Source organism: Mixophyes fleayi, chromosome 5, assembly GCF_038048845.1.
Source record: "Mixophyes fleayi isolate aMixFle1 chromosome 5, aMixFle1.hap1, whole genome shotgun sequence".
NCBI lineage: Eukaryota > Metazoa > Chordata > Amphibia > Anura > Limnodynastidae > Mixophyes > Mixophyes fleayi.
The window spans coordinates 239,939,221-240,011,309 of record NC_134406.1 but is presented as its reverse complement, the minus strand read 5'-3'; the positions used below and the strand labels follow the sequence as shown (position 1 = coordinate 240,011,309).

Here is a 72,089-nt window from a genome sequence, read left to right as displayed (position 1 = left end):
GGAGCTGCATGAATCTTAAGAATGAAGAGGCATTTAAAGTGTATCATACTACACAGTACTACAAGCACCAGCGGCAGTTTAAGACTTTCAGCATGAGGCTGAATTTTCCTGGGGGGGCGGAGCATTTATTCAAAAATATTTCTTTACTTTTTTGGTTACTCAAGTAAGGTTCATGCTGATGATCATCATCATAAGGTACTTTGGAATCCACTTTGATCACTCCCTAGCCATTAATTCTGCTCAGAAAACCATTGATAAATATACACTGCTGGCTCCTGGACCCTGATCAATGAACCAAACATTCACTGTGCCAGTGCAAGATAGATACAGTGCTAGCTGGTGAACACTACTAGACCTAGAGTCTAAGTCACAATGATTTAAAAGGAGTGCTGATATATATTGCATATATGCGGCATCATTCCTAACAAGTTATACTAAGGATATACTCCTTCTATAGAGACATATGTGAGAAAGCTTCCACTTTATTGCAAACACTTCTATGGTGAACATAGTGTATTTTGTCACTTGTATGTGTGTGTGTGCTATTACGCACAGAAAACCAATATGCCACTAAGGATTGGATACATTGGTACACCAAACTGGTGTATATACAATATTGTAGATACAACTGATCCCACCATGCAAGCAATGATATGTTCTATCCCCTGCTCCTCGTCATATAATCTATATTTTCTGTCTACTTATCGTTAGAGCTGTCTTAAGGCATGGGCACACCAAGCAGCTACCCAGGGGCCCCACGAGCATGGAGCCACATAGGCTTGCCAACTTTTTAGTATATTATTCCGGGAGATTTATTCAGAACCTTCAAACCCTCTTTATTAAAACGTTTAAGTGAACTAGTCACCTCGGTATCAGCTGTTACCTGTACATGCGATCTTGCTGTTGTGAATACATATCTTGGCCTTGATGAAAACAACGTACACGTACTAATTGTACATAAGCAAGACAAAATCAACACATGATTTTTTTAAGCAAATTTTTAAGCAATTCTCTGAAAAGAAATTTTGCAAATGTTTGTGTTGAACACTTGATTTATAATAAATCATTCATACTAATTTCATACTGTGCCATCTTCGTCTGTATGATTTACCAACTGAGCATAATTTCTTTGTTGAATTTATTGTTTTTCAACTTCAAGGCTCATGTTATATTGTCCAAACGTTTGTGTGGATTAATCCCTGCTGTACATCATGTTTTTTAATGTTTGGACACTGATTTTGTTGGAGTTACCTATAAATATAATCTTAATTTTATTGATAATTTGCATAATTAGTCCTTTGAGTGGTTGTGTAGATAAGGCCCTAGTGCACTGATTTGCTCGGGGGCCTATAATACTGTTAAGACGGCCCTGCTTATGGTTATTTATCATAAACCATCATAATTAAAACTTCCATTCAACATAGACTAGAGACATTCACTACTACGAAGTTAGAACAGGCTGCAGACATAGACTGCAAAATGTAGGCAAAAACATAAACTCAAAAATGAACCTTTAAGCATATAAGTACTTTTGTCATACCTTATTCATTAACATTTTTATTATTCTCCAGGAAATTCTGATATGCATCTGACACTTAATGACTTTCAACACCTTCACGAGATTTATTTAGCACGGAGTTAATGTATCTTGACCAGAGCATCAAGATTCCTTTGAGAAAGAGAACGACTGTCCCAAAGATAGGTTCAATCGAAGTCATACATCAATTCCTTCACAGTGTGCTTTAGTACTCTTTAATGTACTGATATTTTTAGCACCTTGTGTCACCGGTACATCTTTGATCCTGTTGCTTTTTAAAAATATAAGTAAAGCATAAAAGGACATGAAAGACAAGAAGCAGCGACATAATAGAAATGTGTGATATTACAGCTGTAATAGATCACAAAGTAAGGTACAATGTTATCCTTTTTCACAGGGCATAATGATGATAAAAATCTCTTCTTTAATGCTTGTACTCTGAGCACATAACTTGGATAGTGTTAGTGCTGAAACTGGATCGTCCATTTCCCTCGGTTTGATTTAATGTGTGCCATTCCGGCTTATACCTTTGCAATTACACGCAGATTGATTTTTTTTAATATGATATAAAGTAATATAGCTAATCAAATACACTGGAAATAAAAAATAATAATCTCTGTGGTTTGCATCCCTATATTTTATTTTGTATGGGAAATATGCACACATTTATCATGACTTTCTTGCCAGAATGCCTGGCAGAGACGTTCTGTTTAATTAAATCTCTGCTAGCGCTTGGCTAAGGCTCTTTTTTTTTCTTAGCATAAACATATTTTTGTGGGTATAATAAACCTAATATTATGAAATGTTTATCTGTATTTTATGGGCATTACTCAAAAACAATATTTCATCAATATTTATGTGCCATAATATTAAACGCTCAATGTGCTACTCAAAACAGTAACCACCTGGGAAAAAATTGCAATATAAACCACACAGTGTCTTAATGTGTAAGCAATTCACAAAGCAAAATGCCAATTCACTGGGCTTAGTTCATCTGGAATAAGTATGGGGTGAGTAAGTGAAGATGTAAGTAGGTGAGTAATTAAAGATTGAAGTAAGTAAGTAAAGATGGAAATAGGTGAAAGGAGAGCTTCAATGTAAAAAGCAACATGGCCATTTTAAAGACCTGGGGGTAAATGTATCAAGCTGTGAGCTTCCAGTGGTTTTGAAAAGTGGAGATGCTGCCTATAGTAACCAATCAGATTCTAGCTATCATTTTGTAGAATGTGCTAAATGAATGATAGATAGAATCTGATTGGTTGCTGATTGGTTGCTATAGGCAACATCTCCACTCTTCAAACTCGCAACTTGACACATTTACTCCCTGGGCTTTTCCTCATGCAAGACCATTGTTTCCTTCAAACTGAGGGATCTATAAAGGAAAAAATAAAAAAATTTAATTGCATTTTTAATTAAATTAAACTTTTAATTATAAGCTAACTCATTCCTTGTGTGTCTCCTGCTCATCGTAACAAGGCAGAAAGGCTTTTTCAAAACAAGGTCTGTTTCTAACAATATAATTTCCAGATTCTTGAGCACAGTTCCTTATAAGTTGTACACCAAATGATTGTGTAAAAAACTGTTAAGTTGTTAGTTGCTATGTTGTACACATACCTCCAAAATTGTCTTGGACCCTCACAGGGGTGTGATTTATCATAAAGTGGGTATGGCATATAATTAAATGATGATGATGATGATGATGGCTTCACAAGAATGTGGGCATGAACGGGTGTTTTTGGTAAAATTAGGGTGTTGTTTGGGAAAATCATGTGCAGCGCTTATTTTATTCTAATATGTATTTTTAAAACGTAGTATGTGTTCAGAATTGCATTTAATAGCAGGTTCTCATTGTAGCTCTTCTTAGATTATATATTTAACTATTTAATTTCCAGAGTTTGCAGCCTAAAAGGAAGAGTTATTTTGAATAAGTACTGGTTTACCTTTGTTAGACCTAAATGTAAGCGCAGTGACAGTCAGGGTAGGTATTTAGCATAATATTACTCATACCTACATGCCAGTGGCGGAACAGTGCACCGGGGCCCATGGATTTAATAAGGCCTGCTGCATGGCAGATGCAGAGGGCCAGATACAGCAAGCTGTGGGGCCCCGGTTCCCTCCTCCTCTTCTCCCCGCTTGACTGCACAGGGGCCCACAGCTTGCTAGTTCTGTCTGTGCTACCTGCACAAACAAATTTAAAATCTTACAATATAAGCTTTGTGATACCCCATTCATACTGCACCAAAAACCCGGGTATTTGCCGGGGCAAGCCCAGACCACCCGGGTCGAGGCGCAGTATGAATGGTGTCAGGTCTAATTCCTGGGTCTGATGACCTGGGAATTAGATCCAGGACTTTTTGTGGGGTAAATCCCGGATCTGACCCGGGTCGCCTGCACTATGAATGGTGAGATCCGGGTTTTTCAACCTGGGTCTCACCAAACACAATTACAAAGTTTAAAAAAAAAACAAAAAACACATCACAAGAGGAGCCAATCAGAACTCCTCTTGTGATGTTGCCATGGAGACCCGGGCAGACCTGTGTTCAGTATGAACAGGGTCTACCCGGGAATTTCTCTTCGTGGGAGCCTCTGTCCCCCAGCAATATCCCGGTTCATACACCTGGGATATTGCCAGGGCAGCAGTATGAAAGTGGTATGATGCTACTGCAGGACCTCACTCTTAATTGAACCGGCCCCTATGAGTCATTTAAATAATGCAGTGTAAGCGCATCTGAATCTAATTGCTGTCATTATGCACAAACTATATTATTGCAGCCATTAGGCGTGTCTCAAATCATTTACCAGTGTAAAATCAGACTAAATAAAGCCACAACCCTAATAAATCCAAAACGATCCCTGATCTGCCCGTGACACACCCATTTCCCAGGAAAGACACATTCCTTTTGGCCTCCCAAAATTGTGCTTAGTGATATCCAATTGTGGAAATAATGTTTATTTTATTGCTAGTGATCTAATTGCCTAAAGGAAGAGCAGCTCTTGCATAAAAATGGTACATTAGCTCTTAGAAATTAGATAGCAGAATATGGAAGGTGGTTGAGCATACCCTAATTGTCAACTGTCCCAGATTCCCAGGCCCAGTTCCTGGTTTTTTTTAGGATTTGTCCCAACAAGTTTTTTTATCAAGTGTTGTCAACTATGCAATGTTCAACAGGGTCAGTGCAAGCCCTGGGGGCACCCTAGGCAGGCCCCTACCTCCACTTAGAAGCACCCTTCTCAGTCCTGCTGCTTCTTATCTTGGCAAGCAGGAGATGGTGGCGGTAACCTCGGTACTCAGACATGGAGCGTGGTGTTTGGCTGTGACATCATAGATGAGCTGAGGAGCTGTGGGGAGACCAAGCGGGGTATTAAAATCCCTGGATGAGTGACATCATATCATTGATTCAGTATTTTAGGCATCCTCTAACCAGTGTTTTAGGAGCCCTAGGCAACTGACTATTTTTGCCTAATGGTAGCACTAACATAGATGTTCAGACAGCACAAAAGCAGCAGCCTAAGAAGTGGAGAAATGACAACAAAAGCATATATTACAAATTGCTAAATTAGGACATTTCAGAACACACCCCAGATTACCCCAAACCATTCTCTGATTTGCCCAAATCAAGGTTATATCAAGTGCAGTGTTCTCCACAGCACCTATTTCCCGAGTGCTCCACCCGGCTGTTTTTACTTGCCACCCAGCTCTCGGAGCCCAACACAGTCCTATTATAATAGGAAAAACCATTGTTTCTCCTATTGTAACAGGCACTATGTGAGCACTACAGCCAGCTGTGTGTGTTAGACCACTGACCACCAGTCTAACCAGTCCTGGCAGGTGTGGGTAATAATCGCCAACATTTTTCAATATGATTGCAAAGTATTACAACTGCCCCCACCTGGCTGCTTCTATATGCCACCCGGCTGGCAAAATTTTCTGTGGCAAACTCTAAAATGATGCCACACCAGTTTCCCTAATAAGTTGTGCCCCTTTCTACATCCGGAAATCAGGGCAGTTGACGGGTATGTAGAAGTCAGTGCTAGAGTAATAAGACAAAAGTTACAATATTCATCAAAGCAGTATCGGCTATTATGGATTTATATTACCATAACTGCAAGAATTATGGGGGAAGTATTTTGGGTGAAGAAAACCACCAAGAATTTGCATTAGCTTGCGGAACCCCATCACAATATGTAGAAAGTAGTTTATTCTTCCAGCTTTTGCTCCTGATATATGGTTCAGATGGAAATACTAAACAAGCCTGCAGTCAACTTACTTGGCCTTTAAAATGAAAGTAACCTAGTTTGGGTAATTCAGATTTATTGCGCAAATAAACTGAGTAAAAAATGTATAGAACAGTTCTACGAACAATACACTTGCCAGAATATATAATTAATGCAGTGTATCAAAATGTCTTATTAACTGTTCATACGCATGAAAGATTAAAAGAATGCCAGTTCTAAACTGAGAAAAGAAATCAGGATACAAATTCATAACTAGAGTACAGGAAATGTCTCAGTACAACAAATCCCTGAGACTGAAATGTGTGTACAACTAAGGGGCATATTCATCAAGAGAAGTCCCTGCTGGCAATAAGATTCGGTGGGTTTTGCCAGAGATAAACTATTCAGGAAGGGTCGTGGCGGTACAATTACTGCCGCAATCCTCGTTCTGTCGCCATCTCAGCATGCAATACAAGGTGGAAGTGAAGGTGGGAGGAATGCATTACTGAGTAGGGGGTGAAAGAGAGGGTAATTAATTATAGGACTATTGTGCAGCAGTAAATGTTATCCTCTGATATTTTACTTCTTTATCACCTCCTGCTAATGATGTCTCTAAAATTAACCTTTATTTTCTCATATTCCCCTTTCTTAGCAATGTCCCTTAGGTACCATTAAGAGCCCGGTTTACAGTTCTCTGCGTTTAAGATGCACTCACACAATGATCTCTCTAGGCCTGATTCATTAAGCAAAGGAAAACAAAAAGAAAAGAGTAACTTTGCACCTTGGCAAAACCATGTTGCATTGGAGAGGGAGGTACATTTATAATGTGGGAACAGATTTATAGTTGGGGTAGGACATGTCCTAGACCAACTTTACATTTCGGTGTAAAAATAATGCTATCAAGTATTTGTGTGCTACATGAAAAAGCAGACAGTATTTTTCTAATGTGCAAAATAATAAACTAATTTGCACCCCTTGCAGTGTAACATGGTTTCCAGGTGAAAATGTATTCCTTTTTTTTGTCTTACTTTCCTTAACGAAGCAGGCCCTCTGTTCCATATTCACCAGTGATAGGGCTTCGCTCTATACATCAAGGGTTAACCTCCATCAATAACTTCTTGATGGATGGGGAAGCTTATTTAACAAGCATGTCGGAGGTACAAGTACCACAGTAATCCTTCTTCTGTTATCCCATCCTGAGATGAAAATAAAATTAATGAAAAATTGCTTTATTATTTGAAAAAAAAAGTTTCCATTTACAATATTTTTTTTAAATGTATATTTATTTCTTATATTTTGAATGTATTTTTAACAATTATTTTTTTAGACAGCGTGCATGCGTAAATTGGCTAGCAGGGATACGCATGCGCAGGTCCCATGAGACTGGCCCAGTGAAGCAGTAAGTTAACCCTTACCACTCCAGTGGTAAGTTGTTTAAAGGCAAAACTTGCCTTTAAATAAATTGCAGTTTTAAATTTCTCTGACAAAGTCGTTGAATATCAGCGATTTGCTAGAATCGGAGGTTATTACCTTTACCTCCCGGGTCAGTATCGCAGGGCAGCTGCGTATAGCAAGATTTTAATGTTAGGTTGCTGCAATTTTCATGGCGACAGACAATCTTCCTTATCATCACATTTTAATAAGTAGACTCCATTATCTTTGGTTTGATTTTTCTAAGCTACATCATACTTGCCAACTCTCCCGGAATGTCCAGGAGACTCCTGAAATCCGGGTAGGTCAAGCAGGCAAGTATCCCGCATCGATATGTTGACTACCACCGGATCTTTCCGAGGAGTCCTGTTTAGCAACACCATACAGGAAGACTATGTAAATATAGTTTAGGCAGAGGAAATGATGTGAGAAACTTGTACTACCTATTCACCTAGAATTACAGACCAAAGTATGCTAACCTGTCTGGGTATCAAAGAGCTCATTAAAATAAAGGACTAACTGTAGACAACAGGGCTATTGCTGATTATCGCAATTTAACAAAAGTATATCACCAGGGTAACTGAGGAAGGGTTAAGTTGCCAATTTGGCATGCCAGTCTCTGCAGATATGCACATGTGTGAGCCCGCTTTCCGGCTCGCATGTGCGCAGTAGAACTGTAAGTCTAGATTTGGGCTTTCAGTTGCAAGAAAGCTAAATATATAGTGTCTACAGAAAATCATTAGCTTTCGTCACATTACACTGTGGAAATTGAAATAAATTAAATCAAACTTTTTCCAACTTACACGTTTCGCCTTACAGCATTCAACTAATGGAAAAAATGCAAAAAGTTCTGAAAAACAAATAAAAAAATGTAATACTAGAATAACACAGTTGTAAAAGTGATCAGTCCCCTGGGTAAATGTTGTTTTCACTTTGATGTTGAGGATTATAAAGTGTAAATACTGCTGGGAAATTTAATTTAATTTACTTAATTTCCATGATGTAATGTGACAATAAGTAATGATTTTGACCAGGTGTGAAGATTTTCTATAGGCACTGTGGATACAGATTATTAAAATAAATAAATAAATAAATAATTATTTAAAGTCTTTTAATTCAACGAATAAAGTTTTTTAAAAGATTTTTTAACCTGCTAACAGTACATGTATTGTGGCGGTACAATAGAAGGCTTTGGGAAGACATTGCCAGTGGTAAGCCTGCTCAAAGAGGAAACACCACACTTGTAGACCAACCCCTGTAGGAGGAGAAAGGTAACAAAAAGTGTCTTTAAAAGATATTGTCAGACTTTTGTGAAACCAATCAACATTGATAAACTGCACATCTTCCAAGCCAATTTCCCTTGGTGCAGATTATACAACATGTACGTTATTATGATTTATTTACCACTGTTATGTTATGGGTTAATCCTTATAACTGTAATTCCTCTCTTTTCACTACACAATAATTTCTCAGCTTTGCCCTGTTCTCTATGCCCTCTTGCCAAATTTCCATGTCTCCTTATGTTGCTTCTGCCCATTGTGCTCTTTTCTCACCTGTCTTTGTTGCCTCATCTCTGCTTTCCCTTCTCTCTATCTCTTGAACACCCCCTACCCCTTTTGCTTCTTTCATGCCTCGTGTCAGGATTTGAACTCGGAGCTTCTGCCTCTGGAGACTGCTGTTCTGGTGGCTGCGCTATTCTGGTTGCTGGACAGCTCTCTGTCTTATTCTGTGTTCTAGCTCAGTTGTATTGTTCTCCTGATGTTCCAGCATATTCAAGCTCCACCCCCTGACTTTCTATAAAAGCCTGGCCTGTTCCTGTCTTCGTTGCCAGTAATCTAGGTGGTTGTTGTTGCTGTTGTTGTTGTTGTTGCGGTTGTTGTTGTTGTTGTTGTTGTTGTTGTTGTTGCTGCTGCAATTCTACCTCTTGTTATTCACTATTTGTGTAGAGACCTCGGATCGCAGAGAGCATGGCAGTTTAACCTCATATTATGTTGCAGACCAGACTATATCAGAAGAATAATAAAGCTTCTTATCATAGGAGCCTTTCAGTAATAACATGAAAGAAAGGTCCCAGGGATCAGACAAGTGTACAGCAGGGAAGAAGAGATAGGGCACATCACAGTATCTATTTGTATTCCTCACACTTTTCCCCATCCACCTTTTCTATCTTTTCCTTCTAGGTCTCTTCTTTCTTACCTCTTATTTAACCCCATGTAGTCTTAGTCTTTCATGTTTCTTGCATTGGTGTTCTTTTCTTGCTTTTCTTTTGTGTTTTCATTATCTGGGCCATTTTTTTTGTTTGCCCCTAACTTTTCACTCTCCCCACCCACCATTTGACTCATAGCCTATTACACTGTCTGTCTAGTTTGTTATGCCAAACACTTTAAAGTATATCCCCCTCCTTATCATTCAAGTTATCTTCTACTGGTTTTATCTTTGTGAATCTCTAACAGCTGGCAACTCACATATGAACGTGATTAGGGGACCCTGAGTGCATTACCAGGTGAAAGCTGGTAGCCTGGTGTGTCCATGCAAACATATAGGTAAATATTTTACAGTCCAATTACCAGGACATATTGCTCACTCCCACGACATACATTCTAAGATGCCCATTATATGTAATGCCTTGTTCAGCATGACAGATCCTTGCCCCCATGTCAACATATGGCTAATACTAATATAACAGGACCAAGCTGCTGTAACAGTACCATGTTTCTAAAAGAGACTTTTACAGCAACTTGCACTTGCTTCATCTTTTGATATATCTTGCTCTATGCATTCCACTTGCATGTCTAGGCACCTAGACCACATACAACACTATCAGCCACTTACTGATAACACAGCTGTTGATTGCAGAACGATGAAAACTGGAGGTAATAAAACCGAGGCAAGAAAAAGGAACTCCAATAACTCAGAAAAAAGGAAAAGAAAGTAAACATGTAAATTTTCTACATAATTTAATATACACAAATTAAATTACTACATCATTCTTAGAGCTATAATATAATGTATACATAGTTTTCATTGTCTTTAAAATAACACAGTTTTGTTTGTTTGTAGCTCTTTAGACATATGCAGCAGTTAAAATAAGACATATTGTCATAATATATTGACCAGATGGTCGTTTTACTGCAGAAACCACACGAAACTTTGTCCTGCAGAACTGCAATAATTATGATGTAGATGTATACTGCTTTTATGTCTCCTGTATTAAAATAGCCATCTGGTTACTGTGGTAGTAACTAGAAATAACAGTAAAGGTGATACTTTTATTGACTGTCATAATTGCCCACAAAAAAATTATATATTCTTATATTTTAGCATTACTTGTTTATTTGATTGAAGCATAAAATAATTACGATTGATTCAATAAGCTATAACACTTGAAGATACAAAACTCTAAGGGGTATATTTACTAAACTGCGGGTTTTAAATAGTGGAGATGCTGCCTATAGCAACCAATCAGATTCTAGTTATCATTTATTTAGTACATTCTGCAAAATGACAGCTGGAATCTGCTTGGTTGCTAATGGCAACATCTCCACTTTTTCAAACCCGCACCTTAGTAAATATATCCCTAAGTGGGGTATTCAATTGTTAGCCAGAACCGCTAAAATCCCCCGCTCGAAAAATATTACCGTTAATACGGTAATATCTCGCTGGATTTCAGCTCGCAGCTTCCGGATCTCGCTAACAATTGAATACCCCCCCCCTAAGTGTCTGATTTATCAGTTTGGGCTTTTTTCCTCTTTGAGCAGGCTTACCACTGGCACTGTCTTCCCAAGCCTTCTATTGTACCTGTACTGTTATCAGATAGCAGGTTAAAATATTTTTTAAAAAGCTTTAATTTTTTGAATTAAAAGACTTTAAGGGCTAGATTTACTAAGCTGCGGGTTTGAAAAAGTGGGGATGTTGCCTATAGCAACCAATCAGATTCTAGCTTTCTTTTATTTAGTGCTCTCTACAAAATGACAGCTAGAATCTGATTGGTTGCTATAGGCAACATCCCGACTTTTTCAAACCCGCAGCTTAGTAAATCTAGCCCTAAATGTTTATTTATTTCTTTTATTAATCTGTATCCACAGTGCCTATAGAAAATCTTCACACCCGGTCAAAATCATTACTTATTGTCACATTACACCATGGAAATTAAGTAAATTAAATTAAATTTCCCAGCAGTATTTACACTTTATAATCCTCAACATCAAAGTGAAAATAACACATACCCAGGGGACTGATCACTTTTACAACTGTGTTATTCTAGTTTTAAATGTTTTTATTTGTTTTTCAGAGCTTTTGCCATTTTTCCCATTAGTTGAATGTTGTGAGGCAAAACGTGTAAAGCTGGAAAAAGTTTGATTTAATTTATTTCAATTTCCACAGTGTAATGTGACGAAAGCTAATGATTTTCTGTAGACACTATATTTTTAACTTTCTTTTATTTATTCCTTTTTAACATTAGTGCAACTGAAAGCCCAAATCTAGACTTACAGTTCTACTGCGCACATGCGAACCGGAAGCAGGCTCACACATGTGTTTATCTGCAGAGACTGGCATGCAAATTTGCAAGTTAACCCGTCCTCAGCTGCCCCGGCGATATACTTTTTGTTAAATTGCGATAATCAGCAATAGGCCGGTTGTCCACAGTTAGTCCTTTATTTTAATGAGCTCTTTGATACCCAGACAGGTTAGTATACTTTGGTCTGTAATTCTAGGTGGATAGGTAGTACAAGTCTCTCACGTCATTTCCTCTGCCTAAACTATATTTACATAGTCTTCCTGTATGGTGTTGCTAAACAGGACTCCTCGGAAAGATCCGGTGGTAGTCAGTATATTGATGCTGACTACCCTGAAAAGACTTACTCTGATATCTTGAGTCTGAACGTCTGACGCCTCCTTCCCGATGAGTATCGATGACGACTGTTCTGCCCACCGACTTCAACCAATCCCGATGAAGAAAGAGGTTGGTGCCACTTTATGACGTCACTGACATAGGCGACGGTGTTATCGCTGCTGTTAAGGGGGTAATGTAAGTATGCACCCATGTACAATGTAGTTTACATAGCCTTCTACATTGTACATGGGCGTATACTTACATTACCCCCTTAGCAGCAATAATACCGTTGCCTATGTCAGTGACGTCATCAAGTGGCGCCGGCTTCTTCCTTCATAAGGATTGGTTGAAGTCGGTGGGCAAAACAGTTGCCATCGATACTCGTCATGAAAGGAGACGATAATGGCCTCATAGCAAACTCTTTCCAATTAGCTGCGTGTAACTATTTATATCATTTTCCTAAATACCATGCCACTACTTGACATCTTGGTTACCCTCCCAGACCGACTCCTTGGTCAAGATTTGTCTGCATGATCAGAAGTTCACATGCTCCTGTGGACAGTGCTGCCCTGCCACTGACAATAGCACATGCAGATCGGCTGGACCGATTAGGGGCATGGTGAGAATATCCCTCCATGGACCCCTCACTGGGATCACTCTAAAGTGTCTGGCGTGGAGACCTGGTAATGAATAAGAGGCTTGAATGAGAAATGTTCTCTGCAAAAATCATATGGCACTTTCTGGTGGAAACTATTGTAACTTTGTAACTATTCTGCTTCTTCTGATCTCAACTTCTATGAACATGGTTACCAGGTGTCCTGGTTATGTGTCCAGCAGCAAGCATGATGCCAAAGGAAAATACTGGGAAGACAGTTGTTCCAAGCTGGCAGATGACCACAAGAGCGCCTATACAGGACAAAAGCAATAGCCCTCTCCAGGACCAGAAGAAAGGGAAGCTTTAGTTACCATAAATCGTCTAGTTGCAAGCAGGTGATTGTTATAAGATTTCTATAATGACTAGTGTATCTTCCATATCTCTACAACCATATCACACTACACAGCAATGCCAGTCGCCAATTGTGGCTTTAATGTAAGTGGCGGACAATTCCTCTGCCTTACAGTAGCCACACACACTTTCCCCAAAGCAGCAACCATTGTTATTCCACTACCTTATGTATCAAATGTTCCCCACACCTCTTAGAGTTTAGTCTCATTTGGACAGGGCCATCTTTACCTCCTGTTTTCTGTCATTGTATGTAATTTATTTATAACACAATTCCCTCAATGTACAGTGCTGCATAATATATTATTTCTTCCTAAATAAAGAATGATAATAATAATAAATGTTTATGTGCTTGATATGCAGTATACCTGCAAATGACATGCACTGAACATACTTGCATGGATTTTCAAAAGCATCCTGATTTCAAGCAACGCAGAGCGTTTCTAATCCTTTCAATGGCTTATTCATTTTAATGGGGGTTATGTAGTGTATGAAATGTAGAAACCACAAGTACTATTTTGTAGAAAGGTGCATACCACCCCACCCCCCCTCATACTTCATAACCAGCACAGGCGCTAGACAGCCTGGTCTTATACAAGGGGACAATGACCATGACCTAGACAGACTGGACCAGTCACTGGTTGGCGCATACCTCTATGCAGAAGTCAGGAGATGGCAAAAACTTTATAATCCACCAGTCTGGCAATGAAAAGTACTATGGCTCTTCTTGTTCCAGATGAGCTGTGGGGGCTAAGGAAATTTAAAAAGATTCGGCAACATTTCCAACATAGTATTCCCACTATATGGACCAATTATTATTATTATTATTATCATTTATTTGCTAGGCGCCACAAGGTATCTGCAGCGCTGCACACAGTACTAACAGTAGACTATACAGGGTGAAACCATACAGAACAATGAACAAAAAGTACCAATACTTCAGAAACTCCGGCTAGTCATATGCAGTAAAGATGGAGCGGAAGAACAGGTATGGAGACAGGAGGGGAGGGGGCCTCAGACCAGGCACAAGAGGAGCCAGTTGAGGCAAGAGGACGAGCTAAAGGAAGGAGATGGGGGTTAAGTAGATGGTTGGTAGGCCTTGAGGAAGAGGTGAGTTTTGAGTGCACGTTTGAAGGAGCACAGAGTAGGAGAGAGACGGATGGAACGAGGGAGGTCGTTCCAGAGAAGGGGGGCTGCACGGGAAAAGTCTTGGATTCTGGAGTGGGAAGAGGTGATAAGAGTGGAGGAGAGGCGGCGGTCGTTGGCCGCGCGCAGGGAGCGAGCAGGAGTGTGAATGGAGAGGAGGTTAGAGATATAAGGGGCAGTAGAGTTGGAGAGAGCCTTGTAAGTGGTGGTGAGGAGTTTGAAAAGGATTCAGTAGGGGAAGGGGAGCCAGTGTAAGGCAAGGCCAATGTCCCAATTGTAAAGCGCTACGGAATCTGCTGGCGCTATATAAATAAATGTTGATGATGATGTTGTCCTTAAGACACCATGTCCATTATACTAAATAGTAAATAAAATAAACATAAGTGTTCAAATAAAGTTCAGTTAACTCCTCTGTTGCTGAGGCTTTTCTCTCCCATGTGCTGAACCTATTTGGCACTTTTTGGGCTAGACACATCCCAACATCAATACCAGGAATATATATAAATAATGTACCCATACAAATTATACATTGGTTTTTTTAGAAGACTAAGTTTCCAGAAAACACCATTAGTTTGTTTATACCTCCTCTCAAAGCAAAATAAAACCTACCCAAATGGCCAAAAAAAGCAAGAAAGTGAACTAAAAGCAAATGTGTGTATAGTTTTCTAAACACCACAAAGAATGTGGTTCTTTCTTTGGCCTCAGTGCACCTTTACAAAACTGCCAAAAGCAGATTCTACGTATAGGTTTTCATAAAAACTGCTCTTAAAAATGATAATGCATTTTTCTTATTTTTCCTAGTTTGTATTATCTTGATTGAAATACATGAAATGTTCAGGAATAAAATGGGTATCCCAACAATATACCATTTTGAAAACTAAAAAATCTACAGCATCAAATGAGAGTATCTCTAAGTATTTTGAAGCGAGGATGAGGCAGATCTGGGCATTATAATCTCCCATCTCTGGACTTCTTAACACTTTCTTTAGTGTAGGGTGTATTGTCTGGCAATTAAGAGACAATAACTACTAAGCAGGTACATAATTTGAAAGAGGGCACTATACTATTTCAAATCAGGGGCCATAGTTTCTTGGAGCCAGGATGGTGGAGAAATAGGTATTATAGAACTCCTCCCCATCCTTGGGCTGCCTAATGTTTTCTGTAGTATAGAATGATTTTGCCTGATCATCAAACAATAACTACAATGGGGCCATCGTTTGAAAGAGGGGACTTTCCATCCCTGGGCTGCTTAGGCGGGATTCATCCATAGAAGTTTAGGGCTATATGTGGAGCATGAGTCCCACTTCTTCTTAGCACTGAGAGGGTCAAAACATTCCCCAAACCTTCATTCGTCATCTTATTATGAAATAAGATCTTTTAATTCTTCATTGTAATATAATGGGAAATTCATGTGATTTAGTAACCCAAAGTGAGAAACAAAATAAAGAGTGTCCAGCACTGAACGATTGTGATGTGAAGCCCCATTAGTCGCTCAGCCAATCACAAGCATTTTACCATGCCAGATGCTTGGTCAATTCAGGTCACTGTCAATCAGCTGTGGTTGTTTGTAAAACATGGTTGCATTTGGCTTTAATGGTTCTTATAACATTGGTGTGACGATTATGTAGTATATCTGATGACTGATTGTTATTTTCTGTCGAATTCATGTATGACAATGTATATTGTTTGTAACCTTGTAATGTAATCTCAAAATGTGCTTTGCTAGTTGACATGAGTTTGAATCAATCTGTCCTTATTGACAGCTAAACTCCAAAGGTGGGGGGTGAGAGCTATGTGGAAAAAAGGTTTAAAATCTTCTGCCTTACACAATAACATGTGCATTTTCATGAGGGGATCTATCAAGACTGAAATGTTCCATTTTCTCAATTGTGTTCCCTCACACACCAGGGGGTAAATGTATGAATCTCCGGATTCTTCATCTCCGGCGTGTTCAGCCTCTTCAGCGCTTAAATTTAAAGCGGCGCTGCATTGTAAAGGGAAGTTTCCCTTTACAATGCAGCGCCGCTTTAAATTTAAGCGATGAAGAATCCAGAGATTCATACATTTACCCCCAGGTCTTAACTAGTAAGTAGTGACTCTAATTTTATTTCCTATTTTATTGTCTGAAACTTATTTGTGCTAACATATTGTATGTCTTGTTATTAATTTTTGTAACTAAGCCTTGGAACCATTTTTAAGATTAAATACATTTAATCTAGTGTGTTCTCCGTGATTCTTTGTGGATTTTTACGAAGCCCAGGGAGACTCATGCTACATGTGTATAAGATTTAAGTGTGAAACATTAATAAGTGGCTCTGGTGAACTTAAGGACACCATAATAAATCCTTTGTGGTGGTAGAAAAGGTATATTCATTGCTAAGTGACTAAGATAACGCCAGTCACTGCCAGCTGTTCAGATTGCTGTATCTAGGACAGGCTGGGCATTCGTGACAAACTGGTTGGCAGCTTGGTGGGATTGATAATATTTTTCTTTTTATCATAAGAACTAAAGTGAATTAGTGGTGTGTGATTCTAGCGAGAGTCAGCATCCTAATTGACCAGAGATTACGCTCAAGGCTTACAAAATTTTAAAAGACATACTGCGTAAATAGTTTCTGTTCCCCCCTTCTTGTTTTCTTTCTATTTTTTATTTGGTGGAAGTGTGAGGATGGCCCCTGACCATAAGCAAGGAAAAAGGACGAGCTTTTGGCTTTGTAAGTTGAAAGAAGAGTTGTTGGTGTCGTCCCCGGCAGGAACCTAGAGCAACTAATTCAAGCGCTTGTGGAGGCTGATCAGAAACCAAGAGTTGGCTGAGGCAGTGGAGAAAATCTCTCTGCTTCAGGAGAGCAGTCAGCACTGGACATTACCACAAATACCTCTGTCGAACGAATTGAGGAGTCTACCCTGGACAGTTACATTCACCCTGCTCTCAAACAGCTGAAGGGTGCTGATCCTGCAACATCACTGCGGCTGATCCAGCAACTCCAAGAGGTTGCAGAACGCCAAGCAGACAGGGAGGCTGCCAAACGCCACGCAGACTAGGAAGCTGCAGAGCTACAAGCTGAACACGATCACCAACTGGAACTAGACAGGCTCAACAGCTAGTAGGCGGACCGAGGTCCAGGTAGGAAAAAACCCAGGCACGACCAATTCCTTGTGTTGGAAAAAGACATCGACCTTAATACATTCCTGAGGGGATTTGAAAGGACTTGCCGACAGTTTGAGCTGAACCCCAGTGAATAGGCCAGTTATTTAACACCTAGACTGAGAAGGAAAGCTTTGGAAGCATTTGCAGACCTTCCCGAGGAACTGGATGGAGATTATGTCGCAATTAAAAAAGCTTTGCTACTTCGTTTCAACATAACTCCTGAGGCTTACCGACGGAAATTCCGAGACTCAAGGAGCAGTCCCTCTGATACTTATGCTGGACTGTTAGCACAATTATCATCCACGATGCATCAATGGATTGAGGGATTGCAGGTATTCTCCAGGAGCAGTTCCTCACACTGTGCCCAGCTGACTTAAGGAAATGGGTTGTGGATCGTGACCCTAAGACAGCGCAAGTGGCTGCTAGCCTGGCCAACAAGTACACAGTTACCAGGGCTCCTGTAATGAAGAAAAGTTGGGGAGCACCAGGGCAAACTACATGAAAAGAGAGGTAACCTAGAGGATCACCCCTGAGTTCCCCGTCAACCAAACCAGCTGTTGCTGCACCTTTTGGGGGGGGCGGGGGGAAAACCTTTTGCCAACTGGCCGCAGGTGTTTAACATATGATGAAGTGGGGCACATCAGTGTCAATTGCTCCAGAAAGATGAAAATGACTCCATCTCCTGTGGGGGGGCCCAGCAGGAAAGCCAGTGCCAGCCATCCTGTGTGCAAGAGGATCTCAATAATGCCCCAGAGACAATCTGCAAGTGATTAAGGTAGGACACCAAGTCGCACTTGAGTTGTTAGACTATGGTGCAGACCTGACTCCTGTATATCCAGCACTAGTGAGGCCAGAGTACATTGTTCCCGGGAAGACTATTGTTGTGCAAGGAGTGGGAGGCCTACATTCTGCAGTACTCCTAGCCAGGGTGTACCAAGATTGGGGATCTGGCAGAGGAATATGAGATGTTGGTGTATTAGATAATCTGCCTGCCATGATACTATTGGGGACTGATTTGGGAAGGATGCACGCTGCTTATATAAATGAAAGTGATGTCATATCTGATGCACTGGTGCAAACTAACCTTAATCTTTCCCAGGAGAACTCTGCTGACCAGCATAAAATAAGGGCAAAAATATTTAATGAAATTTCATTTGCTGCTGAGAATACTCATGTATGCAAAGGGAGAGCTTATGTGCCAATGTGTTTGATGATGATGCTCTTGCTGGAGAGACTAACATTTTAAATTCCCTGAGTTGTGAATTTGTTCAGGGCAAAATGTGTGGTGCCTAAATGTGATATTATGTCTGCTAATGTTTTAGATAGTCAGATCGATTTACATGTGCCCAGTTCTGAAGGTGACCCAAAGTGTGAAAATGTATCCAATGTTTTAGCAGTAGTGACCTGGAAAGCAGCACAGAGGAGCTGTGCATTAAACCGCAAAAGAGTGGAGGGATGTTCACTAGAAACTAATCCCCGCCACCCCTCCCTCACTGTAGAAGCTGCAGATTCAGGCAGTAATTTGAATGAACGACCTCATGCTGTTTGCAACACTGACAAGCTTGGAAGTGACACTTTTAAAACAGAACAAAACACTGATCCCAGTTTATCGACATTAAGGGGGAGGGTCAGTCAGGCCTATCTTGAAAGTAAGGAACAATGTCATCCAAAATGCATCCAGATGTAATTGCTGACAGGCAATTAGTTGTACCTCAAACCTATCGGAAGGGTTGCTGAAAGTAGCCCATGAGATACCCCTAGCAGGACATTTGGGTGTTGCCAGAACTAAAGCTCATTTGGTACATAATTTTTACTGGCCTGGCATGCTGACTGACATAGCCAAGTTCTGTCGCTCATGCCATGTGTGCCAGGTTGTTGGGAAGTCTGGTGATGTGGAGACTCTCTCATTCCCCTGCCTGTCATATCAGAACCCTTTGAGTGGGTTGCTGTGGATATTGTGGGTCCCCTAGCCATTCCCAGTAGCTCAGGGAAAGAGTACATTCTGACTGTAGTGGATTATGCTACTAAGTACCCAGAAACAGTAGGTCTTACCTTCATTCGCTCAGACAAAGTAGCAGATGTCCTTATAACTATTTTCTCCAGGGTGGTGTTCCCAAAAGAAATGTTAACTTATTAAGATACCCAGTTCATGTCTAACCTCATGCAGATTCTTTGTAAAAAGATGCAGGCGAATCATTTAATTACTTCCCGTATAACCCGCAGGCGAATGGGTTGTGCTAATGCCTTAATGGCACCCTAAAACCAATGCTTAGGACTTTTGTGGAGTCGCAGGGAAGAGACTGGGAGAGGTTCCTTTCGTACCTCCTCTTTGCATACCGCAGGAATCCACTGGCTTCTCAACCTTTGAACTCCTGTACGGGCACCGGATGCGTGGCCCGTTAGATTTGATTAGGGAAGAGTGGAAAGGGAAATTGATCACCCCAGAAACGTCAGTGGTACACTATGTAGTGCAGTTCAGGGAAAAATTGCAGTCCTTAATGGGGATGGCACAGAGCAACCTGAAAGCTGCGCAGGCGAAACAGAAGCTGTGGTATGACCACAATGCGAGAGAACGCATATTTGAAGTGGGGCAAAAGGTTCTGCTTCCGATCCTTATGTGGCAGAACAAGTTGCAGGTGACGCTAAAACACTTTGTACACTGTACAAGGTCCGATACGCAATGACTATAACAGATCTGTAAGCTTTATTTATAGTCTAAGGGATTTTCCCACGCTGTCATGGGAAAATCCCTTATAGTAATGGGCTTAAATAAGCACCTTCATGCCATTCCATTCTATGACTTCCAGTCAATTCTGGAGCATGTAGTTCCACAATAGCTGGTAGAAGTTCCTGAATAGTTGAGGCGTGACTAGCTGATGAATCAAGCGCTGTTAATAGTTCAATGCATAATATTAATTTCCATGTCCACATTTCTTGCTTGCCAAAACCCACACTCTACGTATTAGGTCCTTCAGGCATTTCCATTGAATTGGGTGAAACATCAATCATGATGATAGGAATATTGCTTGTAAAAAGGTGAGCTATTTTCGAGAGAGCAAAAAGTTGCCCTTATCGCATCAGATTGAATTGATCCCTTTTTAGGTATAGCCTACATTGTATTTGACTTTTATTGATACACACTTGGCCAGCAGGATTGTGTCCCTAGAATTTTTTTTACAACATTAGCATCTGATTGCCTTTTTCAAAGAAAGAATTTGAGAATAAAATCCAATGTATCACTATGCAGCTTTACCACAAGGACTAAGGAACAGCATGCTCTTCCTGCTACGATTTCTTTCTTTTTATCATTACACCTATTTTATATTTAATTCATTATTCTTTGACATTGGCTTCTCTGCTGGAATTGTAGCATGAAAAATGTGTTAAATAAAGAGTGCATTAAAAAGTCTACAACTCATAATGATAGCGTTACCTTGTAATATTAAATTTAGCTGCAATTTCAATTCCCATCTCACATGCGTCTTGGTACTGGCTGGAGACAGAGTATGCAAGAATTCAGCAGAATAGAGATTTAAATTTATGTCTAGTCACACAGCACAGGAAGATGAATAATTTAATAGTCAGGTATGCTTCAATTTTATTTAGTAACCATCAGAATTATAGAAGAGCTGCAGATTTTATAAATGAATAAAAGAAGCAAGCTGTTTCCAGATAAAAATATTTTTTCAAAAAGGAACTCACGAATGGAAATTGATGTACTTCTTCAAAGAGAGAACATCATATCTGATTATACAGTGAAATAGTGAAGGGTTTGAAAGGTTGAAGAGTGAATGAGTGAAGTCATGACTATATTGTAAATGACATATATAAGCCAAAAGTGCAATAAATTATTGAGCTCAGTGGAAAATAATTTTACTTGAATAACATATGAAGTGATGAGCAACACTCAGGATATGGTGATGTAAAATCACATAATTATTTCTTAATTTGCAGAAACATCAAGAGAACATTATCAGCAGTAAGGGGGGGTGCTGTACTTGTTGATGGGCTGATGATGGAGAGGAAATCCACAGTGGGTCCCAATGCCAATAGGCACCTGCTGCCTACAGAAACAAAGAGAAGCCTTAATTCGGGCTTGTACTGAAATCTGCAGAGAAAACCGACAGGGAAAGCGGGTGAAAGGTGAGAGTTGAGGAGATGTGCTTGCTGGCTAGGTTCCTATTGTCCATGAAAAGTTGTAGCCATAATTCATTTTCTGGCACAACAAATCTTTAGCTCTAGTGAAACTTTAAATCCCAGCTTACCCTTTCAGCTGAAGGCTCTTAAGTTGAGTTAATAGTTGTGTTAAAACTGCAGTGACGAGCTTTAGGAAAAATTATCTTTCAATTGTCATGTTTCAGTGGTTTTCAGATTTTCAGCAAGCACTATAGATCTAATTCAAAATAAAAAATATATATTAAACAGGGGTGAGGCCTAGACGCCATACTGTGTAGTCGCACTTTCCCTGAACTCCGGGGAATAGTGCTCCACCCTAATATAATTGGGGACTCCCCTGCCCCACCCCTGAGCTCCTGGCTCTCCTCAATCCACTGGCCTGCGTGCACCAATACCTCAAGTGCCGATAGGCCTCAAACAGCCTCAGGCTTACATCTGCCGACCAACAAACAGGCACATTAGTCATCACTACTACAAATCGGGCCATGACGTACCTTCCCGTGCTCTACATACTTCTCGGCAAACCCAGGTGTGCTGGTCTGCAGGCTGTAACTGCTAGTCTCTTCTGCCAACTGCTATTTTGGCTGTGGACCCCGGAGGGATGCCTGTTCCAGGCCTGACTCACAAGCACGGTGCTCTGAAGATAATCTAGTCGCAACAACAGGTGAGGGACATCCAAAACCCTGCAGCGCTTAATTGATTGGCTCGTCAGTCAATGATACCTGCCTCTGGTAAGCTTTCATGTACCCACCCTGATACCTTACCTCAGCTACCCGGCCTACAAAATACAGTCCACCATATTATACCCCTCAAAGCCCCTCCTGATTATTCGGTGCTCTGTCCTCTCAGCTGAAGCTGCCAACGGAGATCCTATCCCTGGGGGGCCCATTGCATAGCTACCTTATATTACCAGAGACAATATAGAGAAGTGAGATGTCTCATTACAGACCTGCCATGCTGCGGCTCCTTGCTGAGATAGTTCCCCCACCATCTTTTACAGCCTCTGCTGACTCGTAAAGACCTGCATTCTCTCTTTTTCACAAAATTAAAGAAAAACGAGACGCTCTGTTCAAGCAGTACAAGTGAAAATCTCTCAAAACTGACTGTTCTTGGTGACAGGGTAGATAATTTAGAATCCAAACTGGATGATTTCCAACACACAGGAGACAGAGCTCCATCGCTTACAAAAAAAATGTGCTTCACCTTCAGGACCAACAGGACAACCAAGAAAACAGAACCCAATGTAATAACTTACAAATTAGAGGTATTGATGGTAAGATGTTGAGCATCCCTCACTGGATCAATACCTCAAGAGACAATTTATTCACCATTCTCCTACAACACCAGAGGAGCATCTTCTTTTAGATAGGGCACACAGGGCCCTCAGGCCAAGATCTCAAGACTCACCTCAACCATGGGATGTTATCCTCCAGTGCCATTATTGCATCGCCAAAGAAGCAATCTTATGCGAAACCAGAAAACATGGTTCTGTGTCATTTGAGGGAGATTCATTAAAAATTTTCCAGGACATTGTTCCGATCACACTCCTCAAGAGAAGGAAAATCAAACCCATTAGCACTGCTCAGGGACAATAACATTCAGTACAGATGGGCTTTTCCCTTCCGTCTCTTCCTCTGGCACCAAAATAAGTTCCACTCGACCAAAACTCTGCTATGACTCCCCAATTTGGCCTCTTCACTAGATTCGGTCCATCTCAACCATTTACCAGATCTCACCCGAAACCTCAGTGATCTCCAATGAAGGAATGGAGGATGGTGACCAGAGCAGCGGAACTTGTAGTGACTGCACCCACAATCTGAAATTATGCCTGCTGCTGGCTCTATCTGGAAACCACTTACTCTTTTCTTTTTCTTTTATGCATGACTGACGATAACCTTATCATGTTCCCATGCAGATGGGAACACATACTACACATGATGTTGAGATGTCTCTTATCTCTTTTCTGTTCTTCTCATAGAAATGTCTCCATGATACTTCCTACTTATTATTTATTGTTCTCGTAGCCTAGTGTACTTTTATATCTTTGATTCGTACATGTTGTTCATCTGTTTCTCCGACTGTTTCTTTGGAAATGTTTTCCCCATCATATATGCTGCCACATTTGATATATAGTTGGAGGCTGATGCTCTCCATTGTTTACCTTCCTACTTTCATTTCCTTAGCTATTACGACTTTGGTCCAATATGGGAGAGGAAACTCTCTTCCCACAAATTTAGCAAATACTTTTGTGTCTTACCTTACTGGTGTTGTACCCTTGTCCGGCTCTTACTTACCAATGGCACCCCACCTTTCTTGATGGCTTGTGCCACAGACCAGACTGTGTCCTGTATCTTGGTTATGTCCATTCTCCTGGTTCCCCCCTTCCCTTTCCCTTATGCCTTCTCCTCTCCAGGTACTTCTTGTTGTTTCATGTAAGCTTCTTGATAGTAAAGCTGTTTTTCCTTTTTTTTTTTTGTCTCCCTCTAGATTGTGTAGCCCTCGCTGGAGGACCTGAGGTGGCCTGTCCTACCCACAGACAAAGGTTTGAACAGCCCACAAAAATGCACTACTCTTTTTTTAGATTTAAGCAACTCAAGGGAGATGTGATCATAAAACAAGAGACTCATTTCATACAATGCCTTCAAATCCAGATTATATCCTTCCATTTTGCATGCTTGTGATACCAGACAGAAAAAGTGAGGGATTGCAACACTCATAGCTTTGCGTATTATTTTCAAACTGTTCGATTCGATATGTAGATAATGAAAGTAGAAAAGTGGGCAAATTTAAAACATCTTATGCACTTTAGTGAACGTCTATGACCCGACTGGATTCAACAACACTTTTTTGTTAACTTTGAATCCCTACTTTCCCAAGTACGTAGGTGCTACGCTACTTGCATAACCTGTAATACAGTAAATTCAGGTTACGCAAGTAGCGTAGCGCATGCGCAATGCGCTACATTAATTGCGTAAGCGCTAGATACTGTAATATGTGATTTCCCCACTAGCGTGGGAAAATACCATAATACAGTAGTTAGCTCTTACGCAAACGGCGTAAGAGCATTGCGGCTAGGACCTCCTACTAGGTAGGAGGTGTTTGCAGCGCCTCAAGTTTATTTTTTTTGGGAACTTCAATCAAGCCTAAAGAGTCGGGATGTTACAAATATGTGCCTCTTCTGGGCGAAGAGTTCCTGTTGGGAAAGATTCCCTTATGGAGGTATAAATGGCTGGGACAGGGGCAAGCCGGCAAGATGGATTTACAAATACTTAAGGACAGGACCAAGCCAAAAGAATACATCATTGGTAAGTATTTGGTTTCTTTTATTTTTAAGAAATAGTGGTGGTTAACAAGAGGGTGGCTAGTGTCTTTATTGTGGGGTTTTTATTTTTAATAAATGTATGTGGTTTATAAGAGGGTGTTGTGGCTTTGTAAACTTTTTTCTTTGTGGAACTACAGGGCCCAGCAAGCCAGGGATGTCAGGGCATGTTGGCACTTGTGGTTCTCCAAGTGCCAACATGCCCTGGCTGCCGTGGGTATGCTGGTGCTTGTAGTTATACAAGCACCAGCATGGCCACACTGTTTTCGGCAACCTGGCTGGCTGGGACTTGTAGTTCCACAAACAAAATTGGTGTCAGTTTTTCTACTATTTACCGCAGTATTACCCTACTACCCACAGCCCAGGGGTAGTAGGAAGAGCCCTAGTGCTATCAGCACTGGGCTGGTTCTTTCTAGGGGGGGGCCCGCTCGTTTTTTTCAGCGGACCCCACTCCCTAGGGAATCCAGCCCAGCGCTGAACAGTCTAGGGTTGGTTAGTCATTATGGCAGGGGGACCCCTGCCGCGCGTCCCCCTGCTATAGTGCCGCCAACCCTGGCTGGTTTGCCTAGTGCTGGTAAAGTGAAAATCGGGGGGACCCCACACAAAATTTTTCCCCGATTTTCACGGGACCAGCACTAGTCAGGCAGCACTAGGGTTAAGCATAAATAGCGGGGGGGCCCCATGCTTTTTTTATAAAAAACTTTTATCTGTTCTTTAACATTTTAACAGCTGCCGGAGCTCTGGCAGCTGTATGACAGGTCAGTGTAACAGTGATGTGTTTACAACTCACTGTTACAACACAGGAGAGTTTGCTAAACTCGGGAGTGTTTACATCACTCAAAATCGCCAGAGATGACCCCTCCTTCAGCGTCTCTCTCTGCCCCCCTCCCCCCCTTCAGCACGTCTCTCTGTCCCCTTTCACTCTCCGTTCCTTTACTTACTTTCTTTCTTTCTTCATGTTCCACTGTCTTCTGTCCTGATGTCCTCTCTGCTGCCGTTCCTCACTGACACTGTCGGATGTGATGACGTCACTCCCGGCAGTCAGTGAGAACAGTGAGGAGGATTCGGCGCTGGATGGGTACGGTTTTTTTTGTTTGTTTTTTTTTTCTTTCTTCTTCTTTTTTTGAAGGGGGATCGCAGCACCCCGCGGCACACACTTTGGGAACCGCTGGTATAACCAGTGAGTCTGTCATTCTCAAATAAAGCACATGCTTTTGTGTTAAATTGGCCCAATATGAAACACAGGAAGAACACTTTGTATCTTTTCTTAAGGTCTCTCTAAAGCTCCAGTGGATAACTTTCTTTACAAGGTACTAGAATTCCAGCAGAATTATTATTATTAACATAAAACCCAACTGGCAATTTGCTTGGTTCCAACCAATGTCAGACAGGGGGAAAAAGATAAAGAAATAAGAAATTATGGGACAATTGGTTAAGTTGGTACATCACTCCATAATTTAGCTCTAAAGTGACATGTCAAATGTATTTGTTTTCCTTAGATGAGCTGATGAGTTAAGTCCTAAGGTACAATAAACCTTTAGGACTTGGTCCAATTATTTAATTTCTATGGACTAATGCTAATGAGTGAAGTTTTGGTGGAATTCCATGCAATCTTTGAGCTCTCCTCTTGCATTCAGCAATGTGTGGTGCCCCAAAACCCTGTTAAACAGCACAGAGGAAGTACATAAACGCTTTTAAATGCAGAGCTACAAGGGGTTACTAGAGGCTGAGAAAGACACAGTGGGAATGACAGTTGACAGTTGAACTGAAAAGGTCGTACCCAGAAGGATGTGCAGGAAGGAGGAGTTTGTGTCATAGCAACAAGTCCACTGAGTTTTGTAATAACTGTGAACTCCCAGAAGGCGGTGGGGAGAGGAAAGTTCTAGACTTCTGAGGGAGAGAGATGAGGTTTATGAGTGACAAGAAGACAGACCGAGAGATAAGAAATCTGAGTTGAATCTTTCCATGCAGCTGCTCACTACCTCAGGAACAGGCTGAGAGAGATAAGAGGTATTACTGCTGGAAGTCGATCATATGAAGGAACTCTAGTTGAAAGTACAGTAGGTCTGCAAATCACCTTTGTCACAGATTCCTCCACTTGCTTTCCTCCATGCTGACAGATTTAATGTACTACAAAATTCCTGTGCACAGGTCAGCCCAGGACTGAGTGTAAAATATGGTAACGTTACCAGGGATAATATTGGTGCACCAAATGTTTTAGTTGAATGTTAATGTTAAGTGATTTACCTAAAAATTGATTTATTGTTATTGAAGATGTTATCGCAATTGTGCCTTATACTCACCAGTTGTATATTATATGTTAAATGCTATTGTGCTCTATGTTGATCAAATTAATATTTTGTCATTACCATTGAGTTGAAGGGGTCAGTGGCGCGGTGGCTTACCAAAACTATCCTTACCGCATTATTAATAAACCCAAGTTATTTGACCAATTCTTGTCCCTTTCATTGAAGTATTTATCTCCTGACCACCGGATATCCGAACAAAAAAAAGAACCTGACTCGTGTCTGGAGGACAAGGTAAGGGAAGGAAATCCCATCAGTACTCGATCACCACAAATGCATTGCACATTTTGTGGAATTTATAGCCATTTAATAGAGCTGGAACGACAACTGTCAATTCATTCTGCTCTGTGGCATGTCTGGGGTTTAATAGAGGGAGATCTCTGGGTGGATCAAACATTTCTTAAAGAATTCAGCGTTGAACATTCTGCCAGCAAAATTCCACAACCAAATGTGAAATGAGGAGAACAACAGTTTTGAACATTCCGCTAATCTGTAATGCCAATACTTCTTGTAGTGTTTAGTTATCACAGTAGTGGCTTCTTGAATCAGTATGTACAGTATGCATAGACTAAATATTAAACTGAATTTTATCTTTATTCCACAAGAAAATAACCGTATCACAATATGCAATACAATTCAGCAGTAGTTTTGCATTATAAGAGTGTCAGCAAGTTACAATCAACATAGCAGAGACGTTATTGCTTATATAAACAGCCATATACAACATTGTGACAACAGCCACATATCCTTATTACAAGACCAATTCTTGCAGCAGTCACTTTCTGGAAGAAAATGGAACTGCCAGTAGTGTCTGTAATTGTTTCTTCTGTGTGTATATGAGAGGTAGTGCAGCAACAGGTGTACTACTTACTTGAATATCTCCATACAATACTTTAGGACCATAATGTTGGTGTACTGGTGATCTTGAACTGCATAGTGTTGATGACTCTTTTTCATTGCACAAAAACCCTTTTAAACATGCTAACACTAATTACTGTAAATAAGTAAATAAATAAAAACACAGACACCAGTAAATTTTGGCAATAAAGGCCACAGCCTATTAAAACAAGACATGGTGATGGAGAAGGCAAATTGCAAAACAGCTATAACTAATAGCAGAAACCAAACAGTGTATAGTCAACAGTCACTAACCACTGGTCCCAGGATATAATACTTTAAGATTGGCTGGTGCTAAATCTGGCATCATAGTCACTACACCCCTTCTGGACTCAGAATGACGTGCCCACACAAAGCAGATCAAGGGATTCCCCTATACAAAAAGACCAAGGGCTACATTTACTAAACTGCAGGTTTGATAAAAGTGGAGATGTTGCCTATAGCAACCAATCAGACTCCAGTTATCATTTATTTCGCACATTCTACAAAATGACAGCTAGAATATGATTGGTTGCTATAGGCAACATCTCCACTTTTTAAAACCCGCAGTTTAGTAAATATACCCCCAAGAGTCAGGTTACTTAGAAGGGGGCAGTGCCCTGTGGCCAATCAGCGGTAGCACTGTATGAATTAGTCGCTGACTGCAAAAGCCTTCCCACCCAACTGGGCCCGCTATGTATGGAGGGAGAGAAAATTGTTAAACACAAACATAGAAATGTAAATACCACAGCTACGGTTGAAGGGAAAGAGGCCGGGATTTCCTGCAGCAACAAAGAGGCCGAGCAACCACTGGGAGAAAATATATAGAAGCTGAAGCTCCTCCCGTGGATCTTATTGGCTGTAAATCATGTGGAACTTAACCCCCGAATAGGTAAGCACAATGACACTTGCACAAACACATGTGTTTAAGTGCATTTGGCTTATGGCCTCTCTTATCATTCTAGCCTCATTGCCATCATGGCGCTCTGTGTGGTCTTCAGTTCTATCCAACCATTGCTACACTGGGGTCAATGAACCAATGACCTGAATCTGTGTGAGGATTGGGGCAGCAAGACTCCCAAATCAGCTCCTCCTTGTTGAATGCCGCATTTCACCAAGGACCCCAACAGCACAAAGGAAGGTAGTTCCTTTAAAATTAAAAAGAAAAATGAGCTTAACATTCACTTTTCTTTAACTTTGTTTTTCTCTTCTTTACTTTACTTTCTAGCAAAAACTATTATCTAAATAGCTTTGCACAGTGATGTAACATCACAATGGTGGACATTGTGCTGTTTAATAAATAGATTCATAGGCCTTAATCCAACCAGTCATGTTAATGATAGTTATTTTATTTTATTCATCAAAATTTATTTTAAGTAAGATGTGTAAATAAAAAAATTATATTTATCATAAAAAATAGTGTTTGTTGTTTTGTTATGAATCTCTTTCCCTTTATCAGTGGTTATATGAAGAGACCACAAAACAACCTCAAAAGTAATTTTGATTTAATGCAGGTTTTTTTTTTCTAATGTTATAGGATCCAACACTCAAATTGGAGTTAGGCCAAAACTTTTATATTATTCCATTAGGCAGTTAATGATGAAAAAGTATGTGCCGCACAGCTGTGTCATGATTTGAGAAAATTATATTCCCAATTTATTGCTGTGGACTCTGGCTCCTACATAATTAAAGGAGTGTATGAATTTTAAATATTAAAGCAGTGAGTTGGATGTAGAAAATACTTTTCTAAATTTACAAGGAACAAAATGGTAAATCTATAATGTGACAGCTGGATATGGAATATGAGATGACATTAAAATGTTGCATTGAAAGATTTCTCAACTTTGATATAAGACATTTTGGGATGCATTCAATTCCCTGTGATGTGCCACAGAGTGCCTCTGGAGCTGTTATAAAGGTACACCCCATTGAGGTGTGCAGGAATATCAGTGATATTAAGGTACCGCAGTACCCAGAAATGAGTGCAGCTGGACAGCATTCCCTTGATTTATTCTGTGTCTACATAACTTCCAATTTAGGGGAGAATTTAATTAGCCACGATGTTCCTCCATTTTCCGGTACTATGGAACCTGAACATCACGGATTTCTCCTTGCACCACTATGGGGGGTGAAGAGAAATGCACAATGTTACATTGCCGTGGAGTGCCTTCACGACCGTTCCGGAGGCATTCTGCGGCTAATTGAATATGCCCCTTACATGATCCCTGACCCAGGCCTGTGTCACATGGTCACCAGGTGAGATAATTTCATCCCTTTGTGAGTTTCCTCACTGTGAATACATAGATCACTGGATATAGCACATTCATAGTGATCTCCAGTCAATCAAGGTTCATAAGCCAGGGCAGTCGCTGTAACTAATGGTAGCAGTGCTCTGGAGTTGAATTGTGGAGAGGATTGAGGGGTTGTGTTGTCATTAGGAGTCCATAAGGTACAGTGGTATATGAGGCAATATGGCATCATTAAAAGGCTATATAGAAGCTATATCAGTGGCACATAACGTCTCACTCATTTTTGCCTCTTCATTTCAGATACCGTATTCACATTCATTCAGCCTCGTGCCTGTGCATGACTCCTTAGGATTGAACACATGTATCTCAGCACCTTTTGAATTTGTGCTTTGCCTGATGCACCCCAGTTTTGTACATGCATGTTTGGGTGCATTTCCAATGTGAGGTCATATTGTGGCTATCCTTGTTAACGTTCAAACTCCTCTTGCCCTATCCCCGGCTAGATTTCTCAATTACTAACCACTGCCATCTGGCCAGACTTTTCCAAGTCTCTGACTGCTATGTTATTCGACTAGAACTTAGCTGTTGCCCCCAGGTCAAGAAAGCCGTAACCTGGGGAGCTTCGCAGGGAATCTTAAGCCATTGGTCTTCCCATTAGACTCCATTTCTCTGATAAAAATGCACAAACCACTATTGGCAAACTGTGAAGAGATACATTCAGGCTGTCTGTAGACTTTTGAGCCAATATGGTAAAATTATTAGGTCAAAGGGGGCTTTATTTGTTATAGTACTACAAAGCAATGTAGCAACATGAGTGGCATTGGGGTTGTATGGTTGTCATGGAGATGTCTTATTTGTACTGGATATCAGTCAGAACAGTTGATTGCTGTATTTGATGAGCATGGTATTTCTCTTATACTGAAAATTTACATTTTCGTAATACTTTGCCCTGTAAAGTATTGTACATAGTTCATACTATTCACTTTTATGCTGCAATAAGTATATTCTTTTTCACCAGACCATGAAAGCCAAGTACAGATTTTTAAAGATATTGCGTGCTAAGAATAATCTTGTTGTCACACTGTGGAGAGTTATCAAAGAATATTCACTTTCTTAAATTAAAGGGGATCTCCACTAAAATATGATAATAAATATTTTGCTATGTAATGCTCCTTTAATGCATTAGTGCAAGTGCATTACCATGAATTTTTAGGTACAGGAGTGACAGATGGAGTCTAGCAAGATCATAAGGTTTAGACAGAGACCTGGCCCAACCTCTGAAAAACCCTTGTTGGTCCATTGCACACAGGAGTGTTGGGACAGCGTGAGTTGAAGTTCAAGCTATATCCCCTTGTGTTAGTCATGACCGTGTCCTCAGGTACTGAGAGACTGCAGAGACCTCATTTGAGTGTAATGCATTTAAAGAGGGCAGCTCAAAAACCCAGAGAACGCTGTGAGGACTGAGAGATGAGGCTGAGTGTATGAATGCTCTATATAGGAGACCAGTGTATAGTCTAATCCTGACCTGTTTCGGAATTGAATTGCGTGGGCTGTGGGGCTGGACATGGGAGATCCTTAGTCAGGGCATATGTACCAAGTCTAGTTCTGAGAGAGTTTAAAAGGAGCATACAGAGGCCGACAACGTAGAGTTGAGATTAGAGAGTGACAGTCCTGAAGTAGAGAAAATGTCAGCTTTTAAGATTAACTATGTGAGCAACTGCTTAGATTTGTACTGTAACAAAGAAGGGTGCAGGAGAAAAACAAGATATAAACTTTGCATTTATTTCCTCCCAAGAGGTGGTCTGTCACACATTCTTCTTAACAACTGTGTGTGTACTGCGCTACTATACCTGTGTGAACTTCTCAACTACCTTGTTTACAAAACCTGCATGTGTAGGGTCACCACTGTGAACCCACCAGAGCCTGAGATGGAGATATATGAGCTATACTGGGAGAGAGTGATCAAAGAGGAACCAACACGACACTGCCAATGAACATATAGTACCTAAGTAAAATCAATATGCTGAATATCACAACTTATTAGAATAACTCATGATACTTGAAACAGGACTTCTACCCAAGATCAGCAGTTGGAAGACTCAAACAATGTGTTTTTGCCATTTAGAAGACAGGTATATACAGGGCTGCCAAGAGGAATTCAGGGCCCCGGGCGTAGCTAACACAACAAAATCACTAGGTCCTGAATTCCCCGGAGCGTGACATTTGTCCAAGCACTCCTGACTTTCAGGACATCTAACACCCTTGTGTAGTATAGGAAGAATGCAGTGTGTACAGAAAGAGTTCATTCTTGGCCTGCGCCCACTGGGCTCACCAATGTCGAAGTCAGCAAATTGGATAAAGTCATTTCAATTAAAGTCTAGCGAACTTGGTTGTCTTTGTCTGAATAGATGCGTACGGTACGCTACGACGTACCAGGGCACGCTGCGGAGTGAAAGGGCGTACGCATCCACTACACGTGGCAGCAACAGTAATCGGTCTTTTAACATACATTCGCACAAACACGCATACTTATAAAATAGTACACATTAATGGTAGTTGCAACACATAGTCAGTTATGTCGAAATATAGTAGTATTTATATGTTATATCAGAGTTACATGCATATTAGTGAAATACACGGAACGGGTGGAAGGAATAACATCATGAGTGGTATCATAATGAACCTTGTTACATATCCTACTGTTTGGTTCACTCTGCGAGGGAATCACAGAGTGCATACACAAGTTATGAATGATAGGGAATTATGAACTACTTAAGACTAAGGAATCTTGGCGGGAAGAGCAGAGCATACCCCCTGCAGAGATGACCCCCTCCTTTGGATTCCTTAGGATGAACCAGCCAATGATTGACAACCCCTTGGACATTCCTGAGACCTGGACCAATAGATGCAAGCTATACCATCTTCATTGTATTACTGTATTTGATTGTGTATATAAGCAGCAGCTTGTGATCCAGTATGCAGACATCTTGTCCCCAGACTTCAGGATTGAATGACTGCACTGGATCCAGAGCGCCTGCGATAAGTAACGGCTGTATTTACTATTACTTCGCTTGAGCATATTATTCTACTTATTGCGAATAAATCTTTGTGCTTTGGAAACACAAATCGAGGTTCAAAAATCGTTATTGGTTAGCGACAATACGCACATAACACCAAACACTCACCAAACATTGGCATTGTCCCTACTAGAATCACAACATTTCACACACTGTGCTGCTCTGTCCTACCTGTTCTTCTCACTTTTACCACATGTGGCTGCTGGTTTCTTTAGTTGCGGCTTGTCTGGATCCTGGAATGTTGGAGGACCTATTTGGAAAACAAAATGGCTACATTTGGAAAATTACAGCCAGCCCCATCGTTAAATCAATAGCATCCATGATTAATAATTAGGCCTTCCTCCAGCCCCAACATTAAAATAGCATTCCCATTACCCAGCAAACAAAATAGCAGCCATTAATTAGCCACCATCTACCTCACACACACTACATTGCCAAAAGCTCTGTGCCATCACACACACACATTACTGTGCCCCTTTATCATCACCACGCTATGCCCCCTTATGATCACACTGCGCCCTCCATGCTGCCTTTGCCCCTTTCTTCATCCCCCTGTGCCATGCTGCCTTTGCCCCCTCCTTTCATCATCCCCCTATGCAATGCTGTCTTTGTCCCTCTTTTCTTCATCCCCCTGTGCCATGCTGCTTGTCCCTCTTTTCTTTAACCCCCTGTCCCATGCTGCTTGTCCCTCCTTTCTTTAACCCCCTGTGCCATGCTGCCTGTCCCTCTTTTCTTTAACCCCCTGTACCATGCTGCTTGTCCCTCCTTTCTTTAACCCCCTGTGCCATGCTGCTTGTCACTATTTTCTTTAACCCCCTGTGCCATGCTGCTTGTCCCTTCTTTCTTTAACCCCCTGTGCCATGCTGCTTGTCACTCTTTTCTTTAACCCCCTGTGCCATGCTGCTTGTCCCTCTTTTCTTTAGCACCCTGAGCCATGCTGCTTGTCCCTCCTTTCTTTAACCCCTGGTGCCATGCTGCTTGTCCCTCTTTTCTTTAACCCCCTGTGCCATGCTGCTTGTACCTCTTTTCTTTAACCCCCTGTGCCATGCTGCTTGTCCCTCCTTTCTTTACCCCCCTGTGCCATGCTGCTTGTCCTTCTTTTCTTTAACCCCCTGTGCCCCCCTTTACCAATCCCTTCACTGGCTCCCCATCCCCTACAGAATCGTGTTCAAGCTCCGTACACTTACTTTCAAGGCCTTCTCCAACTTCACTGCTCCCTACATCTCCAACCTCATCTCCATTCACGCTCCATCCCGCCCCCTGCGTTCGGCCAATGACCGTCGCCTCTCTTCCCCCCTGGTTACCTCCTCCCACGCTCGCATCCAAGACTTCTCCCGCGCTGCACCCCTCCAGTGGAACCAGCTCCCCCGCTCCATCAGAACTTCCCCCAACTTGCTCAGTTTTAAACGGGCCTTAAAAACCCACCTCTTCCTCAAAGCCTTCCAGTCCCCCACTTAACTGCCCTCCTTCCTGTTTCCCACCCCCCCTCCCTCTCCTGCCCCCCTTCTGTCCCCCTCCTAACTCCCTCCTCATCGTTTTCTCCCCCCCTCCGTCCCTGCCTCCCCTCTACCCCTCCCTCCCTTGCGTCTCTGTCCGTCCCACCCTCCCATTAGATTGTACGTTCCTTCAAGCAGGGCCTTCACTCCTCCTGTTCTCCACCACCTTAACTCTGCTCTCCAGCTCCTTGTCTCTTCTGTGAGGTCCTTCTGCCCCTCTTCCCCTCTCGCTACCCGATGGGGGCCCTCACCTTTCATCTAGCTGTACCTTGAGCTTCTGAGTTACTGTGCTTCTTGTTAACTGTACAGTGCTGTCTCACCCTGTACCGTATTTCTGTCTGTCCCTGTACGGCACTACGGATACCTAGTGGCACCTTATAAATAAAAATTAATAATAATAATAGCCCCCTGTGCCATGCAGCTTGTCCCTCTTTTCTTTAATCCCCTGTGCCATGCTGCTTGTCCCTCCTTTCTTTAACCCCCTGTGCCATGCTGCTTATCCCTCCTTTCTTTAACCCCCTGTGCCATGCTGCTTGTCCCTCCTTTCTTTAACCCCCTGTGCCATGCTGCTTGTCCCTCCTTTCTTTAACCCCCTCTGCCATGCTGCTTGTCCCTCTTTTCTTTATCCCCCTGTGCCATGCTGCTTGTCCCTCCTTTCTTTAACCCCCTGTGCCATGCTGCTTTTGTCCCTCTTTTCTTTATCCTCCTGTGCCATGCTGCTTTTGTCCCTCTTTTCTTTATCCCCCTGTGCCATGCTGCTTTTGTCCTTCTTTTCTTTATCCCCCTGTGCCATGCTGCTTTTGTCTCTCCTTTCTTAAACCCCCGTGCCATGCTGCTTGTCCCTCTTTTCTTTAAACCCCTGTGCCATGCTGCTTGTCCCTCCTTTCTTTAACCCCCTGTGCCATGCTGCTTGTCCCTCCTTTCTTTAACCCCCTGTGCCATGCAGCTTGTCCCTCTTTTCTTTATCCCCCTGTGCTATGCTGCTTTTGTCCCTCCTTTCTTTAACCCCCTGTGCCATGCTGCTTTTGTCCCTCTTTTCTTTAAACCCCTGTGCCATGCTGCTTGTCCCTCCTTTCTTTAACCCCCTGTGCCATGCTGCTTGTCCCTCCTTTCTTTAACCCCCTGTGCCATGATGCTTGTCCCTCTTTTCTTTATCCCCGTGTGCCATGCTGCTTTTGTCCCTCCTTTCTTTAACCCCCTGTGCCATGATGCTTTTGTCCCTCTTTTCTTTATCCTCCTGTGCCATGCTGCTTGTCCCTTTTCTTTAACCCCCGTGCCATGCTGCTTGTCCCTCTTTTCTTTAACCCCTTGTGCCTCTCTGCGTTTCTCCTCTTTCACTTACCTCTGTACTGCTTTCTTTCATCTTTATTTTCTTTTCTTCTCTCTTCTGTCTTCTTCTGTGCGCGGGTCTTCACTGGATGTCGGGCGTGACGTGATGACGTCACGACCGACATTCATTGCAAGCAGAGAGGGGAAGAGGGACACCGGCGCCGCGATCATGTGAGTATTTCTGTACACACATGATCGCGCCGCCGCCGCAGCCCCACCCCCCCTCCCTGGAAAAAAGAAATCACATTTGAAAAAAAAAGTTTTTAAAAAAAAAAGTAAAAAAAAAAATCCAGAGTGAGGGCCCGGGCCGGGCCCGGGTAATTAGTACCCGCTCCCCCCCCCCCCCTCTCGGCGGCCCTGGGTATATATATGGTACTCCTGAGCAACAAATGGGAAGGTTGAGGAGGCCTTACAAGACATGAAAGACTCCACTGCCCACCATAATATGAGACAGCACAAAGTTGAAGAAGAAGTGTATCCATGTTGAGACCTTACAGGCCCACTTAATCCTAACCTTAAGAAAGAGACTCCTCTGCCATGTGCTTGAGTAAGGGCAGGCAAGTCATATCTCCTCTTGAAGGCATAGCCAACTCCAATTTTTTGTTGTTTATCCTAAACCTTCTCAACATAAGCACCAAATAACATTTGAAATATGTGAAATTATGACATAAGGAGCGAATGAGGAGGCAATAATTCATTGGTTCACTAACAGTGTTGCTAACAATAGGTTTAATGCAATAAGTAGTGTGCATAACAATGGTAAATTCTGTTTCTGTATGCAATACACCCTCTGGTGGGCGTGAGTGTTACTTAGGATACCTCCTGTAGCACTCATCCCCTCCCAAACCCCAGAACTGTTATGAGGCATACAGTGCATTGCATGCTGCCTGATATAGTTACATAGAGATTGCTTAGGTTGAAATATGTACATTTTGTGCTGAATCTGCAAAGTCAGAATTGCTATATTGACTACAATTCTCTATTGCAATAAATTTGATATTAAACTGATATCTGGTCGGATAAGTTTCCTTATCATAAACAAAAGTTGGACAGTTTCAAGGGTTACAGAAGCTAAGCAATATCAGATATTCATAACGGACGCAGAGTACTACACCAGTTTGCGTTGCGAATCTTGCGTGAAATTATTCTGCACATGCCCAGAAAAGTGGCTGCATACATATTTGCCTATGTAGATATGCATCATTCTGGCACTTAAGCCCAGTTGTGCCTGGAGAGGCGGGATAAGGGAGGTAAGGGGCGTTCCAACATAGGCCAAGTACAGTGAAGGTGTGTTCGCACAATTACAAATTGATACACACCGGTACAGAGTCGGACACATGCAGGCCTGTCCAAGCCGTATTATTTGGTGGTCAAGGGTAGGTGCAAATAGAGGATGATGATGACGGTTGCCAGCAATAGCAAACCATTTGTGAAGGGTGCTTTCGTTGCTTGTACATATATTATGCTTTGGTACGAGTGTTTAAGCAATTTTATGTGAGAGACAGGGAGTTTGTTCTCCTGCATTCAAGAAGTGTCTAAGGATTTTTGATGCAAATACGTATGTTGCAAACAAAACAAAAAGGTTATAAACATGATCGTGATGAAAGTGCATGTGCCGTATACCTGTCGTAAAGCGGACACATATGCTACTGATGCAGACCTGCACATATCTTGCAGATGTGTATATATTTGCAATTGCAGATTTTTTTAGTGAATGCAATTTGTGCCTGCGATTTGTGGCCAACTTTGCATCAGACCCAGGAGTTATTCCTTTTATAATTTTAGTTATGCAAATATTTTTTTCCATTATTTTGTAGTAGGTTTACCCTAATACTCTATTTACAGCAAGTAGTGCACATTACACAAACATAACTGAAGCACGTTAACAGCAAAATCGATTTAGTGCGACAGGGGAACTGTGCTACACTAAATGACCGTATCCTCACTCTAGAACATATCTGGTCAGAGAATAATGGCATTCTAAAACACCATGTGACATTGCACTACAACAAGGGGATTGATGCAAAGCAAAGCCATACTCATTATTCAGTCTAAGCTGTGCTCTCTGGGACTTAAACAGTTAAAACTTAATTTAATGAGAAAACCACTCTGCATGGTTGCATTAAGAATCTTCTGCTCAGGGGAACTGTGCACAATGGATTATTCATAACAAGCTCAGGTTTTAAAACTGTCATTTTCAGACCATACATCTTAGTGGGAATGATAGTGCTTTGGGCAAGCTGTAGGGCATTGTTAAATGTAATTATTCTCAAGCCAATCCTCATTGATGGTAGCAGACCGCTCCTAATGCAAGTCTGCGTCATATTTTTAGGTTAGATTTTTTCATATTTTAACCTGTGAGTGTGTACTGAGCACCCACACATGAAAATCCTCTGACTTTAGTATATGACACCCAATATGCTACTAAAATAATCAAGTGGCAGAATAGTAACATACTTGACAACAGTTCTGCTTTTCATGAGAGAGTCCCATTTCAGGTATCCGAAAGAGGCATGGTCTAGCTTTTTTAAAAAAGGCATAGCTAGGACAGATCAGGACATGGCTTGGATGAATTAGAGGTTGAGGGCCTGATTTGTCCAGCTTTTCCAATTGGAATATAGGCAGGTATGAAGAAAGCTTTATTATCAAATTAGGGATCTATTTATTAAAATACAGCGATCAGGTTGATTTTTTTTTTATTGTCCCTTAACACAGCAATAGAAAATTGCCTATTTCCACAATCTGTGATTAAAATCGCACCGTGGCAGGATATTGCACAGCTGCCTCGGTGATACTGGCCCATAGCGGTAAGGGTTAACAAAGCTGCTTTGTTAACTATTACCATCGTTGACCCATGATGTTTCTGCCAAAGATAGGGCTTTTTGGCATTTAATAAATATTCCCCTTAATTAGTGATGCAAAATAAATATTTCGACTTTCTGAAATGAATTCACTATAATTTTGTGCTGCATACAAATATATATACCTTTTTTACAGATTTGTCATTGCTTGAGGATGATATTAAAGTTATTTTATTGTTTACCAATAACCATTGTCTATGCGATTTGTGTGGTTCCAAAGCACAAAGCAATTTATAAGCAAAAGCTAAAAGAATAACAGTTCAATAAATAAGTACAGCCGATACATACACTGCGCGGTGCTGCGCACTGCTGTATCCAGCTATACAGTCATTCAGTCCTGATGTCTGTGGTCAAAGTGACTGCAAGCTGATTCCAGGGAACAATATATATACATTTGGTGTTACAGTAAATACAATATAGATGACTTGGCATGTTTCCATAGGTTCAGGCTTCAGTGTAATGCAGGTCATTGGCCAGTTCAAACGATGCCATCCAAGAGTGGGGGTCAGCTCTCCAGAAGATGCATACTTAATCTTCCCGCCAAGAACTAGTTCAAACTGGTCTATTTGCATTACACAGACAATACCATTCTAATCATTTATTCCCTATCATCCATAACTAGCATACGCAAGGTGCGATCCTTTCGGCGATTGAACCGGACGTCTACGGATAAATAGGGGATTAGAATGATACCAGACATATGTTTCCTGTGACCTGAATCTTTGATTTCAATAACGTGTACATATAACCTTATAATATTTAACTATAAACTAAATAACATCTGTTCATAAACGACTGTGGATTGGAACTATTATATAAATGAACTATATACAAGTGAATGTGTAAGTGTGAATGTATGCGTGTTATTTATCGTCTGATTGAGACATGACACGTGGCGTACTGATCGCAATCGCACGGTAAAACAATATTAATCAATACTTCCTTTCATCCAATTATTCGACTTTGACAATGAATTAACATCACAATCTGCATAACATTGTCTAGTAGTCTTTTTTTACATTTTACATTTAGCATTGTCTATATACTATATAGATCACTTCTAAAACCAATGCGTTTATGGGTAAGGTTATGGGTCCCTTACATAAATTCCTGATCATCCTTCTCTATTTGCTGCTACTACTTGTACTTTGAAATTTGGTGTAAAATCATAGCGTGCCAGAATAAATATTCTGGTTGACTGTGCTTTTACATAATTCTAAGTAAAATATCATACTAAAAAGTTTGGGTGTAACTGTTCTTCTACATTATAACTTGTTTAGTATTGGGAGAAGCCATTGTAACTCTCAGAATGCCAAACAACAAGTTTTGTTTTTATTATATAATTTTAATCATTGAAGTTGGAAATATCTATAAGAGTAGTGCTTAGGGAACACATACTCTTTGCCAAACTGCATCCCGTGCCTGCCAAATTTGGAGGGGTCACCCTTCATTGCTCTCAAGGCTAATGCTATGAAGACTTCGTCTCTAGGTAAATGATTGCCTATCGTCTTATAGACTTATTATGGGATAGGGCAATGTTGCATTATACAGATACAAATATATAAAACTTAGACACTATAATTTTCATCTTCAGTAGGTTTACCTACTAAATACTGACAAAGGTAACCATAGTCAAATTCTAAAACTTTTAGGGATATACTCAACTAAAGACATAATTTTTAACGAATGTTACAACTCTTGAAATCAGGATACCTTCAACTGCAGATATGGTTTCTGCGAAGGCTAGACCAAGTCATGGTTGACAGACAATAGCATAGCTGCTGACACATCAACTGGAAGGATAATTGATTGTGCCCAATTTATAGATAGAACAGAGTAGCTGCCATACTAAGTGGTCGCAAAGAGTGCTTTTGCCAATAAGATCCACAAGATAGTATCATATCATTTACACACAGCTCAATTTTTTTTCAGAAAGATTTAGACCCCCTTTGAGTCATGTAAGCTCAACTTCATAACACCACGAAACACAGTAGAGTGGTAGCTATCTGAGTGCCAGGGGTTTAGAGCCAGAGAAGTACTGTAGTCATGGAGAGCCAGGAGTCAAGAGCCAGAGAGATAGCTGTCTGAAAGCCTGGGGTCAAAACACAGGAAACAGCCAGTCCTTAGTGTCAAGCAAGATTTTCTAAATATTGAAGTAATGATGCAAGAAATAAACATTTTTCCATGATCCTTTTACTTTAACACAAGTTTACGAATGAAAACAAGGTCCCTCACTTGAGAGAGGGAGTTCCTGTACGTTAGTAAGAAGCCAGACAGGTTTGGAACTTTTGTTTATGTTTTTATTGTTTTGAACATGGTGAATAAAACTAGCTGGGAGTTATTCTGTTGGTTTGAGCGCAACGTGGGCACCGCTGGGTTTATACCATGGACAAACCTCCTCACTCACAAATGCATGATCTTATCTACCTGACCAAAAAATGGTTATAGCCCGAGACATTAACTGTTCCGCAGATGGTGGAAAGAGATTTCATGGACGGTTTTTTGAGGTCTCTGTCCATGGTTTTTGCACAAGTGGGTGAGCCACGGGGACTCTCAGACAGTTGACAAGTTGGTCAAGATGGTGGAGAGTTATCTGGTGGTAGAGGAACTACTGGCTGCACCACTGCGCCCCTTAGATCCGCAACAGCGCACTTCAGTAAACTCTGGTAAGACTGTTCTGTGGGATAAGGGTGCTGGACGGTTACCTAGGAGGTAAAAATGAAGAGATTGTTGGCACTGGGCCAGGAAGGTCCCACCACACAAAAGACTTTACAATAATGTGCTTAAATGTTTTAGAGTGTGGAAAGCCAGGACATGTTATTGTTAATTGTTCAGTAATGCAGGAACCTATACAATGTGATACTGCCTTTGAATATCAAAGAACGTCTTTCTTTACCAGGTTAGCCTGTACTGATTTACTTCTGGCAGAAACAGAAAAACAAACGTGTATAATTTTTATGGAAGGCAACTGGATAGAGGCATTGTTAGACTCAGCGGCATTGTTAGACTCAGGATTTTTAATTAGTCTTGTGAAAGCAGGGTTAGTAAACTCAAAATTCCAGCGAACTGTTGGTGTAACTTGTATACATGGTGACACCCAGCATCATGTCACTGCTCAGGTGAATATTGAGACCCCTTGTGGTTTGTTTGTTGTTAAGGTCGGGTTGGTCCTTTGTTTGGTGCATGATGCTATAATATGGAGAGGTTTTCCCCATTTTTGTAAATTATGGGAAACCATACTGTTTCAGGGATGAATGGTCTAGAGCCGTTTGACTGCACTGATAATCTGCTGGCAGTGAATGTGTCCTGTGAACCACCAGAGCCATTTCTATTTGCTAGTATGACTGGGCAAAAAACAAATGATGAGGGTCAAAATGAGGCACCTCCTACAGGGGAAGGAGAAGCTGAAGACAGAGCTGACTAACAGAGATGCCTAACAATCAGGTGAAGAAAGAACTGTTTGCATCAGAACAGTTAAATGACCACACCCTAATAAAAGCCAGAGAAAATGTGAACGTTGTTAATGGGGACAGGCTTGCATTCACAAACATGTCCATTCTTAATGAGCTTTTGTACCAAATGAAAAACAGTGGTGAGGATGTAGTAGAACAGCTGGTAGTTTTCCAGCCATATAGGAGAACAATATTAGACCTAGTTCTTGGTCACGTCACTGCAGGACACAAAGAGTCAGAAAAGACTAGGGAGGATTTTACAGCAGTTCTTTTGGCCAGGGGTGTACACGGAGGTGTCAGAATATTGTTCTTACTTTCCCGAGTGCCAGTATCATGCTCCCCAACCCCAATTCAGGAGTCCACTAGTACCCATGCCTATTATAGAGGTACCGTTTGATAGGGAAGCCATGGATCTTGTAGAGTCTGCCTGGGGCATCAGTATATCTTAGTGATAATGGATTATGCTATCTGGTATCCTAAGGCCATCCCATTGCAAAATATTTCAAACAAGACAACAGCAAGTGCGCTGGTGCATGTTTTTAGTCAAGTGGGAATACCTTAAGAAATCCTGACTGACCAATGTACTGCCTCTAATCATGCAGTAAATGTGCAAGTTGTTTAAGGTCACTCACCTCAGAATATCCGTTTACCATTTCCAGACTGATGGGCTGGTAAAAAGGTTCAACAAGACCTTAAATAGCATGCTAAAAAAGGTTGTAAAGATGGGAAAAACTGGGATTATTTATTGCTGTATTTGTTACTGGCCATTAGAGAAGTTCTTCAGTCCTCTACAAGGTTCTCACCATTTGATTTGCTCTATGTAAGATACCCCAGAGGTTTGGTGGATGTGGTAAAAAAGCAACCTACTCCTTATAAATGTGTAATTGAACATGTATGCAGGATAGGATTGCTGCCGTGGTGCCCATTGTCAAGGAGCACATGGAACAGGCCCAACAAGCTCAACAGAGGGTGTATAATCGGAACACCCGCGTACATTTGTTTGCCCCTGGGGACAGAGTTCTTATATTGGTACCCAATACCAGATAGCATGTTTTTGGCTAAATGGCAGGGTCTGTTTGAGATCAGGTAGAAAGTGAATGAAGTTAACTATAAAGTGTACAAGCAAGGGAAAAGAATGCCCAAACAAATTTTACCATGTTAACCTAATAAAACCCTGGAAGGATAGGTTAGCCCTGTCAGCTGAACCTGGACCACCAGTAACCCAACTCCTTTTAGTTCCAGAAGTAAAAGTATCAGAATCACTGTCAGCTGCCCAAAAGAACAAGGCTAAAGTTGTTCTCATAAGAAATAGGGATACATCTTCAGAGCTACCTGGCCGAATGGCCATAATTAAGCATGACATTGTCACAGAACCAGGGGTCAAGGTCAACCTAAAACCATATAGAACACAAGAAGCCCAGCGAGACGCTATTTCCAAGGAGGTTAAAAAAATGTTAGAACACAGTGTTATAGAAGTGTCTAACAGTGAGTGGTCCAGCCCCTTAGTTCTAATCCCAAAACCTGATGGAAGACTTCGCTTTTGTAATGATTTCCATAAGCTGAATACAGTGTCTAAGTGTGATGCACACCCAAAGCCCCATATGGATGAGCTGATAAGAAGGCTAGGAACAGCCCGATATCTCACCATACTGGATCTGTCAAAAGGTTATTGGCAAGTACCATTGGCTGACAGCACAAAAGAAAAAACAGCCTTCTCTGTTACAGAAGGGCTCTATTAATATAAGGTGTTGCTGTTTGCTTCCCCAGCAACCTTCCAACATGCAATCGACACAATTTTGAAGCCCCACAGATAATATGCAGCTACCTATCTGGATGATGTTGAGATTCACAGTTTGAACTGGGACTCTCACTTAGATAGTGTTCAGGCAATGCTGGACTAATCAGAAAGGCAGAGCTAACAGCCAACCCAAAGAAATGTTGCTTAGCGATGGAAGAGCTTAAGTGCCTGGGGTTCACCAAAGGTACAGAATTGGTTACGCTCCAATTGAATAAAATTGAGGCTATCCAAAACTTGCCCTTTCCTGTGAATTTGTGGGGATCACGGGGTATTACCGGCGATTCATTCCTAATTTCCCCACCACAACTGTTCCATTATCAGACCTTACCAATGGAAGACAGTCTAATATGGGGAAGTAGAACTCTGAGGTACAAAAAGCTTTTTTGGAGTTAAAAACAGCATTATGTATGCAGCCAGTAATTGTAACACCAGATTTTTCAAAGAATCTGTCGCACAGACGGATGCCTCGGATATAAAGGTAGATGCTGTATTGTCTGAAAACAGAAATGGGGAAGATCACTCTATAATTTATTTGAATAGAAAATTCAATGAACATGAAAAGAGGCACCCCAATATACACAATATGGACAAAAGTATTTGCCCACACCTGTTAATTATTGAATTGAGCTCAGATCCGTCGTCAGAGGTGTATACAATCAAACACCTAGCCATGCAGTCTCCATTTGCAAACATTTGTGATACAAAATGGGTTGTTCTGAAGAGCTCAGTGACTTCAAGTGTGGTAGTGTGATAGGATGGCACCTTTGTAATAAGACGGTTCGTACAATTTCATCCCTGATGGATATTCCACTGTCAACTGTAAGTGATATTATTAAAAAGTGGAAGCAATTAGGAACAGCAGCAACTCAGCCACAAAGCGAAAGACCATGTAAAATCACAAAGGGGGGGTCAACGACTGCTAAGGTGCATGGTGCGTAAAAGTCACCAATGCTCTGCTGATTCCATAGCTGAAGAGTTCCAAACTTCCACTGGCATTAATGTAAGCACAAAAACTGTGAGGCAGGAGCTTAAAGGAATGCATTTCCATGGCCGAGCAGCTGCATGCAAGCCTCACATCACCAAGACCAATGCCAAGCTTCGTATGGAGTGGTGTAAAGCACACCAACACTGGACTGTGGAGCAGTGGAAACGTGTTCTGTGGAGTGACAAATCATGCTTCTCTGTTTGGCAGTCAGATGGGCGAGTAGTTATAAAATACATCCCAACTGTCCCGATTTAGGCAGGACAGTCCCAATTTGAGGGCCCTGAACCACCATACTGATTGGGACAGCTTTGTCCCGCAGGTGGGAAATTTGGGAGGTGTGTGTCATTCACTGCTATGGGCAGCACGGTGGCTAAGTAGTTAACACTTCTGCCTCACAGTGCTGGGGTCATGAGTTCAATTCCCAACCAGTGCCTTATCTGTGTGGAGTTTGTAGGTTCTCCCCATGTTTGCGTGAGTTTCCTCTGGGTGCTCTGGTTTCCTCCCTCACTACAAAAACATACTGGTAGGTTAATTGGTTGCTATCAAAATTGACCCTAGTCTCTCTCTGTCTGTATGTGTGTGTGTTAAGGAATTTAGGGGTATATTTAAGAAAGCACGGTAGTGCACTATCGTGCACTTACCGTGGAAATCAGCTCCTGATGTGCCCTCCGCAAATTTATTAAAGATGCATCGCAGATAGATGGATATCTGCTGCTTTGCACTCGTGATCGTTTTTGCGAGCAGTCACCATTCAACAGAATGGTGACTGCTCCTGGCCGCAATCTAACAAGTCCCGAAAAAATGTTTTTTTCGGGAACTTGTTGTGTTAATGTACGCCTGGCGTACATCATCCGAAATGCTGCTAAAACTGTTGTTCTTGGTTATGTCCAGCTCTGCTCCGGAGAGCAGAGCTGGACAGCGCATGGGCAGGGAGTGATCTTGTGATCCCTCCCTGTCACAGCCTCAAGCTCTCCGGACGGCACATGCGCAGTTGCATGAAGAACTGAAAGTACAATGAAGAGGAGATCCGGAGACAGCGCGACCGAAGAGGCAGTGGTGAGTATGGTTGTTTTTTTTTATCACAGAAACAGCTGTTTTTCGGAACTGCTGTTTCTGTGTTCCATTTTTCATAAATATGAGAAATACATCAATCCTTATCCATGCAATAAGGATTGATAAGTATTTCTCATTTTGCCCGATAAATGATAAATGTGCCCCTTAGACTGTAAGCTCCAATGGGGCAGGGACTGATGTGAGTTCTCTGTACAGCGCTGCGGAATCAGTGGCGCTATATAAATAAATGGTGATGATGATGATTATGCAGGGAACAAGTGCTGCAAATGGTGTTGGGAGGAGAGTAGGATTAGCATTCCAAAAGCGCTGTGTACACACCGGTGAATGCGGTACATAGCAATGTTTTGCTTCAGGCTGTGTAGACATAAACACATAAAGATACTTAACCAGACTAATTTACGCCCTAAGGCTGCCATGACAACCAGCAACCCAGAGCCCGCACCTTATCTATAACCCCGCTATAACCTCACACAACTAGTAAACACCACGACCCTTCTCTCAGCCAATGGCTTATCTCCTGTCACCGCAGTAATAACGTCAGAGAGCCGCGCTGCTATTGGCTCTTGGCATTGCACACGGGCTATTGGCTGTGAGAGTGTGGTGGGCGGGACGAGGGTGGAGTACGGAAGTAGTGCCCAGAGTGTACGGCTGCCAGATGATTGCTCACAGCTTCCGGTACACACTGTGCTCCTCTGCTGGCTGATACACGGTGCGCGGTGTGTCATGTCACGTGCTGTGCGGCGCCTGGCGGGGGAAGGGTTAACTAGCTCCAAGCCGTGATGTCAGGTGTGTAGCACAATACAGAGCTGGTAAGTGGCATGGTGGTTCCTGCAGTGTACACACTGCTGCCTGGCTATGTAAGTGGCATGGTGGTCCCTGCAGTGTACACAGTGCTGCCTGACTATGGGTCCAGTTCATGGGGAGCTCACTGTGCATACAGTGCTGGCAAGTGGCATGGTGGTCCCTGCAGTGTACACAGTGCTGCCTGACTATGGGTCCAGTTCATGGGGAGCTCACAGTGCATACTGTGCTGGTAAGTGGCATGGTGGTCCCTGCAGTGTACACACTGCTGCCTGACTATGGGTCCAGTTCATGGGGAGCTCACTGTGCATACAGTGCTGGTAAGTGGCATGGTGGTCCCTGCAGTGTATTATTATTATTATTATTATTATTATTACCATTTATTTATATAGCGCCACTAATTCCGCAGCGCTGTACAGAGAAATCGCATCAGTCCCTGCTCCATTGGGGCTTACAGTCTAATTCCCTAACACACTGCTGCCTGACTATGGGTCCAGTTCATAGGGAGCTCACTGTGCATACAGTGATGGGAAGTGGCATGGTGGTCCCTGCAGTGTACACACTGCTGCCTGGCTATGGGTCCAGTTCATGGGGAGCTCACAGTGCTTACAGCACATTATATGCTTAGTGTTTATAAACAGAATAATGTGATATCATGACACAGGATAAGCTGTCGCATGGCCACAGTGATGTTTATCTTTTACTTTTTTGTTTACACGTGTTGTGTATCAAATTAACTTTCTGTTTCTACTCCAGCAGAACTTCATATTGTTTCTCCCTCACCCACCCACCCGGCATATATGGTTTCTATTTGTAACATGACATAATAGATAATGTTTTGTTTTATGATTTAGGGAATACCAGATTAACAATTGCAGTACAGAATAATATTGCCAGGTCATTCCTGTGGACTCTAGGGGCCTGAGTCACTAAGGCAAAAAAGGAGTAAATGTTCTCTATGACAAACCATGTTACAACTTAAGGGGTGCAAATTAGTTTATTATTTTGCACATAAGTTAAATACTGGCTGTTTTTTCATGTAGCACACAAATACTTGTTAGCTTTATTATTACACTGAAATTTAAAGTTGATCTAGGACATGTCCTACCCCAACTATAAATCTGTCCCAACATTTTAAATTTACCTTCCCCTCCAATGCAACATGGTTTTGCCCAAGTGCAAATGTTACTCCTTTTTTATGCTTTGCTCTCCTTAATGACTCAGGCCCTAGTTGTCTTTCTCTGAAATTCAAGGATGTAAAATGTGCAAAATGTGGTTTTATGGGGTTCTTGGTTCACTAGCAGGCAATGTTTTATCTTGTGTGGTTTTGTTTTATGTTTACTTTTCTTTACCGGTAAGGATCTTTAGGAGACATCATAGTCTCAAATATATCTCCCCTATTTGCTTTAGTAAATTATTCAATGTGAATTACAGTAGTATTTATATCATTAGAGTTATTATTATTATTATTATTATCAGCTACCATTAGATTAGTGTCAGCATTTTTTGCATTAAGGGGCTAAACAAATAGTATTTTGCTTCTCTATTGATTTTAAAACTATTCAAATGGCTAAATAACCATATATACAAACTAAAATACTTTATCTGTCATTTTGAGCTGTACCTTATAAGTAACCAACTACTTTTTTCACTAACGTTAACACTTTGGACTTTGCTGATTGGTTGCTATAGTTTCGTTAACATTTTCCATCTTAATGCAATGGTGGTAAATGAGCCTTAGTTATATGTGATCCTGCTATGCTTTACTTCACAGCAGTGTGTTAATCTAAATTTTATGCAGTTAGTGGTATACTAACACACAACACATGTCGACAATTGCCGAAACATCTACAAGTGGAATGTCATAAAACTCGCTATGTAAAGAGGGATTAAATAAGGAAATATAATACTGTTTGCAAGAATGTAGAAGTGCTTATTGACACAGATGGCTGGCTGCTCTTCAGGTTGTGTGACCTACTAAAAAAAAGTATTTTGGTTACTATATTCTAATTTTCAACAGCAGTAAATAAAAATACAATCTAACCTGAGTGAATGTAATAGCACTACAGTATTTAACATTTGAAAAAGTGCTGTAACCCATAGCAACAGATCAGGCTATAACTTTTATTTTTCTAATGTAGATTCGGCAATTAAAGCAAATGCCTCCTTGCTATTGGTTACAGTGATTCCCTACCTTCATAGGAACCACTTTTTTTAATAAATGTTCTTCACATTGCTCCATGTATTTGTAAGGAAAGCAAAGGAACCAGGTAAGGCCTGCACCTTAGTTCTCATATACAAAGGGAGTGAAAATCTGCAATTTTTAAAAATGTACACAGAACCTTTATGTTGTCCTTTTTTATCAGAACGTTAGAAGCGCATCCAGTAATCTCAAAGCTCACCTGTAGCATACAGTATTGTGTACTAATGAGCCTTCCTATAGAACTTTATTGTATCTTACTGAACATTACAAGCAGTGGACTTGGAAGAACACTCTTGTTAGAATCTGCATGTGTTTGGATCCATTTGCGCACATTATTTCTGCATGATCAACATCAAAGCATATGTATTGGCCTTTAAGAAAGGGAAAAAATACTTTTTGTGGTTAGCTTTCTTTGATGCTTCTATTAATATTTCATGGGTGCATCTATGAAAGTGTGTGTGTGTGTATATGTGTATATATATATATATATATATATATATATATATATATATATATATATATATATATATATATATATATATATATTTATTTATTTTATTGCCAGATCCTCTTCTTGGAGGTAACTATGAATGAACCTCTATTACATTGTTTCCTATATTTACCATTAATATATTAGTACACGAGCTGTCAAATAGTATCACTATTTTTGTTGCTTAAATTGCAAGTTTCTGTTTTAATATATGTGTAAAAAGAAATAATGGCACAGCCACAATCCTGGTGCAAACACATATCAATCATAGCCCTTGGTATGCAGCTTTGTATCAGATCTTCTGTATATTTGTATTTGCCTGACAAATATTTGCAGTTGTCATTCTTTCCTTCTAAAGTTCTCTCTTTATAAGTGCTCCCTTTTGTTTGTAAATTGAAAAAGAACAGGAACACAGCAAGAAAGGCAGATACACCATGAAGTGGAACTAATTCTGAAAAAAATAATATTTTATGGGAAGGTAAACTGTATCCATTATGTCATGTCAGAAAACTTTGGAACTTGCCAAAAGGAGTTGGTGTGCATGTGTGTCTACACAAATTTGTTGCACACTGCTTAATGTGTTACAATATTTCTTTAACAATCTTTCCAACATCCTAAGGCTGGGTACACACTACAGAATATTCCTCCCAATGCAATATTGTTAGATTTTACCAATGACTGAAAATCCTGATCAGCATGCCGATTCATGTGTTCACACTATACACGTTTTAAAAGATTTACCTTCAGATCTGCGCTCATGTGTCGTAACCATCGGCTGAAAAGATGGTGACTCTGTAAACTCTATGGAGATCTGTACACTGCTGGTCATGAGTGAGTACACATTGCAAAATTTGCCTGACATCGTTCCATCATTTAGAGATTTTTAGTCCATTTATAAAATCAATGTGCTTTACAACGATAAAACATGATAGTTGGAGCATACACTCTAATGCGATATTGGACCGAACAGTCGCTTATCTGTGATTGGCACGGTAATCAGGTGACAAACCTGCAGTGTGTGCCCAGCCTTGGTCTCTGACTTCAGTCAAGGAATACAACAAATGGACAGATCAGACTTTTAAAAATATGGACAGGGATAAGTTTACCCATTATTATAAAAATAAACAGCTCATCCTTGCTTACCATCAGTTGTATTCTTTGCACAAAATTGCATTGAAACATATTAATTACGTTCTTGCTATATCAGAATGGTCTGTGTTCTATGGTGGAACTATAAGGGTTAAGCACTGTATTGGTAATGGCACTGCCCACTTTGAGAATTCATAATTACTGTTGCCAGTCAGGTGAGGCTGGGTTTGCACAACTATTAAAGACTCCCTTTTACTACATTTCCATTTATGAATAGATGCCTTTTACTTGGTGTGTTTATAACCAGTTTTTTTTCAGTATAGTTCCTCTAAAACATATGTTGCTGCCACTGCTGCATGTTCTGTAATTCTGAGGAGGAAAAGCTAAGGAACAAAACTAAGTTTGTGTAATTCCCACATCTGCTACATTAGTCCTGTATTTCACTTTATCTGCTATATCTAATATTTTATTTCTTCAGATGCTGCATTTCAAAGGAGACAGAATGCATTGTTAGATGGGTGGAGTTTTTTGGCACAACTACCCAGCTGAAAAGTGCAGAAAAGATGGCAACCCCTTATGTGCCTGTGCCGATAGGAAGTTGCTCTGCAGCCAGCGTGACCGCTAGAATCCAAAGGAGCTCATCCCTTGGAAGCAGCTCAACAAGTTCAAACTCCTCAAAAGATCCACACGACGACGCCAACCCCAGGAGCCGCAAGAAGCTGAGCGCACCTGATCAAGTGAGCTGTGCGTCTTCTGTATGTAGTAGCCCTCTCGTCAGGACTAAGTTTGACTCCTCTGTAGAGTACAGTACACATTCCGGAGCACATGGACATGTTCCTAATTCAGCAGAACTGGAGGAAAGACCTTCAACCCCAACCATCTTAGGATATGAAGTAATGGAAGAACGGGCTAAGTTTACGGTGAGTTATTATTTTTAGTGTTTGTGGCCTTTAGTTTTGTTGCTCAAAGTATCTTTTATAAATGCTGCAGTATTTGATGGAATACCACAATCCTGAAAATATATATGAAACATTTCACATTAGATTTGTTGACGTTTCATCATATGTTGAGGGTGGCAAATAGTAGATGGTTGTGTACGTGTCAATGTAAAGATGGAGCACTAATTATTGGACTAATTATGGTTCAAGTACGTTATCATCCATAGACTGGAATAGGAAAAATGACTGGATTCAGAAGAATTGGCATGCCATAGACAATGATGCCAACTTTTCTGTTGGGTAAGGGGGGGGGACGGGGGTTGATGACTTGTTATCTCTTATGCATTTGTCCTAATAATAAAATTGTCCCTAAGTCCCATTTCAACCAGCCAGACAGCTGCCCTGTGGTCAGAGAACTCTGCTCTGGACTTGGGCAGGAAAGGTATATATTTCCATATTGGTGATGTGAAAGGATTCAACAAGTAACTGATTGCTTTATGAGCCATAAACACTGCACAGAAAACCCCCAGTGGGCCTAGTTAACTTAAAATTAAACACTAAAATGCATTTTAGTTTTTTGTTTATCATGATATATGGGAACATTTCAGGTCCCTCATCACATTTTCCATTAGAACACAAGAGCATGAAGAATTTTCTATAAGTTGATGATTTTGTGTGGCAAATATATAAACTTTTGTTTATCTGGCTGTTCTAAAATAGGTTGTTGTGACTACTATGGATTTTATTTATGCAGTGAAAAAATTTACAGAAAATGGATTAACATGGACTTTAAGGAAGATTGTGCATATACATGTCACATGACTGATCACTTGTTGCTACTACAGAGACACTTGTGTGTTAGCAGGCTTACACTTTAGCTGAGTTGTTGTTTATTGGTCATTGAAGGTGAGCCATATGTATATAGCTGATCCTGTGCCTAACAACTGGTTAGCAGAGTGTACATTTACCTGTTTATGCAGGCCAGGTGTTTACAGGTATTTGACTTCTCCGAGCTTAGGTTTGAAAGGGTTTTTTCCTCCCCATAATGTGGAGTGAGTGTCTATGTAATGTCTGGTTTAAATTGCATTATATTTAAACTTGTGAATGTATTGTAGTCAACTTCCTTGTGACAGCAGTGTACAGAAGCTGCCTATCATTTTGTTAGGGCTTACGTGATTAGTAAAAAAAATTACCTGGCTGTGTTGTTTCCAGGAAAAGGGCCAACTATTGCTGTTAGGCTGGGGATATTGACTGAAATAGTTTGCAGAAGTAGACTTTCCCATTGACACAAGCATTCTTTGTTTTAAACAGGCATGTTGTATTGATTTGTTCCTGTTTACTAGGGTGTGCATACTCCCAGGTGTGGAGAGAGATACATTTCGACCTCCCTCATTCCATATAATAGTGATGCACTCAGATATTCGTTTAGCATTTTTCAAGTTGTCAGTAAAGTGCTATCAAGTTGTGAGAGTCTTTAGATGCATAATGTATAGAACTTGGTGACTTTGACCAGCACCTCCTGTCCAAGGCTTTGAACAATACACAACTTCCCGCACTCTTACCAAGGTTTTGGTAGTGGTCGCATCAGAGGCAAGGTACACCTAGATGATAAAACCATGGATTGATAATCAATTGTAAGAATAATACGTCAGTTCCTGGGGTAATTATAGACTTATAAACAGGGTCAGTTTCATTGACTCAACAGAGCATAGCAAAAATAAGGTCAACAGTCCCAAGAACTAGTCCAACAAAGATGTCTTGTCTCCAACTTGCATGGCAGTACTGAGGATCGAGGCACTACCTTTTTGTTTGATTTTTACTATAAGTAACTTGAAAGGGCACCCTATCTGGATGGCTTAGGGGTTGTGTTGTTAAAATATATAAGGTTAAAGGGAAACAGCCCCCAGGTATTCTAAAAAACCCACCCTCTACTTAGGCCTATTTCATAGACAGACAAGCCAAAGCCTATAACTAAGGAACTATATAAAGCAGCAGGATGGAATTCCTTGCATACTTTTGGTAAACACTATAGTCTTCCAGTAGCAGCTTCAGAAGAAGCCAGATTTGATAAAGCATCCCAAGCTGTACCCAAACAGATGGAGTGACTGTAACTGTTTGGGTACAAACTCTCTAATATCTGTATGGAAGCATGAAATGGATATGCAACAACGCTTGCATGTTAGTTGCATTTCCTTGAGTTCCTCCATGGCAGCCTACTTGTAACTTTACACATTATTATTCTTCTTCTCGTTAGGTGTTCTCTATTTATATGTGGTGCTGGGGAGCAGTCAGTAGACAGAGGAGGAGGTAGTCTAGTATGTTTGCCATGCAAAATGTCTTTACTGTCTAGGGATAATAATTATTTAATTTGATGTTTCATTAAGCAGAGCTGCCGTGGAAAGTCAAGGAAAAATTGAACACTGTAATATACTCCTCTGCTTCATACATTGGAATCTTTTATTAAATTATTAAGGCATTGGTACCTTTTTATTTTCGGGAGAAAAGCAAAAAGTTATATTGAACGTGCCACAGTCAGTACCCCCACCCTTCACATTCTCTCAGTGTTTACATCACACTACTTCTCTCAATCAATAAATACTGTATAATGTGCTGTACTCTAAGCTTTCTCAAACCATTCTGGTTTAATATCGACAGGTTTACAAAATTCTTGTTAGAAGAAGCCCAGAAGAGAGCTGGGTTGTGTTCAGGAGGTACACAGATTTCTCAAGGCTTAATGACAAGGTAAGATGTGACAGCTCTGCTTATTGATGAATTTGGCTTTATTCAGCTGTGTATTATGTAATGTATTCATTAAGAGGATTGGAACATCGTAATGTTAGTTCAGTTGGAACATATTTCTTTCTCTTCGGGTAACCCTGAAGTGAGGCAGGATTGTACCACAAGATCCTTGTCCCTGTATTTTAGTGTAATATAAGTGGATTAGGTGTGAGCGACCTAATCAACATGCCATGTGATTGATGTTTTAATGTGCCATTCAGTTTAGACAAACATGCTCCATCTGTCAGTCTTCTGTCCTATTGTTGGTAGAGCGATATAGCACTTTGTGGGAATATTTTGGATTTAATTAGTAATATCTCTGATTTTATGTAAATAGGTGTCACATTGGTTCACACTCTCTCCTATATAAGGTAAGGGCTTGAAATACCAGCTCAGACTGACACTTTAAGTACCTCTGTTGCTGCTAATGTTTCAGCAGGTTATGTAGAAGCAAACTAGAGTACCTTGCAGTATTGTCTTGGCAATAACAGCAGATACATGAGGTGCTCTTACAGAGTACAGAGCCAGTGGAAAGTTTAGAAAGATGCAGGGGGCAAATGTTTCTAGACACCAGTCTTTATTTCTTGGTTGCCGTGGTGGCCAGATTCTTCTAATAGTCCTGTGTAATGGGACATTGCTTAAGTCAATCCAGATCTGGAGGTTGGTGTAATATATAAAATCAACGTCAGACAAGCCCTTGCATGTGCAAGGAGGGTTTGCTAGATGTCCAGTTTTAAATCTTAAACCCCATCCCTCATTGTTGTTGATCTACGCTTTTGTTCTGTTAAAATGCCCTCTTCTAAAGTTGTATTTTTTATTTTAAATCCCTGCTAGCTGAAGGAAATGTTTCCTGGTTTCCGTCTTGCTCTTCCACCTAAACGCTGGTTTAAGGACAATTATGAGTATGACTTCTTAGAGGAAAGGCAGTTGGGACTGCAGGCGTTCCTACAGAACTTAGTTGCTCACAAGGACATTGCAAACTGGTATGACAACGGTTTATTTATTTTTTGAAATACTGTTTATTGGCAACATCACAAAAGGAACAACAGTAAGGTACAAAGAGTCCATAAATGGTGATAAGCAATCTGACAAAGGGCAAGTAATGCAGCGAAAACTACATACAGAGATCACAATGGTTATGCCCTAGGAATGCACATATGTAAAATGATAGCAGTGTTCCAGAGACAACCAGTAACAATGCATATTTTATTATGTATTGGGGAAAGAAAGGGGAGTCGAGAGAGAAAGATGGGGGAGGGGGGATGGATAGGTAGAAGATTGGAGAAAAGGGAGAGGGAAAGACCACGCCAGTTGTAAAGAGCAGTAAGAGGGTAGAGTGGCAGTGAGTTGTATAGACCTGTCTAGTAATGAAGACAGTTCAGGCACTCCTAATGTGTCTGAATAATCTATGGATGTGAGATGGAAGATCAGGGACAGGTAAAGGAAGAACAGGCTTGGGATCAGAATGAATGGAGACACCAAGACCAGCAGAGGTGAATGAAATGACAGCGGACCAGAAGGGACAGCTCCACCATACATGCAGGAAGTTTCAGTTTCTCCAGCAGACATCGCTCACCTGAGGATAGATGCTATGCATAATAACCATTTTTATTATTTGCATTTACTTTATCCAAATTATGGTCACAGACCGATGATGCTTATCGCTGGTTTTTTTGTTTGATGTTTTTTTGTGATACCTATTTTAAATTTTATCAAATCTAGTCATTGATTCTTATAAAAGGAGAATCATTGAGACTGATTTCCAGCATTACTGGATTTCAGTTACTATAAAATGAATGTTCAAAGAATCCCAGCCATACATTAGTTAGGTGAGGCACTATGTAATATACACATACTGGGTACTCTAGCCCATCCATATTATCTGCTAGCAATAGGTATGTGTGATACAGATGCTGTCAGCTATGATCATGCACATAGAAGATCATTTAGTAGTCTAAATGGCTATTGTACACTGATGAGAAGGCTGCTTGATCTTGTCAACCAAAATACTGCAGGCACGCCTGGATCCAAGGAAAGCCAGCCAGTGATGTCTGAAGGAAGGGGCCATGGATTTAAAAAAAACAAGATATCCTTTGTTGCATGTTTTTGTATATCTTTTAATTGTTTTTTATTTTGTCTTTTTTTTCTTTCTTTTTTTCTTTTTTTTTTTTAAAGAGAGCCTTTCAACTTTTTTGTTAATTAAAACACTTTTCAAAGAGTTAAAAGCAAAGTATCAATGCTGTAGACCACTGAGGAACATTCATGGAACAGGTCATTGGTGTTTAGTATTCAATTAACATAGCAACATAAGAAAAATGTAAATTTGCTCCATGTTGCAATGCAAGGGGAACAAATGTATTAATTGTATTTTTTTCTGCATATAGCACACAAACATTAGACTGCTTTTCTTTTTACACTGAAATTTAGAGTTGGGCTAGGACTCGCCCTTTCCTAACTCGAAGTCTGTGCACACATCACCATTTATTTATATAGCAGCACCAATTCCACAATGCTGTACAGAGAATATTTTTGCCATTGACATCAGTCCATGCCCCATTGATGCTTAGGGCTAGATTTACTAAGCTGCGTGTTTGAAAAAGTGGGAATGTTGCTTATAGCAACCAATCAGATTCTAGCTGTCATTTAGTAGAAAGTACTAAATAAATGAAAGCTAGAATCTGATTGGTTGCTATAGGCAACATCCCCACTCAAACCCGCAGCTTAGTAAATCTAGCCCTTAGTCTTAATTCCCTATCAAACACACACAGACTAGGGTTACTTTTGTCCAGAGCCTTTATGCCTTAACCCTATACTAACAATGCACAGGTCCCCTTTTCTTCTTCAGCTGCCAGTAGTCTCTTCCATCATGTTCCATACTTTAACACAGATGCTATGTTGTAACCGTGTCCTTTTGTAGAACTAGTTGTTTTCATTTGTTTTACCCATTGCCTCCATTTCCCAATATTAATTTATCCTCTCTGACCTACGTATAACTTTGAGCTTTTGCTTTCAAGCTAAACATTCAAAGTTGTTAAACAAGTTTTTAATGCAACTCAAAATAATCATTGTACGTGGGATACATAATAGTGTAATACAATCTGCGCAATGAAGCCAAGCCTCTATACATCTCACCGTTGTGGCTAGTGAGGTATTTAAAATCCTGGGATAATTAAGGGATGAACTGTACTAAAACCACTTTGTGTGAAGCAGACCTTTTTACAAACCGGTTAAAGAGGCTATATGTGCATAGGTTTTACAAATCGAGGAAGGTTTGCAGTAGTTTAACCATTTTATTACCAGAGTTACTTCATATGGTTGTTTGCTTTAAGTCATGTACAATTGTTTTGCTTTCTTTTTTTGTTTAGTTTACGAATATTTGCAAAAACAATATCCATGTTCATTTATAATTAAAGCATTCTTCACGTTTACTTAAAACAAGTACCTAGTAATTGCTATTCACCTATTTAGGGGCAATTTGAAAAATGGTTGAGAAAGTAATTCTTCCTCTAGAATAAAGTTTTGTAGCTGTACTTTTACGAAAACAATTTAACATTAAACCTGTGATATAATGGTGCTTTTACCATCTATGTCTGTTTTCCCCCCAGCTGTCTACATGTGTTCTAGCTCTGCTGGTACAACAAATGTTCTTGTTTGGAATCATGTCTGCTGTCACCAGAGGGTGAGAGGGGTCATTTGGAAATGTCTGCACGGAGAACAATGTAACACAGTGGCCCTAGTAGGATAATAGGTCTTTAAGTAAGGGGATTCAAGAATAATTGGTCATTCTCCTTTCCAGGCTGTTGTGACTACGTGGGCTAGGGTCTCTCTCGTCACTAACAAGGGAGAATGCCACACGAGTTTGGCAGATGGACTGTTTAGCACTGTATGAAATGCAGCAGTCTGTGGGAATTGCATGAGTCTCTCCTCCCTGAACAATGCACTTACTGTACGGTATTCTTGTGGTCACATGTCCTGTAGAGTCTGACAACTATAATGTCTGACTATGCCAGTCACCTGCAGTGTATTCCAGACACAAGGAGCTGCAATAACACTTCCTCCTGTAATTTATTGCTTCAAATGTTCACATTTTGGGTTATTTTTAGTAAAGTAGCCTGGGATTTATACAGTTCTAGCTGCAGAGGAATTGCCGATTGGTTATGCCTCCCCAGCTGTTGAAACAGGTGGGCATCAGCCGGATCATAACTTTAACGAGCTAGATTAAAGTGTCTTGTTACAAAGTTTGTTTAGGGTTTTTTTTCTGTAATTTGGAGTGCCATGCCCAAAAGCTAATAATAAAAGCAATCGGAAATGACTCCCCTGTTTAGACCACATGTGCACTGGCATTTCCCTACATTATAAAGATGCAAATCAGATCTTACCCTATTTTAAAAGCCCTGGAAATGTCATGTTTATGTAAACTTGGACCAGGCAAAGTGTCTCTGGTCCATATAAGAATGTAAGAATGTAAAGATAACTTACTCCATTGACTTATACTACCTTGTTTGTTTTTTCTTTACATTAGAAGAGTACTGATTAAATATGACTTTCCCTTCTCTGCTACATTAGATTCTGGGACACATGCCGAATATGTTTTTATATACAAATATTTGAGTTACAATTTGAATTTGAAACAAATGCAGGCAGTGTATGTATTAAGAGCATATCTTGATTTCAGTGCCTCGGTGAGACTGTTTCTTTGTTTGGATGATCCGCCTGGCCCCTTTGATAGTCTGGAAGAGAGCAGAGTGAGTATATAAGAATGATTCTTGGTACACATTAAATGTTTTTTGTTTTGGATTGTGTTTCTGAAGTCTGGCTGCAAGTTTGACCATATATTTATCTGTGTGTCCAGGCTTTCTGTGAGACTTTAGAAGAAACAAATTACAGACTTCAAAGGGATCTTGCAGAGAAGCAGAAGGAGCTTGAAACCCTGAAGAAGTTGTTAAATGAGAAGGAATTGCACATCCAGACGCTTGAAGGACAGATTCAGTGAGTATTTTCTACCTTATTTCTCGGTAATAAATAGTAAATTATATTTGTCCTATTGTGCAAAGTTTTATACCCATCAATGTATTTTGATATTTGTTTTTTTTATTATTTTGTTTTTGTTTTTTAATTCATTGAAATGTAGGCATTTATTTAAATTGGACTGGTTCCTTAAAAAATAGATGCCATCGTTTTGTGTGGACTCAACTAGTATGCAGCCTATGAATCAATGACCTCACAGAAGCCCTGTTTGACTATCGATAGAACTCCTGACATACTGGTTCCTAGTGAAAGGTTAGGGGTTACATTATCTATCCAAACTTCATAAGCTATGTATGCCTTCTAGTATTGCTACGGCTGGTTCCCCAAACTAAAATATGCAAGTCCTTGTGAGCTGACATTACTGAGTTTGAACAGAGTTGCACTAATAGATTTTCGCACTATTCTCTATAAATTTTATGAAGTCTGCACAATAAGGGGACTAGGCGTAGACTGCTGAAGATGGCAGGGATTTCAGGACAGGTAGGTGCTATATACACAGAGAACAAATGTTTGAAGATTGGTTAGGGGTTATATATTTGCAAAATAGACTCCTAGGGAAAGTGAAATTGGCCTTTAAAATTGTGTAAGCTGTTGTTGGACTGATTGTGTCACTGCCCCCTAGAGGCCTCAGCAGGGTTATACCTTTCTCATGTTGCATATTGCACCATGGGAATGTCAGATATTGAATTTTACATCAATTGTACAAAAAGGATATTTGTGCTAAATACAGATGGACCGATACAACAATGTGCAGTTTTGCAGAGTACAGCAGTGTTTGAACCATGTAAAGAAGAAACATGACAGTAAACTGCCTGATCTGCTGTGAATGCAGAGTATTAGATCCCAGTCTATTCTTTTCTAACTTGTGTGTTGTCCTCTGACATCTACAGTAGATAAATTGTTTTTATATAATATTGTGTGCTTGTTTTTACACTTGAAGCCAGTAGAAAAGTTAGTTGTAATACATTGAAAATCCTCTAATAATTTGGTCAGTGGTCATGTGTCAAAATGTTAGCTCCCTTTTAAGGTTATTTGCCTAGAATAATCAGTTTAACTGATTTTTTATAGAAACCTAAAGGTGACTGTAAATTGAGCGGATTTAGTATAGCTTGAATGAAGGGGGATATGCCGTTATGCGCAGTTAACCTGTCGCACATGAATAGTGCTGTCGATTTGCCATTGTCTTCTGTTTGAACTGTGTAGCACGAATATTTCTTTTTTTTGTTACTTTGTTCAAACCCAGTGAGATCAGATTTGGGACATGCCTGTGGGGAGTGGGTATACGTAGAGAGGACTCATGGCTGGCTGCCTGAAGATGGAGAACCTACAGAAAAGGGTAGTCCTAGATACGTTCTACTAGAAGGTGTGTCTGACAGACAGCTACATATAGGATAGTGGTTGGCTCTAGTCTGGATGCAGTTTTCACATTTACTCCCTTTAAAAAAAACAAAACAAAAACAAAGATTAACTTCAAATTAAATCAGTAACATACCTGTATGTTTCTGTACCCAGTGTAGTAAAACTACATAACCTGTTGTATACATTGTCTTTATTCTTGATTAAAAACTATTTAAGTTCGCAAAATGGAACTTGTTAGAATTGTCACCTTAAATCTACTTTATTAATAGCATCAGTTACTGGTGCCATAGTTGACTATTACTTTGTGTGGTTACTCATACAGTTTATTTGCAAACAATGAAAGAAAAGCAAAACCTGTATTTCAGGGAAGTAAGCAGAAGGGAGGGCCAGGTGCGCAGACCTTCCGTGGAAGAAAGCGAGTGCAGCGGGGAGGTGGAGTCCTCCGCCATAGAAGCAGATCAGGGCACCACTGCGGTCAATGGGTAAGATGGATTGATGTGTAATAGTATTTATTTATATATGTAATAATATTTGCAACTGCTGCTAAACTATTTTTCAATGTTGCTTTCTAGAAGTATTTACCATAGTATTCAAGTTGTAATAGGTTAAAGGTACTAAAAACACTTGAAACACTTGTAAAATTAACCATGCATACGTGGCTAAATGGCTTTAACCACGTATGTACATAGAACACAAGTTGCCATATATAAAGAAGCTATTTATAACCATCACAGATTATAAAAATGTGTGTGAATTTTCCCATACTTCACATTGACCGCTTGTGAGATGCTTCACATTACATTTGCTGTGTAGCGGAGTTTTAACTATTCGACCGTCAGCCGTTTCATGATGGGATGAGGCTGACTACAGTGTCCTTCAATGGCTTTATTACCAGGAAGTCTGTGTGTAGAGAAATATCTTCCTCCGCAGTCACATACTTGTCTCTGATATAATCTTCATTTCTGATAACAGAATGTGTTTTTAAAAGTCGGCATTGTATTGTGGGTTTACTGGGTTTTCGTTATAATCATTTAATTTATATAGCGCCAACAATTATGCAGCGCTGTACAGAGAATAATTGTCACTCACATCTATATCTGCCCCCATTGGTGCTTACAGTCTAAATTTCCTAACACACACACACACACACACACACACACACACACACACACACACACACACACGGGTCAATTTGATAGCAATCAGCTAACCTGATAGTATGATTTGGGAGGTACCCTGAAATTTGATTGGTTAGTGTTACAGTGTACAAGTATGTGTACTTTATGCATGCTTGGATTCCATTATTATGTTCAAAAACATGGTTTTGTACCATGGTATTTATTTTACCCAATTAGGTGAAATCCTTCTGTTCTACGCTCAAGCTGAGCGCCCAGATTTTGTCCGGCATCACTGGCCAGTTGTCTCTGTCTGACCAGAATCGCACACAAGCCAAATGTGACCATCCTCTGAGTGCCGTTACCAGCATGTCCAATACTGATCTTGTCTATTTTGATTGGATTATTTTGGGGCTTCATGCTGGGAGATGGAAACAGTTGCTGGTATTGCAGCACTGAAGACCTACCAGTTACTATTGGCTCTAGTTAACATACAACCTGTTGAATGCTAAGTTTGAAATGTTGTGTTATCTAGCTAATATCTTCTGCACATTAATCTTCAGCATACTTGGACAGGAGACAAGGTGTGCATTGATCAGTCTTACATCAAATATCTTTAGGTTTCGGGGGTTTTTTTACGTTCCTGAAACATTTTAAGCGTATATTTTTACATGTTAAAACGGATTCATTACAGTAGTGTCTGCCCAACTAAGGAGGAAATAAAGTAAAGTACACAACATATGTACATGTTTTACATATACACATTATCAGCAGTCTGGGGTACCATTGAGGATGTGCATGGTGTACTATGGTAAAGATAAACATGGGGTGTTTGCTCAAGAGGTGGGGAACCTGCTGATCAGTTAAGGCAGTGGTTCCCAAACTTTTGCAGTTCGCGGCACCCTTAGAGTCTCCAAATTTTTTCAAGGCACTCCTCCAAAATAATTATTGAGCAGTCCTATTTTAGAAGTAGTTTGGTCAAAAAATTGTAATAAGTATTTAGGTCAGGACAGAAATACTTATTTAGTTGTATGCAAAAATGCCCCCTCTGCATCCAGACACACTGCCCTCTCTCACACTGCCCCCTCTCCCCTCTGTCACGCTGTCCCCCCTCCTCTGCCCTCTCACGCTGTGTCCCCCTCCTCTGCCCCGCTGTCCCCCTCCTCTGCCCCGCTGTCCCCCTCCTCTGCCCCGCACCAGCCATAAAAAAAAAAAAACACAAACTTACCAATCCGTCGGGCGCCGGGACCCAGCAGCCTCCTCTCTCCCACAGCAGCTTGTTACTGACGTCGATATTCAGTGACAGCTGCGGGAGAGAGGAGGCTGCTGGGTCCTGGCGCCCGACGGATTGGTAAGTTTGTGTTTTTGGTTTTTTTATGGCAGGCCCGCGGCACCCCTGGGAGCCCCGGCGCACAGTTTGGGAACCGCCGAGTTAAGGGGTTAAAGACTTTTGGTAACTGCTGCACTAAAGCTTTGGTTGGTTGGTGAACAGAGTAAACAAACCATTCTGTATCTAACCCGTGACATGTTCTATTGTTCCTGGTTTCCAGCTCCTATAGAGACAGCCATGGGAACTGCTGGAATGAGTCCCTACACGGGGATGTCTTGCCGGAGATTGAAGTAGCTGAGGTGGCAGATCCTGATGAAGACATTTAATGTGCCTGCAGTAACCCTAAACATGTACTGTGGATCCTTATGTACTCCGAGCTGTTGCCATTCAGTGACGCACCAGAGCCCTTATGCGGCGAACACAGGACGTTTGCGCGTATGAGTAATAGAAAAGGAACTGCGGTTTTGCTGCTATTTGACCAGCCTAAGAAGATGGCTATACAATCAAAGGATATAAAGGGCTTGCACCTTAGAAATTGAATAAAAAGGCCCATCTAATGATTAATGTACATTGTTCGTTTACCAGTTATGGCCTAGCTGTGTCCGTTTGAGAGTGGCATAATTCCAAGCACTTTTGTAGATGTCCATGTGAATCGGTGCCACAAGGGCAAGTTCTGCTTTGCCAAGACACTGTTTCTTTATTTTTATACACACAGAATCACTTGTTTCGTGCTCTGGATGATGCCAATGGAGTTATTTTAATCAGTCGCTGCACAGAAAAGAAAGCTTTTCTAGTAACCGAGTAGCAACATATCAGTGCAGGTTGTTCTATTATTAGAATAGTATGATTCATGTAACACTGCTCTGCTGTCAACGCACCTGACTGCCGGCAACTCCCTGTGACACTAATGGGAAGTTTCCATGAAGACATAAACACTTTGTGTGCACTGCTGCCCACAGACACAGAATCGCTGCACAGATGTGATGGGTTAGGCAGGCACACTGTTACACTTAAGATTGTCGGTAAGCACAGTCTTCAAAGAACACCTGCTTTTATTTAACAAATATATATATGTATTTCCAATATTTTAACAAAGAAATTTGACTAAGACTAGAAGTACCAAATTGACAAGTATTTATAAATGGAGAGGCGAGAGCTAGTGTATATTTTACACAATGTTAAAAAGAAAGTTACATTGGAACATTTTTATTTTCTTTGCACAAAATTGAATATTCTCATCTGCTTTGAGCGCAAACATTGGTCCACCATATAGAATGGAAATAGAAATCTAGTTCTATTCAAAACAACCATAGTGCACCATAATTAGCTGGTCTCTTATGGTGTAATAGCACCTTTTTCATGGGTTCATTTGTTTTGTGTATATATATATATATATATATATATATATATATATATATATATATATATATATATATACATATCTTATTTTGTTTATGGATTAGTTTGTTTTTATTTTAGAGACAATAGTGGCCTACTATCCATCTTTTCTTTTTTTTTTCTGTTTTTCTTTTTTTAAACAATTTAACATAGTAAATCAAAACTTTGGGTTCAAATTCCTGTAATGTGCTGTGGAGAGCCTCCTGAACAGTCATGACAGCCCTCCCCAGGTTCTGTAGTACACAGAAATGAGCGCAGCCAGATCTCTCAGTGATGTCTGCCAGCACATAACGAGGAATTTAATTCACACCTTGAATTCTCTCTCTCATCGATCCACTTGAAATTGTCTTTGTAATCTTAATATATTAAACTGCTATTTTGTTTGCTTTTACTTTCTGGCCTTCAGAGCTTCCTTAAACCCTAATTTCAGTGTATAATTCTCAACAAATGGTAAAACTTTTTTGTTTTTTGAATGGCTAAATGATGCATTTTTTTCAAATGTCGACTTTTATGTTTCATAACTGATAAAAGCAGCCGTTTATTCAACATCAAGTTAGGTGCATAAAATTACCGACTTTGCTTAACAGTTCCGTAAAAGAGAGAAACCACCTATTGTATCTGTGTGTGTGTTACTGCTCCTGCCATCTTTAGTGGGCCAAATCCACCATCCTGCCAATGGCATTTCTCCCGTGAAAACCGTTTAAGTGCGTTACTCGTTTCAAACCCTGTGATGTCAGGTTTGTGGTGAGTCGGAAGGGGAGGACTATAATTAGAGGACTTGGCCTTTTAATGCATCTGTACATTGTAAATGAACAGTCCTTTTTCAGTAACTTGTCAAATGACCGATTAACTTAATTAAAATCACAGCAAAAAGTGCATGTTGGAATCCCTTAGGATCTGTTTGGCAATGTTGCTGTTGGCCAGACCAAACCAATGGTAAGGAAGTTGGTGACTGTCATTTAAACACTGACGGATTCTTGCAGGAATAAAGCCATACAAAGATCACTCTTTAATTGTAGCTGGGGACAGCAGGTGAAGGTTCGGAGGGCCCCGTGTGATCCATTATTGACCTACTGAATTTACTGTGCCATAAACAAGCAACATGCTGCATTCTCTTGTTGGTTCACCACACAAAATAGCCATCTCCACATTCTGTAGTCAAGGTACATGTTTATGTTTTAGAAATTACTGATCCATCTTCTGCAGGTTTTTGTTTTTTTCTTTTGTATTTTGTGTTTCCGAATTAACTTTAAATCTGTCTCGTTTGCTCTGAAAATTGTAACAATGTATTAGACCAGCCTGGTTTGCAATGTTTGTGTATGTAGAGGAATAAACCTTAAAATACCTTGGCCCTCTGAGATGTAACTACTAATCTGTACGGTCTTTTACTTCCATCCACTTGTGGAGGAATAAATCATGATTACCTGTATTGGTATATTTCAGAATGAAATGGCAACATGCTATATAAAGTTAGAAAACAAAGATGTTCCATATATATGCTATTCAATAATAAAAGTGTACATACTTTCACTAGCTTATATTGTCATAGAATTGGTCCAGCCAACAACTTTTTGTGTGTATGTGTTTGTCTTTTTATGTAATACAAATATCCAACCGGTTCACTGAACACTTAATTTACTGGAAGTCTCTAATACAAAATGTCACTTGGAGATTTTTTTTTTTTTCCTCTTGCTAAATACTCAAATCTTGAAAATCATCTTTGCAACATTTAATAATTGTATTGTACTATACGTAGCAAAATTTAATCTTAACTGCTTTTTTTTTTTTTATTGAATATTATTTATTAACGCCCTACACACTCTAGATGTTTATATGGCAGTTGTCTCCGCTATAATGGCTACTATAATACAACGGATATAATTCTGCTAACGTGAACTGTTTTCAAATGACTTTGTACCAAGAAGGTATGTGAGACCAGCACTTAAAAATATGATGGTTATTTTCTTACTCTTCATTCCTGTTTTCCAAGGAATGATCTATGCCTCTACTGTATTTTCATCAATAATTCTTACAATGTTTTGCATACATTTCCATCCATTAAAAGCGACTAGAAACTTAAATCCCTTGTGCTGAGAAAATAAAAAGACAGTAGATCATTTGGGAAAGATACGGCACAGAGAAGCTACTTAACAGCTCACATCGAAATGGTCTGATTTTAGTGCCATCTGGGAAATTGTTTTATGCCGTTAGCCAAGGATGGCACAGGTTCCTGTCTTTGGGATAAAAAAATATGAATACATTTGGAGGTCCCAAGGTAATGGTAATGTTCTCTGGAGAGATATAGATTAAAAGGCAGGAGAGAGCATAAAACCAATTAAAAAGTGTTGATGTCAAAATTTACAAACTGCTCATTGGAACGTTAATTTGCATGGTACTTTTCTCTTAATTAAGATTATCCCGGTAAAAATATTAGTATAGAAGAGTTGTCAGTACCAAGATGCATTTAGTTTTCATATAATTATATATGGAGCTATTAATAAGGGAGTCACAGAAGCACTTGTATGTCTGTATCTTAGTAATTGTAGCATGGCATTAAGCAGCGTCTTTACTAGCACATGATATTTAATGAAACATTGAATTCTTGTCACATAAGAGCGCTTATGCTTTAGAAACACACACTTCAGCATTTCCCTACATGTCAGTAACAAAGGTCTGGATGATGCTTTTTATTGTTGGGAACACCAGACATATTTGACGCTCCGGGGTGATGCTAGGCTGAATCATACCAAATTATTTAAAGAACTGTAGTTTACATTTTCATGTATCGACAATAAAACGAAAATATTGCTCAGTGCTCACCTGACGTTCCATTGCTGCTGAGAACCAGTTGAATTACTGGGACATCACTTCCCCTGCTGTGGATGAATCGGCCATGGGCATGGTACAGCACATCTACCAAGCTGCAGTCACAGTGTGTCTGTTAGAGAAACCTAAACATGGCAATCTGCTGCAGAGACAAAGCATTCATCATCATCAACATTTATTTATATAGCGCCAGCAAATTCCGTAGCGCTTTACAATTGGGAACAAACATTGATAAGACAATACTGGGTAATACATACAGACAGGAGAGGTAAGAGAACCCTGCTCACAAGCTTACAATCTATAGGACAATGAGAGTTAGAAACACAAGGGCATGTGCTACATCATATTGCACAATGGACCAGCTAGAATGCAGAGGTAAAAGTATTGAGTGGGCTGTGTGTGGCAATGTTGGTCAGAGGGTTGTTGTCTTGCGATAGCTGTGTAGAGGGTGGTAATAGGGTAATTAAGATGGTGGTTGAGGAATATCATAACCTTGTCTGAAGAGGTGGGTTTCCAGTGAACGCTTGAAGGTTTGAAGACTAGAGGAAAGTCTTACTGTGCGAGGGAGGGAATTCTACAAATTGGGTGCAGCCCGGAAAAAATCCTGTAACCGAGAATGGGAGGATGTGACATTTGTTGTGTTTAGAAATGCTTCTATTGTGTTACTTTTGGGTGGGACACATCATTACTTAATGTCTCATATGAGCATTTCCATATTATATATATATATATAGCACATATATTATGAAGGGTTTTACAGAAAATATGTAACCATATCGGTCCCTGTGGAGCTTACAATCTATAATTCCTTACAGCAAACACTAGGGTCAGTTTTGTGAGGAGCCAATTCGCTATGTTTGTGAAATGTGGAAGGAACACTGGAGTTAACCCATGTAGACACTGGAAGAACATACAACCTCCACACAGATGGTTGGAATCGAACCCATGGCCCTAGCGCATTGAACCGCCATGCTGCTCAATTTCCATAACTGAAAAAGTGTTTATTACAAGTGCTGTGTGACCTAGTCTGCATTTTCATGGTGTGTTTGATATGCAGTATGTTAAAAAAAAAACAAAAACAACTTATTTTGCCAAACAATTTGGAGCTTGAATTATTTTTGTTTTTTTAAAATTGTAATGTGACGTAGGATACTTCTTAAATGATTGTTGCTTTTTAGATCTTACAAACACTTCTTTTGCAGTGAATGGAGAAGATGGCAATACGATTGAAGCTGTAACTGGAGTTTGATTCTACAGGTCCAAGTGACCTGTCTGGTTTTCACAAATTAGATAATTTTCTGACTAGAGTTTCTCATCCAGCACAACGCCTGGTATACTTTCAATCACGGAAGCAATACTACTGTGAGAGAAGCTATATTCAGTAATGCAATCTGATTCAGCTCACCTGTGAAATAACACTATGTATGCGAGTTGTTTGAATTTGATCGAGCAGTACCTATATTTGTTGAGGTTGTGCTGTGATAAAGAAATGCAGTATGACATACTAATATTAAAATGCTGCTTCCTTTATGTGCAGGAATTGTTTTAATTTGTTCCTTTTTACACTTGATAATGAACCTGGAATGTCTTGGGAGTACAACACTAAACTTGAAGTTGCCATATTTTTATTTATTTTTATTTGATTTTACATTTTTGCTTCTTACCAGTAGAGCCTAGTCTGTGAATTTTCACCTTCACTTATCCCTAGTAATGGCTCTTGATATCTGTTTTCCCAGGACTATTGCTGTCCATTTAGTATATGACCAAATCAAACAGATATAGCCAGTTTGGGTACTGGGCTAAAGGTATGGACAGAGTGCCCGGAGTCCAAATCGTGAGGTTGGACAATAACCGCACACACAGTGACATATCAGTCATTGTCTGCAATGGTTCGGATCAACATCTTAGCGGCCCTGTTCGTATCTTGATTCTTTTGTCCAAAAATAGGAGTATTTTGGTTAGATCACAACTATATATCTGCATTTGAAAAGTAGAGGGGATCGGTTGTGGAAGTGGGCTGGTATACCATACAACAACTTCTACTGGTTTGATTGTAAAACTATAAAATTCCATTCACTTACATATTCCATACCGCCACTTCTAAATTTCCATTTCAACTACTGTAGAGGATAGAACTAGATCCGATCTTGAAAGATCTCCCCAGAAATTTGAGATAAGAAAGAAACACGGATAAGTCGTCTGAGCTTAACACTGAAGTTTAAATTTCCATCATACATTTCGGTATTGTTCAAATCTGGGCGTGATCAAGTTCTTGCTCATTTAGGGTTAGAAGCAAATTTAGCTAAATGGGTGCAAATGCAATAGTTACATTTTTTGCCTGAGCAAGTACTTAAGTACTGAGTGGCTTCATTTTTACACTGCAATTTTCAGATGAGTTTGAAAACAACACAACATGGTTTTGTCAATGTACAAACTGTCCCTTCACGCTGCATTTATCCTTGATTCTAAATCAGGCCCTTTGTGTTCAAATTCATGATCGATTTTTTTTTTTTTTTTTTTTTTTTTATGCTTCTTTTTCATATGTGCACAAGCTGTCCTGTAGTGCTCAATGATCCTATTGTAACACCCTCCCCAACCCCATGCAATGTGTTTACTGTAAAGGGAAAGTATGATTACATTTCGACCCTTAATGTTAATTATGAAATATGGGATTCTCCCAAATTATATACCTGAAACACTGAAATAACTCTAACCATGCATTAGGAATAAAAAAAATGGCTAATGGACAATACATAGGCTTTTATTAATAATAGACAGTGACTATTCACTAACTGGTTCTGTCTTCAGTGAATCATTTTCCACAAATTGGTACTGCAGCTAATTGAAAGGTTCTGACACAGGTACCCGGAGAATAAATTCTACTGAGAAGAGGTATTTAGGAGCAGGTCCAGTGTGTGTCCCAGGATTGGCTTCTATTGTATTTATGTAAGTATGCAGCACCTGTACAAATTAGCACACTGGATTAACAGGAAAGGGGTTATACGCTGTTATTCAGCAATCATACCATTACAATACTTACACTTCAACTATTCCGTCTTATTTGTTGTAATTTCAGTTTTGAACGTCAAGGAGGAAGCTTAAGAAAGTTGTAGCTTTAAATGAATTGTAGTGGTTAGAAACAGAGTTTGACTGCAGATAAAACCACTTGGCCCATCTAGTCTGCCCAATTTTTAGCCTGTGGTAACCTCAAACCCTATTTGATCCTCAGTTCTTTGTAAGAATATCCTTATGTCTATCCCAAGCATGTTTAAATTGCTCTACTGCAGGCTTGGCTAACCTGTGACACTCCAGTTGTTGTGAAACTACATGTCCCAGCATACCCTTCCAGCAATAAGCTGCTATATATTGGCAAAGCATGCTGGGGCTTGTAGTTTCACAACATCTGGAGTGCCACAGGTTAGCCAAGCCTGCTTACTGTATTGGCCTCTACCACCTCTGATGGGAGGCTATTCCACTTATCCACTACCCTTTCTGTGATGTAATTATTCCTCATATTTCCACTGAACCTACTTCCCTCCAGTGTCCGTGCATGTACTCGTGTTCTAATACTTCTCTCCCTTTGACACATGTTTCCATCCTGCACCTTGTTACAACCCTTGATACATTTGAAAGTTTCTATCATGTCCCCCTTTTCCTTCTCCGCTCCAAACTATACATATTAAGGTCTTTTAGTCTTGTAGGTCATGCACCATCTTAGTTGCCTTTCTTTGTACAGTCTCTAAATCTCTTATACATAAACGGGTCACAAACACGATAGCCCAGTACCATAGACTTTGGAATAACACATATAGCAATGCCCCTGTCCTTATATACACACATTACCCAGGCCTGACCTAGAACAATACATGTACACCAATCAGCCACAACATTAAAACCACTTGCCTAATATTGTGTAGGCCCCCTTCCTGCCGCCAAAACAGCTGTGACCTGACGGGGCATGGGCTCCACTAGACCTCTGAAGGTGTCCTGTGGTATCTGGCACCAAGACGTTAGCAGCAGATCCTCAAAGTCCTGTAAGTTGCGAGGTGGGGCCTCCATAGCTCAGACTTGTTTTTCCAGCACAACCAACAGATGCTCGATCATTATCTGGGGAATTTGGAGGCCAAGTCAACACCTTGAACTCTTTATCATGTTCCTCAAACCATTCTTGAACAATTCTTGCAGTGTGGCAGGGCGCATTATCCTGCTGAAAGGGGCCACTGCCATCAGGAACTACCATTGCCATGAAGGGGTGTACTTGGTCTGCAACAATGTTTAAGTAGTTGGTACATTTCATAGCAACATCCACATGAATGTCAGCACCCAAGGTTTCCCGGCAGAACATTGCCCAGAGCATCACACTGCCTCCGCTGGCTTGCCTTCTTCCCATAGTGCATCTTGGTGCCATCTCTTCCCCAGGTA

General features: G+C 40.5%; 1 protein-coding gene across 3 annotated transcripts; it reads left to right on the top strand.

Moving 5' to 3' along the window:
- The first annotated feature begins 46,940 nt into the window (after positions 1-46,940).
- Positions 46,941-66,371, top strand: SNX16 (sorting nexin 16). 3 transcript variants are annotated; one of them, XM_075213725.1, is made up of 8 exons: positions 46,941-47,121; positions 51,374-51,815; positions 54,489-54,575; positions 55,446-55,594; positions 59,287-59,356; positions 59,464-59,600; positions 61,364-61,480; positions 63,664-66,371. In XM_075213725.1, the coding sequence occupies exons 2-8, from the start codon at positions 51,459-51,461 to the stop codon at positions 63,767-63,769; spliced, it is 1,023 nt and encodes a 340-aa protein (XP_075069826.1). In that variant the 5' UTR covers positions 46,941-47,121; positions 51,374-51,458; the 3' UTR covers positions 63,770-66,371. The 3 variants fall into 3 exon arrangements, with proteins under 3 accessions (XP_075069826.1, XP_075069827.1, XP_075069825.1); XM_075213726.1 differs by having other exon boundaries at positions 46,942-47,098; XM_075213724.1 differs by lacking the exon at positions 46,941-47,121 and adding an exon at positions 50,966-51,295.
- Positions 66,372-72,089: the final 5,718 nt, after the last annotated feature.

Bases quoted from the DNA above. Each gene is read 5' to 3' on its own strand.
- SNX16 (XM_075213724.1), top strand. From the start codon at position 51,252: ATGTTCTGTAATTCTGAGGAGGAAAAGCTAAGGAACAAAACTAA. The intron at 51,296-51,373 runs GTTTGTGTAATT...TTATTTCTTCAG, and splicing joins AAGCTAAGGAACAAAACTAA to ATGCTGCATTTCAAAGGAGA. The intron at 59,357-59,463 runs GTGAGTATATAA...CTGTGTGTCCAG, and splicing joins ATAGTCTGGAAGAGAGCAGA to GCTTTCTGTGAGACTTTAGA.